We start from the raw sequence: 72,089 nt of genomic DNA on the forward strand, positions 1-72,089 counted from the left end.
TGTGTCACCATTGAGATATCTTGCATAGTTTTCATTTCATCTCTGATTTTCAGAGGTCAGAGCAGTTGAGTATCATAAACACAGCGGGCTGGAAGTCATGGCAGTCACCTATAGTGTCAGCAGAGATAAGAGGATGAACATACAAAAAAAAAAAAAAAAAAAAGAGGATGAACATGACATTGCAGCCAGCCTGAGGCTACCTGCTGAATCGCAGGACACCTGCTGGTAGAATGAAAGCCCACCTGGAGGTAGAAGTTACAAAGGGAACAAGCCGCGGGCTGCGTGGCAGTCGGCAAGTGGCGCAAAGGTTAGGTCTTTTGACTCTGAAACCCCAGGACGCCGGTTCGAGCCCTGGGCCATAAGCAGGCCTGAGACACAAGGGGGCGCTCGTGTGTGCTAGGGCACCTGGTGTGCCCATATCCTGCCGTGTGTCCTTTTAACTCTTCTCGATCTCTCCCTTTCTCTCTCCTAGTTAAATAAGTAAAATGCTTGGCCACCCCCCTTGTGTGGGGGTGGGGGGGGGCGATGAAAACCTGCTCCACACCGCTTTCTGAAGAGACAGCGCCTCCTTGGCCAGCACCTGTCCTGTGTACTTGGCAATTTGATTCTGATAGAAGGTAAGCAGATCAATTCCTATTCAAGACAAGTCAAGAAGGAATTCAAGGACCTATGGGAGTGGCATTCAACACACAAGCAAGAGTCCTAGCGCCTCTGTCATTGGGTGGAAAGAAAACAGCGCTCCTGACAGGTCCCGGAGTTGCCAGGCTCTCTCTCAAGAAACCTGCACCAGCATCCCTGCACGTTTCAGAAGAAGTGACCCCTCATCATCACCAGTGACAAGGGTAAGTGAGCAGTGCACGGAAGTGGACTGAGACGTTCGCGACGGTTTTCTCATGTCTGTATTTGTTATATGTCAGGCAGGCTCTCGTGCTCCATCAGCTGGCTTGGCGCTCGGGGAGGCCCTCCGCCTCCGGCCAATTAACGGAGACTTTCTGGAGCTGTCTCCTTGCCAGAGAAACACAGCCTCCGCGCCCTGCTCCCTCGCATTTCAGACAGCCCCATGACAGTAGGCTCACCAATTGTAAGTGAGGGGCTGAACCCGCAGAAATTGCTCAATTTGAACACGAGTGACTGCGGCTGGCCCATGGCCCTGCGTCGGCCATCTTTGTGAATGATGTCAATCTGACCGTTTCTCTGAAGAGAGCCGATTCTCTAACCTAGGGTGAGAGCGAATGCTATCACCCTAGGTTAGAGAATCGGCTCTCTTCAGAGAAACGGTCAGATTGACATCATTCACAAAGATGGCCGACGCAGGGCCATGGGCCAGCCGCAGTCACTCGTGTTCAAATTGAGCAATTTCTGCGGGTTCAGCCCCTCACTTACAATTGGTGAGCCTACTGTCATGGGGCTGTCTGAAATGCGAGGGAGCAGGGCGCGGAGGCTGTGTTTCTCTGGCAAGGAGACAGCTCCAGAAAGTCTCCGTTAATTGGCCGGAGGCGGAGGGCCTCCCCGAGCGCCAAGCCAGCTGATGGAGCACGAGAGCCTGCCTGACATATAACAAATACAGACATGAGAAAACCGTCGCGAACGTCTCAGTCCACTTCCGTGCACTGCTCACTTACCCTTGTCACTGGTGATGATGAGGGGTCACTTCTTCTGAAACGTGCAGGGATGCTGGTGCAGGTTTCTTGAGAGAGAGCCTGGCAACTCCGGGACCTGTCAGGAGCGCTGTTTTCTTTCCACCCAATGACAGAGGCGCTAGGACTCTTGCTTGTGTGTTGAATGCCACTCCCATAGGTCCTTGAATTCCTTCTTGACTTGTCTTGAATAGGAATTGATCTGCTTACCTTCTATCAGAATCAAATTGCCAAGTACACAGGACAGGTGCTGGCCAAGGAGGCGCTGTCTCTTCAGAAAGCGGTGTGGAGCAGGTTTTCATCGCCCCCCCCACCCCCACACAAGGGGGGTGGCCAAGCATTTTACTTATTTAACTAGGAGAGAGAAAGGGAGAGATCGAGAAGAGTTAAAAGGACACACGGCAGGATATGGGCACACCAGGTGCCCTAGCACACACGAGCGCCCCCTTGTGTCTCAGGCCTGCTTATGGCCCAGGGCTCGAACCGGCGTCCTGGGGTTTCAGAGTCAAAAGACCTAACCTTTGCGCCACTTGCCGACTGCCACGCAGCCCGCGGCTTGTTCCCTTTGTCCTCTCTACCTCCAGGTGGGCTTTAATTCTACCAGCAGGTGTCCTGCGATTCAGCAGGTAGCCTCAGGCTGGCTGCAATGTCATGTTCATCCTCTTTTTTTTTTTTTTTTTTGTATGTTCATCCTCTTATCTCTGCTGACACTATAGGTGACTGCCATGACTTCCAGCCCGCTGTGTTTATGATACTCAACTGCTCTGACCTCTGAAAATCAGAGATGAAATGAAAACTATGCAAGATGTCTCAATGGTGACACATGGCCCTAAATATTTCTCCTGCAACGGGGATATCTTCGAAACAACTATGAACGTGACTTCCATTTGACCCAAAGACATTGCTATCATTTTCTGGCAAGTCAAGATATCATTCCAGTGCCAGACCCAAGAACCTGTTTGGAGCACTGGAGGCACTGTTGTGTACTGTCGTGTACAATGTCAGCATACAGTAGAGTCCTGCCTGCTCTTTTCTTTCCATATCACCTGGGAATTGCTCATGATGTGAGGAGCATGCAAGGCCACAACAAATCCTAACTGTGCTCACAGAGGACCGTGTGTCATGTACTCAGCGTATTTCCCTTGATATCTGTGGGCGTGACTCAAAGAAGGAGGGGCACGTCCGTGATGATCCAATCCTTAGCCTTCTGGTCCTTCATTCCACCTGCATGCATTGTCGGGGCAGGATGGTTCTCAGAGCCTGTGCGTGGGCGTACCCAAACCCTCAGAATACACGAATGGACCGCGACGCTCCTAATTCTTTCGGGCCTGGCTTCAGCAATTTTGCCCTGGGCCTCTAAGGTGAAAAGCATATGGATTCCTGAGGATGGGTTTGACGTGACTCACATTTTCGAGAGACTCCTGTGTGCCTGCTGCCTCAAACACACGTCGGTGCTCCCGCTAGACAGGGCCACAGGACTCACTGGTAGCTTCTCTCTTCACCTGGAAGCTCTGCGTGTCCCATGCGGATGGGACCACTTGAGTCCCGTGGGTGTCAGGGGCCCCCTTTCCCTAGCACGCAGAGAGTCCCTGCATCTTCGAGGCCTTCTCTTTGTCCAAAAAGCTCCCGATTCTCTAACCTAGGGTGAGAGCGAATGCTATCACCCTAGGTTAGAGAATCGGCTCTCTTCAGAGAAACGGTCAGATTGACATCATTCACAAAGATGGCCGACGCAGGGCCATGGGCCAGCCGCAGTCACTCGTGTTCAAATTGAGCAATTTCTGCGGGTTCAGCCCCTCACTTACAATTGGTGAGCCTACTGTCATGGGGCTGTCTGAAATGCGAGGGAGCAGGGCGCGGAGGCTGTGTTTCTCTGGCAAGGAGACAGCTCCAGAAAGTCTCCGTTAATTGGCCGGAGGCGGAGGGCCTCCCCGAGCGCCAAGCCAGCTGATGGAGCACGAGAGCCTGCCTGACATATAACAAATACAGACATGAGAAAACCGTCGCGAACGTCTCAGTCCACTTCCGTGCACTGCTCACTTACCCTTGTCACTGGTGATGATGAGGGGTCACTTCTTCTGAAACGTGCAGGGATGCTGGTGCAGGTTTCTTGAGAGAGAGCCTGGCAACTCCGGGACCTGTCAGGAGCGCTGTTTTCTTTCCACCCAATGACAGAGGCGCTAGGACTCTTGCTTGTGTGTTGAATGCCACTCCCATAGGTCCTTGAATTCCTTCTTGACTTGTCTTGAATAGGAATTGATCTGCTTACCTTCTATCAGAATCAAATTGCCAAGTACACAGGACAGGTGCTGGCCAAGGAGGCGCTGTCTCTTCAGAAAGCGGTGTGGAGCAGGTTTTCATCGCCCCCCCCCACCCCCACACAAGGGGGGTGGCCAAGCATTTTACTTATTTAACTAGGAGAGAGAAAGGGAGAGATCGAGAAGAGTTAAAAGGACACACGGCAGGATATGGGCACACCAGGTGCCCTAGCACACACGAGCGCACCCTTGTGTCTCAGGCCTGCTTATGGCCCAGGGCTCGAACCGGCGTCCTGGGGTTTCAGAGTCAAAAGACCTAACCTTTGCGCCACTTGCCGACTGCCACGCAGCCCGCGGCTTGTTCCCTTTGTCCTTTCTACCTCCAGGTGGGCTTTCATTCTACCAGCAGGTGTCCTGCGATTCAGCAGGTAGCCTCAGGCTGGCTGCAATGTCATGTTCATCCTCTTTTTTTTTTTTTTTTTTGTATGTTCATCCTCTTATCTCTGCTGACACTATAGGTGACTGCCATGACTTCCAGCCCGCTGTGTTTATGATACTCAACTGCTCTGACCTCTGAAAATCAGAGATGAAATGAAAACTATGCAAGATATCTCAATGGTGACACATGGCCCTAAATATTTCTCCTGCAACGGGGATATCTTCGAAACAACTATGAACGTGACTTCCATTTGACCCAAAGACATTGCTATCATTTTCTGGCAAGTCAAGATATCATTCCAGTGCCAGACCCAAGAACATGTTTGGAGCACTGGAGGCACTGTTGTGTACTGTCGTGTACAATGTCAGCATACAGTAGAGTCCTGCCTGCTCTTTTCTTTCCATATCACCTGGGAATTGCTCATGATGTGAGGAGCATGCAAGGCCACAACAAATCCTAACTGTGCTCACAGAGGACCGTGTGTCATGTACTCAGCGTATTTCCCTTGATATCTGTGGGCGTGACTCAAAGAAGGAGGGGCACGTCCGTGATGATCCAATCCTTAGCCTTCTGGTCCTTCATTCCACCTGCATGCATTGTCGGGGCAGGATGGTTCTCAGAGCCTGTGCGTGGGCGTACCCAATCCCTCAGAATACACGAATGGACCGCGACGCTCCTAATTCTTTCGGGCCTGGCTTCAGCAATTTTGCCCTGGGCCTCTAAGGTGAAAAGCATATGGATTCCTGAGGATGGGTTTGACGTGACTCACATTTTCGAGAGACTCCTGTGTGCCTGCTGCCTCAAACACACGTCGGTGCTCCCGCTAGACAGGGCCTCAGGACTCACTGGTAGCTTCTCTCTTCACCTGGAAGCTCTGCGTGTCCCATGCGGATGGGACCACTTGAGTCCCGTGGGTGTCAGGGGCCCCCTTTCCCTAGCACGCAGAGAGTCCCTGCATCTTCGAGGCCTTCTCTTTGTCCAAAAAGCTCCCGATTCTCTAACCTAGGGTGAGAGCGAATGCTATCACCCTAGGTTAGAGAATCGGCTCTCTTCAGAGAAACGGTCAGATTGACATCATTCACAAAGATGGCGGACGCAGGGACATGGGCCAGCCGCAGTCACTCGTGTTCAAATTGAGCAATTTCTGCGGGTTCAGCCCCTCACTTACAATTGGTGAGCCTACTGTCATGGGGCTGTCTGAAATGCGAGGGAGCAGGGCGCGGAGGCTGTGTTTCTCTGGCAAGGAGACAGCTCCAGAAAGTCTCCGTTAATTGGCCGGAGGCGGAGGGCCTCCCCGAGCGCCAAGCCAGCTGATGGAGCACGAGAGCCTGCCTGACATATAACAAATACAGACATGAGAAAACCGTCGCGAACGTCTCAGTCCACTTCCGTGGACTGCTCACTTACCCTTGTCACTGGTGATGATGAGGGGTCACTTCTTCTGAAACGTGCAGGGATGCTGGTGCAGGTTTCTTGAGAGAGAGCCTGGCAACTCCGGGACCTGTCAGGAGCGCTGTTTTCTTTCCACCCAATGACAGAGGCGCTAGGACTCTTGCTTGTGTGTTGAATGCCACTCCCATAGGTCCTTGAATTCCTTCTTGACTTGTCTTGAATAGGAATTGATCTGCTTACCTTCTATCAGAATCAAATTGCCAAGTACACAGGACAGGTGCTGGCCAAGGAGGCGCTGTCTCTTCAGAAAGCGGTGTGGAGCAGGTTTTCATCGCCCCCCCCCACCCCCACACAAGGGGGGTGGCCAAGCATTTTACTTATTTAACTAGGAGAGAGAAAGGGAGAGATCGAGAAGAGTTAAAAGGACACACGGCAGGATATGGGCACACCAGGTGCCCTAGCACACACGAGCGCCCCCTTGTGTCTCAGGCCTGCTTATGGCCCAGGGCTCGAACCGGCGTCCTGGGGTTTCAGAGTCAAAAGACCTAACCTTTGCGCCACTTGCCGACTGCCACGCAGCCCGCGTGCTTGTTCCCTTTGTCCCTTCTACCTCCAGGTGGGCTTGAATTCTACCAGCAGGTGTCCTGCGATTCAGCAGGTAGCCTCAGGCTGGCTGCAATGTCATGTTCATCCTCTTTTTTTTTTTTTTTTTTGTATGTTCATCCTCTTATCTCTGCTGACACTATAGGTGACTGCCATGACTTCCAGCCCGCTGTGTTTATGATACTCAACTGCTCTGACCTCTGAAAATCAGAGATGAAATGAAAACTATGCAAGATATCTCAATGGTGACACATGGCCCTAAATATTTCTCCTGCAACGGGGATATCTTCGAAACAACTATGAACGTGACTTCCATTTGACCCAAAGACATTGCTATCATTTTCTGGCAAGTCAAGATATCATTCCAGTGCCAGACCCAAGAACCTGTTTGGAGCACTGGAGGCACTGTTGTGTACTGTCGTGTACAATGTCAGCATACAGTAGAGTCCTGCCTGCTCTTTTCTTTCCATATCACCTGGGAATTGCTCATGATGTGAGGAGCATGCAAGGCCACAACAAATCCTAACTGTGCTCACAGAGGACCGTGTGTCATGTACTCAGCGTATTTCCCTTGATATCTGTGGGCGTGACTCAAAGAAGGAGGGGCACGTCCGTGATGATCCAATCCTTAGCCTTCTGGTCCTTCATTCCACCTGCATGCATTGTCGGGGCAGGATGGTTCTCAGAGCCTGTGCGTGGGCGTACCCAAACCCTCAGAATACACGAATGGACCGCGACGCTCCTAATTCTTTCGGGCCTGGCTTCAGCAATTTTGCCCTGGGCCTCTAAGGTGAAAAGCATATGGATTCCTGAGGATGGGTTTGACGTGACTCACATTTTCGAGAGACTCCTGTGTGCCTGCTGCCTCAAACACACGTCGGTGCTCCCGCTAGACAGGGCCTCAGGACTCACTGGTAGCTTCTCTCTTCACCTGGAAGCTCTGCGTGTCCCATGCGGATGGGACCACTTGAGTCCCGTGGGTGTCAGGGGCCCCCTTTCCCTAGCACGCAGAGAGTCCCTGCATCTTCGAGGCCTTCTCTTTGTCCAAAAAGCTCCCGATTCTCTAACCTAGGGTGAGAGCGAATGCTATCACCCTAGGTTAGAGAATCGGCTCTCTTCAGAGAAACGGTCAGATTGACATCATTCACAAAGATGGCGGACGCAGGGACATGGGCCAGCCGCAGTCACTCGTGTTCAAATTGAGCAATTTCTGCGGGTTCAGCCCCTCACTTACAATTGGTGAGCCTACTGTCATGGGGCTGTCTGAAATGCGAGGGAGCAGGGAGCGGAGGCTGTGTTTCTCTGGCAAGGAGACAGCTCCAGAAAGTCTCCGTTAATTGGCCGGAGGCGGAGGGCCTCCCCGAGCGCCAAGCCAGCTGATGGAGCACGAGAGCCTGCCTGACATATAACAAATACAGACATGAGAAAACCGTCGCGAACGTCTCAGTCCACTTCCGTGCACTGCTCACTTACCCTTGTCACTGGTGATGATGAGGGGTCACTTCTTCTGAAACGTGCAGGGATGCTGGTGCAGGTTTCTTGAGAGAGAGCCTGGCAACTCCGGGACCTGTCAGGAGCGCTGTTTTCTTTCCACCCAATGACAGAGGCGCTAGGACTCTTGCTTGTGTGTTGAATGCCACTCCCATAGGTCCTTGAATTCCTTCTTGACTTGTCTTGAATAGGAATTGATCTGCTTACCTTCTATCAGAATCAAATTGCCAAGTACACAGGACAGGTGCTGGCCAAGGAGGCGCTGTCTCTTCAGAAAGCGGTGTGGAGCAGGTTTTCATCGCCCCCCCCCACCCCCACACAAGGGGGGTGGCCAAGCATTTTACTTATTTAACTAGGAGAGAGAAAGGGAGAGATCGAGAAGAGTTAAAAGGACACACGGCAGGATATGGGCACACCAGGTGCCCTAGCACACACGAGCGCCCCCTTGTGTCTCAGGCCTGCTTATGGCCCAGGGCTCGAACCGGCGTCCTGGGGTTTCAGAGTCAAAAGACCTAACCTTTGCGCCACTTGCCGACTGCCACGCAGCCCGCGTGCTTGTTCCCTTTGTCCCTTCTACCTCCAGGTGGGCTTGAATTCTACCAGCAGGTGTCCTGCGATTCAGCAGGTAGCCTCAGGCTGGCTGCAATGTCATGTTCATCCTTTTTTTTTTTTTTTTTTTTGTATGTTCATCCTCTTATCTCTGCTGACACTATAGGTGACTGCCATGACTTCCAGCCCGCTGTGTTTATGATACTCAACTGCTCTGACCTCTGAAAATCAGAGATGAAATGAAAACTATGCAAGATATCTCAATGGTGACACATGGCCCTAAATATTTCTCCTGCAACGGGGATATCTTCGAAACAACTATGAACGTGACTTCCATTTGACCCAAAGACATTGCTATCATTTTCTGGCAAGTCAAGATATCATTCCAGTGCCAGACCCAAGAACCTGTTTGGAGCACTGGAGGCACTGTTGTGTACTGTCGTGTACAATGTCAGCATACAGTAGAGTCCTGCCTGCTCTTTTCTTTCCATATCACCTGGGAATTGCTCATGATGTGAGGAGCATGCAAGGCCACAACAAATCCTAACTGTGCTCACAGAGGACCGTGTGTCATGTACTCAGCGTATTTCCCTTGATATCTGTGGGCGTGACTCAAAGAAGGAGGGGCACGTCCGTGATGATCCAATCCTTAGCCTTCTGGTCCTTCATTCCACCTGCATGCATTGTCGGGGCAGGATGGTTCTCAGAGCCTGTGCGTGGGCGTACCCAAACCCTCAGAATACACGAATGGACCGCGACGCTCCTAATTCTTTCGGGCCTGGCTTCAGCAATTTTGCCCTGGGCCTCTAAGGTGAAAAGCATATGGATTCCTGAGGATGGGTTTGACGTGACTCACATTTTCGAGAGACTCCTGTGTGCCTGCTGCCTCAAACACACGTCGGTGCTCCCGCTAGACAGGGCCTCAGGACTCACTGGTAGCTTCTCTCTTCACCTGGAAGCTCTGCGTGTCCCATGCGGATGGGACCACTTGAGTCCCGTGGGTGTCAGGGGCCCCCTTTCCCTAGCACGCAGAGAGTCCCTGCATCTTCGAGGCCTTCTCTTTGTCCAAAAAGCTCCCGATTCTCTAACCTCGGGTGAGAGCGAATGCTATCACCCTAGGTTAGAGAATCGGCTCTCTTCAGAGAAACGGTCAGATTGACATCATTCACAAAGATGGCCGACGCAGGGCCATGGGCCAGCCGCAGTCACTCGTGTTCAAATTGAGCAATTTCTGCGGGTTCAGCCCCTCACTTACAATTGGTGAGCCTACTGTCATGGGGCTGTCTGAAATGCGAGGGAGCAGGGCGCGGAGGCTGTGTTTCTCTGGCAAGGAGACAGCTCCAGAAAGTCTCCGTTAATTGGCCGGAGGCGGAGGGCCTCCCCGAGCGCCAAGCCAGCTGATGGAGCACGAGAGCCTGCCTGACATATAACAAATACAGACATGAGAAAACCGTCGCGAACGTCTCAGTCCACTTCCGTGCACTGCTCACTTACCCTTGTCACTGGTGATGATGAGGGGTCACTTCTTCTGAAACGTGCAGGGATGCTGGTGCAGGTTTCTTGAGAGAGAGCCTGGCAACTCCGGGACTTGTCAGGAGTGCTGTTTTCTTTCCACCCAATGACAGAGGCGCTAGGACTCTTGCTTGTGTGTTGAATGCCACTCCCATAGGTCCTTGAATTCCTTCTTGACTTGTCTTGAATAGGAATTGATCTGCTTACCTTCTATCAGAATCAAATTGCCAAGTACACAGGACAGGTGCTGGCCAAGGAGGCGCTGTCTCTTCAGAAAGCGGTGTGGAGCAGGTTTTCATCGCCCCCCCCAACCCCCACACAAGGGGCGTGGCCAAGCATTTTACTTATTTAACTAGGAGAGAGAAAGGGAGAGATCGAGAAGAGTTAAAAGGACACACGGCAGGATATGGGCACACCAGGTGCCCTAGCACACACGAGCGCCCCCTTGTGTCTCAGGCCTGCTTATGGCCCAGGGCTCGAACCGGCGTCCTGGGGTTTCAGAGTCAAAAGACCTAACCTTTGCGCCACTTGCCGACTGCCACGCAGCCCGCGGCTTGTTCCCTTTGTCCCTTCTACCTCCAGGTGGGCTTTAATTCTACCAGCAGGTGTCCTGCGATTCAGCAGGTAGCCTCAGGCTGGCTGCAATGTCATGTTCATCCTCTTTTTTTTTTTTTTTTTTGTATGTTCATCCTCTTATCTCTGCTGACACTATAGGTGACTGCCATGACTTCCAGCCCGCTGTGTTTATGATACTCAACTGCTCTGACCTCTGAAAATCAGAGATGAAATGAAAACTATGCAAGATATCTCAATGGTGACACATGGCCCTAAATATTTCTCCTGCAACGGGGATATCTTCGAAACAACTATGAACGTGACTTCCATTTGACCCAAAGACATTGCTATCATTTTCTGGCAAGTCAAGATATCATTCCAGTGCCAGACCCAAGAACCTGTTTGGAGCACTGGAGGCACTGTTGTGTACTGTCGTGTACAATGTCAGCATACAGTAGAGTCCTGCCTGCTCTTTTCTTTCCATATCACCTGGGAATTGCTCATGATGTGAGGAGCATGCAAGGCCACAACAAATCCTAACTGTGCTCACAGAGGACCGTGTGTCATGTACTCAGCGTATTTCCCTTGATATCTGTGGGCGTGACTCAAAGAAGGAGGGGCACGTCCGTGATGATCCAATCCTTAGCCTTCTGGTCCTTCATTCCACCTGCATGCATTGTCGGGGCAGGATGGTTCTCAGAGCCTGTGCGTGGGCGTACCCAAACCCTCAGAATACACGAATGGACCGCGACGCTCCTAATTCTTTCGGGCCTGGCTTCAGCAATTTTGCCCTGGGCCTCTAAGGTGAAAAGCATATGGATTCCTGAGGATGGGTTTGACGTGACTCACATTTTCGAGAGACTCCTGTGTGCCTGCTGCCTCAAACACACGTCGGTGCTCCCGCTAGACAGGGCCTCAGGACTCACTGGTAGCTTCTCTCTTCACCTGGAAGCTCTGCGTGTCCCATGCGGATGGGACCACTTGAGTCCCGTGGGTGTCAGGGGCCCCCTTTCCCTAGCACGCAGAGAGTCCCTGCATCTTCGAGGCCTTCTCTTTGTCCAAAAAGCTCCCGATTCTCTAACCTAGGGTGAGAGCGAATGCTATCACCCTAGGTTAGAGAATCGGCTCTCTTCAGAGAAACGGTCAGATTGACATCATTCACAAAGATGGCCGACGCAGGGCCATGGGCCAGCCGCAGTCACTCGTGTTCAAATTGAGCAATTTCTGCGGGTTCAGCCCCTCACTTACAATTGGTGAGCCTACTGTCATGGGGCTGTCTGAAATGCGAGGGAGCAGGGCGCGGAGGCTGTGTTTCTCTGGCAAGGAGACAGCTCCAGAAAGTCTCCGTTAATTGGCCGGAGGCGGAGGGCCTCCCCGAGCGCCAAGCCAGCTGATGGAGCACGAGAGCCTGCCTGACATATAACAAATACAGACATGAGAAAACCGTCGCGAACGTCTCAGTCCACTTCCGTGGACTGCTCACTTACCCTTGTCACTGGTGATGATGAGGGGTCACTTCTTCTGAAACGTGCAGGGATGCTGGTGCAGGTTTCTTGAGAGAGAGCCTGGCAACTCCGGGACCTGTCAGGAGCGCTGTTTTCTTTCCACCCAATGACAGAGGCGCTAGGACTCTTGCTTGTGTGTTGAATGCCACTCCCATAGGTCCTTGAATTCCTTCTTGACTTGTCTTGAATAGGAATTGATCTGCTTACCTTCTATCAGAATCAAATTGCCAAGTACACAGGACAGGTGCTGGCCAAGGAGGCGCTGTCTCTTCAGAAAGCGGTGTGGAGCAGGTTTTCATCGCCCCCCCCCACCCCCACACAAGGGGGGTGGCCAAGCATTTTACTTATTTAACTAGGAGAGAGAAAGGGAGAGATCGAGAAGAGTTAAAAGGACACACGGCAGGATATGGGCACACCAGGTGCCCTAGCACACACGAGCGCCCCCTTGTGTCTCAGGCCTGCTTATGGCCCAGGGCTCGAACCGGCGTCCTGGGGTTTCAGAGTCAAAAGACCTAACCTTTGCGCCACTTGCCGACTGCCACGCAGCCCGCGGCTTGTTCCCTTTGTACCTTCTACCTCCAGGTGGGCTTTAATTCTACCAGCAGGTGTCCTGCGATTCAGCAGGTAGCCTCAGGCTGGCTGCAATGTCATGTTCATCCTCTTTTTTTTTTTTTTTTTGTATGTTCATCCTCTTATCTCTGCTGACACTATAGGTGACTGCCATGACTTCCAGCCCGCTGTGTTTATGATACTCAACTGCTCTGACCTCTGAAAATCAGAGATGAAATGAAAACTATGCAAGATATCTCAATGGTGACACATGGCCCTAAATATTTCTCCTGCAACGGGGATATCTTCGAAACAACTATGAACGTGACTTCCATTTGACCCAAAGACATTGCTATCATTTTCTGGCAAGTCAAGATATCATTCCAGTGCCAGACCCAAGAACCTGTTTGGAGCACTGGAGGCACTGTTGTGTACTGTCGTGTACAATGTCAGCATACAGTAGAGTCCTGCCTGCTCTTTTCTTTCCATATCACCTGGGAATTGCTCATGATGTGAGGAGCATGCAAGGCCACAACAAATCCTAACTGTGCTCACAGAGGACCGTGTGTCATGTACTCAGCGTATTTCCCTTGATATCTGTGGGCGTGACTCAAAGAAGGAGGGGCACGTCCGTGATGATCCAATCCTTAGCCTTCTGGTCCTTCCTTCCACCTGCATGCATTGTCGGGGCAGGATGGTTCTCAGAGCCTGTGCGTGGGCGTACCCAAACCCTCAGAATACACGAATGGACCGCGACGCTCCTAATTCTTTCGGGCCTGGCTTCAGCAATTTTGCCCTGGGCCTCTAAGGTGAAAAGCATATGGATTCCTGAGGATGGGTTTGACGTGACTCACATTTTCGAGAGACTCCTGTGTGCCTGCTGCCTCAAACACACGTCGGTGCTCCCGCTAGACAGGGCCTCAGGACTCACTGGTAGCTTCTCTCTTCACCTGGAAGCTCTGCGTGTCCCATGCGGATGGGACCACTTGAGTCCCGTGGGTGTCAGGGGCCCCCTTTCCCTAGCACGCAGAGAGTCCCTGCATCTTCGAGGCCTTCTCTTTGTCCAAAAAGCTCCCGATTCTCTAACCTAGGGTGAGAGCGAATGCTATCACCCTAGGTTAGAGAATCGGCTCTCTTCAGAGAAACGGTCAGATTGACATCATTCACAAAGATGGCGGACGCAGGGCCATGGGCCAGCCGCAGTCACTCGTGTTCAAATTGAGCAATTTCTGCGGGTTCAGCCCCTCACTTACAATTGGTGAGCCTACTGTCATGGGGCTGTCTGAAATGCGAGGGAGCAGGGCGCGGAGGCTGTGTTTCTCTGGCAAGGAGACAGCTCCAGAAAGTCTCCGTTAATTGGCCGGAGGCGGAGGGCCTCCCCGAGCGCCAAGCCAGCTGATGGAGCACGAGAGCCTGCCTGACATATAACAAATACAGACATGAGAAAACCGTCGAGAACGTCTCAGTCCACTTCCGTGGACTGCTCACTTACCCTTGTCACTGGTGATGATGAGGGGTCACTTCTTCTGAAACGTGCAGGGATGCTGGTGCAGGTTTCTTGAGAGAGAGCCTGGCAACTCCGGGACCTGTCAGGAGCGCTGTTTTCTTTCCACCCAATGACAGAGGCGCTAGGACTCTTGCTTGTGTGTTGAATGCCACTCCCATAGGTCCTTGAATTCCTTCTTGACTTGTCTTGAATAGGAATTGATCTGCTTACCTTCTATCAGAATCAAATTGCCAAGTACACAGGACAGGTGCTGGCCAAGGAGGCGCTGTCTCTTCAGAAAGCGGTGTGGAGCAGGTTTTCATCGCCCCCCCCCACCCCCACACAAGGGGGGTGGCCAAGCATTTTACTTATTTAACTAGGAGAGAGAAAGGGAGAGATCGAGAAGAGTTAAAAGGACACACGGCAGGATATGGGCACACCAGGTGCCCTAGCACACACGAGCGCCCCCTTGTGTCTCAGGCCTGCTTATGGCCCAGGGCTCGAACCGGCGTCCTGGGGTTTCAGAGTCAAAAGACCTAACCTTTGCGCCACTTGCCGACTGCCACGCAGCCCGCGGCTTGTTCCCTTTGTCCTCTCTACCTCCAGGTGGGCTTTAATTCTACCAGCAGGTGTCCTGCGATTCAGCAGGTAGCCTCAGGCTGGCTGCAATGTCATGTTCATCCTCTTTTTTTTTTTTTTTTTTGTATGTTCATCCTCTTATCTCTGCTGACACTATAGGTGACTGCCATGACTTCCAGCCCGCTGTGTTTATGATACTCAACTGCTCTGACCTCTGAAAATCAGAGATGAAATGAAAACTATGCAAGATATCTCAATGGTGACACATGGCCCTAAATATTTGTCCTGCAACGGGGATATCTTCGAAACAACTATGAACGTGACTTCCATTTGACCCAAAGACATTGCTATCATTTTCTGGCAAGTCAAGATATCATTCCAGTGCCAGACCCAAGAACCTGTTTGGAGCACTGGAGGCACTGTTGTGTACTGTCGTGTACAATGTCAGCATACAGTAGAGTCCTGCCTGCTCTTTTCTTTCCATATCACCTGGGAATTGCTCATGATGTGAGGAGCATGCAAGGCCACAACAAATCCTAACTGTGCTCACAGAGGACCGTGTGTCATGTACTCAGCGTATTTCCCTTTATATCTGTGGGCGTGACTCAAAGAAGGAGGGGCACGTCCGTGATGATCCAATCCTTAGCCTTCTGGTCCTTCATTCCACCTGCATGCATTGTCGGGGCAGGATGGTTCTCAGAGCCTGTGCGTGGGCGTACCCAAACCCTCAGAATACACGAATGGACCGCGACGCTCCTAATTCTTTCGGGCCTGGCTTCAGCAATTTTGCCCTGGGCCTCTAAGGTGAAAAGCATATGGATTCCTGAGGATGGGTTTGACGTGACTCACATTTTCGAGAGACTCCTGTGTGCCTGCTGCCTCAAACACACGTCGGTGCTCCCGCTAGACAGGGCCTCAGGACTCACTGGTAGCTTCTCTCTTCACCTGGAAGCTCTGCGTGTCCCATGCGGATGGGACCACTTGAGTCCCGTGGGTGTCAGGGGCCCCCTTTCCCTAGCACGCAGAGAGTCCCTGCATCTTCGAGGCCTTCTCTTTGTCCAAAAAGCTCCCGATTCTCTAACCTAGGGTGAGAGCGAATGCTATCACCCTAGGTTAGAGAATCGGCTCTCTTCAGAGAAACGGTCAGATTGACATCATTCACAAAGATGGCCGACGCAGGGCCATGGGCCAGCCGCAGTCACTCGTGTTCAAATTGAGCAATTTCTGCGGGTTCAGCCCCTCACTTACAATTGGTGAGCCTACTGTCATGGGGCTGTCTGAAATGCGAGGGAGCAGGGCGCGGAGGCTGTGTTTCTCTGGCAAGGAGACAGCTCCAGAAAGTCTCCGTTAATTGGCCGGAGGCGGAGGGCCTCCCCGAGCGCCAAGCCAGCTGATGGAGCACGAGAGCCTGCCTGACATATAACAAATACAGACATGAGAAAACCGTCGCGAACGTCTCAGTCCACTTCCGTGGACTGCTCACTTACCCTTGTCACTGGTGATGATGAGGGGTCACTTCTTCTGAAACGTGCAGGGATGCTGGTGCAGGTTTCTTGAGAGAGAGCCTGGCAACTCCGGGACCTGTCAGGAGCGCTGTTTTCTTTCCACCCAATGACAGAGGCGCTAGGACTCTTGCTTGTGTGTTGAATGCCACTCCCATAGGTCCTTGAATTCCTTCTTGACTTGTCTTGAATAGGAATTGATCTGCTTACCTTCTATCAGAATCAAATTGCCAAGTACACAGGACAGGTGCTGGCCAAGGAGGCGCTGTCTCTTCAGAAAGCGGTGTGGAGCAGGTTTTCATCGCCCCCCCCCAACCCCTACACAAGGGGGGTGGCCAAGCATTTTACTTATTTAACTAGGAGAGAGAAAGGGAGAGATCGAGAAGAGTTAAAAGGACACACGGCAGGATATGGGCACACCAGGTGCCCTAGCACACACGAGCGCCCCCTTGTGTCTCAGGCCTGCTTATGGCCCAAGGCTCGAACCGGCGTCCTGGGGTTTCAGAGTCAAAAGACCTAACCTTTGCGCCACTTGCCGACTGCCACGCAGCCCGCGGCTTGTTCCCTTTGTCCTCTCTACCTCCAGGTGGGCTTTAATTCTACCAGCAGGTGTCCTGCGATTCAGCAGGTAGCCTCAGGCTGGCTGCAATGTCATGTTCATCCTCTTTTTTTTTTTTTTTTTGTATGTTCATCCTCTTATCTCTGCTGACACTATAGGTGACTGCCATGACTTCCAGCCCGCTGTGTTTATGATACTCAACTGCTCTGACCTCTGAAAATCAGAGATGAAATGAAAACTATGCAAGATGTCTCAATGGTGACACATGGCCCTAAATATTTCTCCTGCAACGGGGATATCTTCGAAACAACTATGAACGTGACTTCCATTTGACCCAAAGACATTGCTATCATTTTCTGGCAAGTCAAGATATCATTCCAGTGCCAGACCCAAGAACCTGTTTGGAGCACTGGAGGCACTGTTGTGTACTGTCGTGTACAATGTCAGCATACAGTAGAGTCCTGCCTGCTCTTTTCTTTCCATATCACCTGGGAATTGCTCATGATGTGAGGAGCATGCAAGGCCACAACAAATCCTAACTGTGCTCACAGAGGACCGTGTGTCATGTACTCAGCGTATTTCCCTTGATATCTGTGGGCGTGACTCAAAGAAGGAGGGGCACGTCCGTGATGATCCAATCCTTAGCCTTCTGGTCCTTCCTTCCACCTGCATGCATTGTCGGGGCAGGATGGTTCTCAGAGCCTGTGCGTGGGCGTACCCAAACCCTCAGAATACACGAATGGACCGCGACGCTCCTAATTCTTTCGGGCCTGGCTTCAGCAATTTTGCCCTGGGCCTCTAAGGTGAAAAGCATATGGATTCCTGAGGATGGGTTTGACGTGACTCACATTTTCGAGAGACTCCTGTGTGCCTGCTGCCTCAAACACACGTCGGTGCTCCCGCTAGACAGGGCCTCAGGACTCACTGGTAGCTTCTCTCTTCACCTGGAAGCTCTGCGTGTCCCATGCGGATGGGACCACTTGAGTCCCGTGGGTGTCAGGGGCCCCCTTTCCCTAGCACGCAGAGAGTCCCTGCATCTTCGAGGCCTTCTCTTTGTCCAAAAAGCTCCCGATTCTCTAACCTAGGGTGAGAGCGAATGCTATCACCCTAGGTTAGAGAATCGGCTCTCTTCAGAGAAACGGTCAGATTGACATCATTCACAAAGATGGCCGACGCAGGGCCATGGGCCAGCCGCAGTCACTCGTGTTCAAATTGAGCAATTTCTGCGGGTTCAGCCCCTCACTTACAATTGGTGAGCCTACTGTCATGGGGCTGTCTGAAATGCGAGGGAGCAGGGCGCGGAGGCTGTGTTTCTCTGGCAAGGAGACAGCTCCAGAAAGTCTCCGTTAATTGGCCGGAGGCGGAGGGCCTCCCCGAGCGCCAAGCCAGCTGATGGAGCACGAGAGCCTGCCTGACATATAACAAATACAGACATGAGAAAACCGTCGAGAACGTCTCAGTCCACTTCCGTGCACTGCTCACTTACCCTTGTCACTGGTGATGATGAGGGGTCACTTCTTCTGAAACGTGCAGGGATGCTGGTGCAGGTTTCTTGAGAGAGAGCCTGGCAACTCCGGGACTTGTCAGGAGCGCTGTTTTCTTTCCACCCAATGACAGAGGCGCTAGGACTCTTGCTTGTGTGTTGAATGCCACTCCCATAGGTCCTTGAATTCCTTCTTGACTTGTCTTGAATAGGAATTGATCTGCTTACCTTCTATCAGAATCAAATTGCCAAGTACACAGGACAGGTGCTGGCCAAGGAGGCGCTGTCTCTTCAGAAAGCGGTGTGGAGCAGGTTTTCATCGCCCCCCCCCACCCCCACACAAGGGGGGTGGCCAAGCATTTTACTTATTTAACTAGGAGAGAGAAAGGGAGAGATCGAGAAGAGTTAAAAGGACACACGGCAGGATATGGGCACACCAGGTGCCCTAGCACACACGAGCGCCCCCTTGTGTCTCAGGCCTGCTTATGGCCCAGGGCTCGAACCGGCGTCCTGGGGTTTCAGAGTCAAAAGACCTAACCTTTGCGCCACTTGCCGACTGCCACGCAGCCCGCGGCTTGTTCCCTTTGTCCTTCTACCTCCAGGTGGGCTTGAATTCTACCAGCAGGTGTCCTGCGATTCAGCAGGTAGCCTCAGGCTGGCTGCAATGTCATGTTCATCCTCTTTTTTTTTTTTTTTTTGTATGTTCATCCTCTTATCTCTGCTGACACTATAGGTGACTGCCATGACTTCCAGCCCGCTGTGTTTATGATACTCAACTGCTCTGACCTCTGAAAATCAGAGATGAAATGAAAACTATGCAAGATGTCTCAATGGTGACACATGGCCCTAAATATTTCTCCTGCAACGGGGATATCTTCGAAACAACTATGAACGTGACTTCCATTTGACCCAAAGACATTGCTATCATTTTCTGGCAAGTCAAGATATCATTCCAGTGCCAGACCCAAGAACCTGTTTGGAGCACTGGAGGCACTGTTGTGTACTGTCGTGTACAATGTCAGCATACAGTAGAGTCCTGCCTGCTCTTTTCTTTCCATATCACCTGGGAATTGCTCATGATGTGAGGAGCATGCAAGGCCACAACAAATCCTAACTGTGCTCACAGAGGACCGTGTGTCATGTACTCAGCGTATTTCCCTTGATATCTGTGGGCGTGACTCAAAGAAGGAGGGGCACGTCCGTGATGATCCAATCCTTAGCCTTCTGGTCCTTCATTCCACCTGCATGCATTGTCGGGGCAGGATGGTTCTCAGAGCCTGTGCGTGGGCGTACCCAAACCCTCAGAATACACGAATGGACCGCGACGCTCCTAATTCTTTCGGGCCTGGCTTCAGCAATTTTGCCCTGGGCCTCTAAGGTGAAAAGCATATGGATTCCTGAGGATGGGTTTGACGTGACTCACATTTTCGAGAGACTCCTGTGTGCCTGCTGCCTCAAACACACGTCGCTGCTCCCGCTAGACAGGGCCTCAGGACTCACTGGTAGCTTCTCTCTTCACCTGGAAGCTCTGCGTGTCCCATGCGGATGGGACCACTTGAGTCCCGTGGGTGTCAGGGGCCCCCTTTCCCTAGCACGCAGAGAGTCCCTGCATCTTCGAGGCCTTCTCTTTGTCCAAAAAGCTCCCGATTCTCTAACCTAGGGTGAGAGCGAATGCTATCACCCTAGGTTAGAGAATCGGCTCTCTTCAGAGAAACGGTCAGATTGACATCATTCACAAAGATGGCCGACGCAGGGCCATGGGCCAGCCGCAGTCACTCGTGTTCAAATTGAGCAATTTCTGCGGGTTCAGCCCCTCACTTACAATTGGTGAGCCTACTGTCATGGGGCTGTCTGAAATGCGAGGGAGCAGGGCGCGGAGGCTGTGTTTCTCTGGCAAGGAGACAGCTCCAGAAAGTCTCCGTTAATTGGCCGGAGGCGGAGGGCCTCCCCGAGCGCCAAGCCAGCTGATGGAGCACGAGAGCCTGCCTGACATATAACAAATACAGACATGAGAAAACCGTCGAGAACGTCTCAGTCCACTTCCGTGCACTGCTCACTTACCCTTGTCACTGGTGATGATGAGGGGTCACTTCTTCTGAAACGTGCAGGGATGCTGGTGCAGGTTTCTTGAGAGAGAGCCTGGCAACTCCGGGACTTGTCAGGAGCGCTGTTTTCTTTCCACCCAATGACAGAGGCGCTAGGACTCTTGCTTGTGTGTTGAATGCCACTCCCATAGGTCCTTGAATTCCTTCTTGACTTGTCTTGAATAGGAATTGATCTGCTTACCTTCTATCAGAATCAAATTGCCAAGTACACAGGACAGGTGCTGGCCAAGGAGGCGCTGTCTCTTCAGAAAGCGGTGTGGAGCAGGTTTTCATCGCCCCCCCCCACCCCCACACAAGGGGGGTGGCCAAGCATTTTACTTATTTAACTAGGAGAGAGAAAGGGAGAGATCGAGAAGAGTTAAAAGGACACACGGCAGGATATGGGCACACCAGGTGCCCTAGCACACACGAGCGCCCCCTTGTGTCTCAGGCCTGCTTATGGCCCAGGGCTCGAACCGGCGTCCTGGGGTTTCAGAGTCAAAAGACCTAACCTTTGCGCCACTTGCCGACTGCCACGCAGCCCGCGGCTTGTTCCCTTTGTCCTTTCTACCTCCAGGTGGGCTTGAATTCTACCAGCAGGTGTCCTGCGATTCAGCAGGTAGCCTCAGGCTGGCTGCAATGTCATGTTCATCCTCTTTTTTTTTTTTTTTTTGTATGTTCATCCTCTTATCTCTGCTGACACTATAGGTGACTGCCATGACTTCCAGCCCGCTGTGTTTATGATACTCAACTGCTCTGACCTCTGAAAATCAGAGATGAAATGAAAACTATGCAAGATGTCTCAATGGTGACACATGGCCCTAAATATTTGTCCTGCAACGGGGATATCTTGGAAAGAACTATGAACGTGACTTCCATTTGACCCAAAGACATTGCTATCATTTTCTGGCAAGTCAAGATATCATTCCAGTGCCAGACCCAAGAACCTGCTTGGAGCACTGGAGGCACTGTTGTGTACTGTCGTGTACAATGTCAGCATACAGTAGAGTCCTGCCTGCTCTTTTCTTTCCATATCACCTGGGAATTGCTCATGATGTGAGGAGCATGCAAGGCCACAACAAATCCTAACTGTGCTCACAGAGGACCGTGTGTCATGTACTCACCGTATTTCCCTTGATATCTGTGGGCGTGACTCAAAGAAGGAGGGGCACGTCCGTGATGATCCAATCCTTAGCCTTCTGGTCCTTCATTCCACCTGCATGCATTGTCGGGGCAGGATGGTTCTCAGAGCCTGTGCGTGGGCGTACCCAAACCCTCAGAATACACGAATGGACCGCGACGCTCCTAATTCTTTCGGGCCTGGCTTCAGCAATTTTGCCCTGGGCCTCTAAGGTGAAAAGCATATGGATTCCTGAGGATGGGTTTGACGTGACTCACATTTTCGAGAGACTCCTGTGTGCCTGCTGCCTCAAACACACGTCGCTGCTCCCGCTAGACAGGGCCTCAGGACTCACTGGTAGCTTCTCTCTTCACCTGGAAGCTCTGCGTGTCCCATGCGGATGGGACCACTTGAGTCCCGTGGGTGTCAGGGGCCCCCTTTCCCTAGCACGCAGAGAGTCCCTGCATCTTCGAGGCCTTCTCTTTGTCCAAAAAGCTCCCGATTCTCTAACCTAGGGTGAGAGCGAATGCTATCACCCTAGGTTAGAGAATCGGCTCTCTTCAGAGAAACGGTCAGATTGACATCATTCACAAAGATGGCCGACGCAGGGCCATGGGCCAGCCGCAGTCGCTCTGGTTCAAATTGAGCAATTTCTGCGGGTTCAGCCCCTCACTTACAATTGGTGAGCCTACTGTCATGGGGCTGTCTGAAATGCGAGGGAGCAGGGCGCGGAGGCTGTGTTTCTCTGGCAAGGAGACAGCTCCAGAAAGTCTCCGTTAATTGGCCGGAGGCGGAGGGCCTCCCCGAGCGCCAAGCCAGCTGATGGAGCACGAGAGCCTGCCTGACATCTAACAAATACAGACATGAGAAAACCGTCGAGAACGTCTCAGTCCACTTCCGTGGACTGCTCACTTACCCTTGTCACTGGTGATGATGAGGGGTCACTTCTTCGGAAACGTGCAGGGATGCTGGTGCAGGTTTCTTGAGAGAGAGCCTGGCAACTCCGGGACTTGTCAGGAGCGCTGTTTTCTTTCCACCCAATGACAGAGGCGCTAGGACTCTTGCTTGTGTGTTGAATGCCACCCCCATAGGTCCTTGAATTCCTTCTTGACTTGTCTTGAATAGGAATTGATCTGCTTACCTTCTATCAGAATCAAATTGCCAAGTACACAGGACAGGTGCTGGCCAAGGAGGCGCTGTCTCTTCAGAAAGCGGTGTGGAGCAGGTTTTCATCGCCCCCCCCCCACCCCCACACACGGGGGGTGGCCAAGCATTTTACTTATTTAACTAGGAGAGAGAAAGGGAGAGATCGAGAAGAGTTAAAAGGACACACGGCAGGATATGGGCACACCAGGTGCCCTAGCACACACGAGCGCCCCCTTGTGTCTCAGGCCTGCTTATGGCCCCAGGCTCGAACCGGCGTCCTGGGGTTTCAGAGTCAAAAGACCTAACCTTTGCGCCACTTGCCGACTGCCACGCAGCCCGCGGCTTGTTCCCTTTGTCCTTTCTACCTCCAGGTGGGCTTGAATTCTACCAGCAGGTGTCCTGCGACTCAGCAGGTAGCCTCAGGCTGGCTGCAATGTCATGTTCATCCTCTTTTTTTTTTCTTTTTTGTATGTTCATCCTCTTATCTCTGCTGACACTATAGGTGACTGCCATGACTTCCAGCCCGCTGTGTTTATGATACTCAACTGCTCTGACCTCTGAAAATCAGAGATGAAATGAAAACTATGCAAGATATCTCAATGGTGACACATGGCCCTAAATATTTGTCCTGCAACGGGGATATCTTCGAAACAACTATGAACGTGACTTCCATTTGACCCAAAGACATTGCTATCATTTTCTGGCAAGTCAAGATATCATTCCAGTGCCAGACCCAAGAACCTGCTTGGAGCACTGGAGGCACTGTTGTGTACTGTCGTGTACAATGTCAGCATACAGTAGAGTCCTGCCTGCTCTTTTCTTTCCATATCACCTGGGAATTGCTCATGATGTGAGGAGCATGCAAGGCCACAACAAATCCTAACTGTGCTCACAGAGGACCGTGTGTCATGTACTCACCGTATTTCCCTTGATATCTGTGGGCGTGACTCAAAGAAGGAGGGGCACGTCCGTGATGATCCAATCCTTAGCCTTCTGGTCCTTCCTTCCACCTGCATGCATTGTCGGGGCAGGATGGTTCTCAGAGCCTGTGCGTGGGCGTACCCAAACCCTCAGAATACACGAATGGACCGCGACGCTCCTAATTCTTTCGGGCCTGGCTTCAGCAATTTTGCCCTGGGCCTCTAAGGTGAAAAGCATATGGATTCCTGAGGATGGGTTTGACGTGACTCACATTTTCGAGAGACTCCTGTGTGCCTGCTGCCTCAAACACACGTCGGTGCTCCCGCTAGACAGGGCCTCAGGACTCACTGGTAGCTTCTCTCTTCACCTGGAAGCTCTGCGTGTCCCATGCGGATGGGACCACTTGAGTCCCGTGGGTGTCAGGGGCCCCCTTTCCCTAGCACGCAGAGAGTCCCTGCATCTTCGAGGCCTTCTCTTTGTCCAAAAAGCTCCCGATTCTCTAACCTAGGGTGAGAGCGAATGCTATCACCCTAGGTTAGAGAATCGGCTCTCTTCAGAGAAACGGTCAGATTGACATCATTCACAAAGATGGCCGACGCAGGGCCATGGGCCAGCCGCAGTCACTCGTGTTCAAATTGAGCAATTTCTGCGGGTTCAGCCCCTCACTTACAATTGGTGAGCCTACTGTCATGGGGCTGTCTGAAATGCGAGGGAGCAGGGCGCGGAGGCTGTGTTTCTCTGGCAAGGAGACAGCTCCAGAAAGTCTCCGTTAATTGGCCGGAGGCGGAGGGCCTCCCCGAGCGCCAAGCCAGCTGATGGAGCACGAGAGCCTGCCTAACATATAACAAATACAGACATGAGAAAACCGTCGAGAACGTCTCAGTCCACTTCCGTGCACTGCTCACTTACCCTTGTCACTGGTGATGATGAGGGGTCACTTCTTCGGAAACGTGCAGGGATGCTGGTGCAGGTTTCTTGAGAGAGAGCCTGGCAACTCCGGGACTTGTCAGGAGCGCTGTTTTCTTTCCACCCAATGACAGAGGCGCTAGGACTCTTGCTTGTGTGTTGAATGCCACTCCCATAGGTCCTTGAATTCCTTCTTGACTTGTCTTGAATAGGAATTGATCTGCTTACCTTCTATCAGAATCAAATTGCCAAGTACACAGGACAGGTGCTGGCCAAGGAGGCGCTGTCTCTTCAGAAAGCGGTGTGGAGCAGGTTTTCATCGCCCCCCCCCACCCCCACACACGGGGGGTGGCCAAGCATTTTACTTATTTAACTAGGAGAGAGAAAGGGAGAGATCGAGAAGAGTTAAAAGGACACACGGCAGGATATGGGCACACCAGGTGCCCTAGCACACACGAGCGCCCCCTTGTGTCTCAGGCCTGCTTATGGCCCCAGGCTCGAACCGGCGTCCTGGGGTTTCAGAGTCAAAAGACCTAACCTTTGCGCCACTTGCCGACTGCCACGCAGCCCGCGGCTTGTTCCCTTTGTCCTTTCTACCTCCAGGTGGGCTTGAATTCTACCAGCAGGTGTCCTGCGATTCAGCAGGTAGCCTCAGGCTGGCTGCAATGTCATGTTCATCCTCTTTTTTTTTTTCTTTTTTGTATGTTCATCCTCTTATCTCTGCTGACACTATAGGTGACTGCCATGACTTCCAGCCCGCTGTGTTTATGATACTCAACTGCTCTGACCTCTGAAAATCAGAGATGAAATGAAAACTATGCAAGATGTCTCAATGGTGACACATGGCCCTAAATATTTGTCCTGCAACGGGGATATCTTCGAAACAACTATGAACGTGACTTCCATTTGACCCAAAGACATTGCTATCATTTTCTGGCAAGTCAAGATATCATTCCAGTGCCAGACCCAAGAACCTGCTTGGAGCACTGGAGGCACTGTTGTGTACTGTCGTGTACAATGTCAGCATACAGTAGAGTCCTGCCTGCTCTTTTCTTTCCATATCACCTGGGAATTGCTCATGATGTGAGGAGCATGCAAGGCCACAACAAATCCTAACTGTGCTCACAGAGGACCGTGTGTCATGTCCTCACCGTATTTCCCTTGATATCTGTGGGCGTGACTCAAAGAAGGAGGGGCACGTCCGTGATGATCCAATCCTTAGCCTTCTGGTCCTTCATTCCACCTGCATGCATTGTCGGGGCAGGATGGTTCTCAGAGCCTGTGCGTGGGCGTACCCAAACCCTCAGAATACACGAATGGACCGCGACGCTCCTAATTCTTTCGGGCCTGGCTTCAGCAATTTTGCCCTGGGCCTCTAAGGTGAAAAGCATATGGATTCCTGAAGATGGGTTTGACGTGACTCACATTTTCGAGAGACTCCTGTGTGCCTGCTGCCTCAAACACACGTCGCTGCTCCCGCTAGACAGGGCCTCAGGACTCACCGGTAGCTTCTCTCTTCACCTGGAAGCTCTGCGTGTCCCATGCGGATGGGACCACTTGAGTCCCGTGGGTGTCAGGGGCCCCCTTTCCCTAGCACACAGAGAGTCCCTGCATCTTCGAGGCCTTCTCTTTGACCAAAAAGCTCCCGATTCTCTAACCTAGGGTGAGAGCGAATGCTATCACCCTAGGTTAGAGAATCGGCTCTCTTCAGAGAAACGGTCAGATTGACATCATTCACAAAGATGGCCGACGCAGGGCCATGGGGCAGCCGCAGTCACTCGTGTTCAAATTGAGCAATTTCTGCGGGTTCAGCCCGTCACTTACAATTGGTGAGCCTACTGTCATGGGGCTGTCTGAAATGCGAGGGAGCAGGGCGCGGAGGCTGTGTTTCTCTGGCAAGGAGACAGCTCCAGAAAGTCTCCGTGAATTGGCCGGAGGCGGAGGGCCTCCCCGAGCGCCAAGCCAGCTGATGGAGCACGAGAGCCTGCCTAAGATATAACAAATACAGACATGAGAAAACCGTCGAGAACGTCTCAGTCCACTTCCGTGCACTGCTCACTTACCCTTGTCACTGGTGATGATGAGGGGTCACTTCTTCGGAAACGTGCAGGGATGCTGGTGCAGGTTTCTTGAGAGAGAGCCTGGCAACTCCGGGACTTGTCAGGAGCGCTGTTTTCTTTCCACCCAATGACAGAGGCGCTAGGACTCTTGCTTGTGTGTTGAATGCCACCCCCATAGGTCCTTGAATTCCTTCTTGACTTGTCTTGAATAGGAATTGATCTGCTTACCTTCTATCAGAATCAAATTGCCAAGTACACAGGACAGGTGCTGGCCAAGGAGGCGCTGTCTCTTCAGAAAGCGGTGTGGAGCAGGTTTTCATCGCCCCCCCCCACCCCCACACAAGGGGGGTGGCCAAGCATTTTACTTATTTAACTAGGAGAGAGAAAGGGAGAGATCGAGAAGAGTTAAAAGGACACACGGCAGGATATGGGCACACCAGGTGCCCTAGCACACACGAGCGCCCCCTTGTGTCTCAGGCCTGCTTATGGCCCCAGGCTCGAACCGGCGTCCTGGGGTTTCAGAGTCAAAAGACCTAACCTTTGCGCCACTTGCCGACTGCCACGCAGCCCGCGGCTTGTTCCCTTTGTCCTTTCTACCTCCAGGTGGGCTTGAATTCTACCAGCAGGTGTCCTGCGATTCAGCAGGTAGCCTCAGGCTGGCTGCAATGTCATGTTCATCCTCTTTTTTTTTTTTTTTTTGTATGTTCATCCTCTTATCTCTGCTGACACTATAGGTGACTGCCATGACTTCCAGCCCGCTGTGTTTATGATACTCAACTGCTCTGACCTCTGAAAATCAGAGATGAAATGAAAACTATGCAAGATGTCTCAATGGTGACACATGGCCCTAAATATTTCTCCTGCAACGGGGATATCTTCGAAACAACTATGAACGTGACTTCCATTTGACCCAAAGACATTGCTATCATTTTCTGGCAAGTCAAGATATCATTCCAGTGCCAGACCCAAGAACCTGTTTGGAGCACTGGAGGCACTGTTGTGTACTGTCGTGTACAATGTCAGCATACAGTAGAGTCCTGCCTGCTCTTTTCTTTCCATATCACCTGGGAATTGCTCATGATTTGAGGAGCATGCAAGGCCACAACAAATCCTAACTGTGCTCACAGAGGACCGTGTGTCATGTACTCACCGTATTTCCCTTGATATCTGTGGGCGTGACTCAAAGAAGGAGGGGCACGTCCGTGATGATCCAATCCTTAGCCTTCTGGTCCTTCATTCCACCTGCATGCATTGTCGGGGCAGGATGGTTCTCAGAGCCTGTGCGTGGGCGTACCCAAACCCTCAGAATACACGAATGGACCGCGACGCTCCTAATTCTTTCGGGCCTGGCTTCAGCAATTTTGCCCTGGGCCTCTAAGGTGAAAAGCATATGGATTCCTGAAGATGGGTTTGACGTGACTCACATTTTCGAGAGACTCCTGTGTGCCTGCTGCCTCAAACACACGTCGCTGCTCCCGCTAGACAGGGCCTCAGGACTCACCGGTAGCTTCTCTCTTCACCTGGAAGCTCTGCGTGTCCCATGCGGATGGGACCCCTTGAGTCCCGTGGGTGTCAGGGGCCCCCTTTCCCTAGCACGCAGAGAGTCCCTGCATCTTCGAGGCCTTCTCTTTGTCCAAAAAGCTCCCGATTCTCTAACCTAGGGTGAGAGCGAATGCTATCACCCTAGGTTAGAGAATCGGCTCTCTTCAGAGAAACGGTCAGATTGACATCATTCACAAAGATGGCCGACGCAGGGCCATGGGGCCAGCCGCAGTCACTCGTGTTCAAATTGAGCAATTTCTGCGGGTTCAGCCCCCTCACTTACAATTGGTGAGCCTACTGTCATGGGGCTGTCTGAAATGCGAGGGAGCAGGGCGCGGAGGCTGTGTTTCTCTGGCAAGGAGACAGCTCCAGAAAGTCTCCGTTAATTGGCCGGAGGCGGAGGGCCTCCCCGAGCGCCAAGCCAGCTGATGGAGCACGAGAGCCTGCCTGACGATATAACAAATACAGACATGAGAAAACCGTCGAGAACGTCTCAGTCCACTTCCGTGCACTGCTCACTTACCCTTGTCACTGGTGATGATGAGGGGTCACTTCTTCTGAAACGTGCAGGGATGCTGGTGCAGGTTTCTTGAGAGAGAGCCTGGCAACTCCGGGACTTGTCAGGAGCGCTGTTTTCTTTCCACCCAATGACAGAGGCGCTAGGACTCTTGCTTGTGTGTTGAATGCCACTCCCATAGGTCCTTGAATTCCTTCTTGACTTGTCTTGAATAGGAATTGATCTGCTTACCTTCTATCAGAATCAAATTGCCAAGTACACAGGACAGGTGCTGGCCAAGGAGGCGCTGTCTCTTCAGAAACCGGTGTGGAGCAGGTTTTCATCGCCCCCCCCCACCCCCACACAAGGGGGGTGGCCAAGCATTTTACTTATTTAACTAGGAGAGAGAAAGGGAGAGATCGAGAAGAGTTAAAAGGACACACGGCAGGATATGGGCACACCAGGTGCCCTAGCACACACGAGCGCCCCCTTGTGTCTCAGGCCTGCTTATGGCCCAAGGCTCGAACCGGCGTCCTGGGGTTTCAGAGTCAAAAGACCTAACCTTTGCGCCACTTGCCGACTGCCACGCAGCCCGCGGCTTGTTCCCTTTGTCCTTTCTACCTCCAGGTGGGCTTGAATTCTACCAGCAGGTGTCCTGCGATTCAGCACGTAGCCTCAGGCTGGCTGCAATGTCATGTTCATCCTCTTTTTTTTTTTTTTTTTTGTATGTTCATCCTCTTATCTCTGCTGACACTATAGGTGACTGCCATGACTTCCAGCCCGCTGTGTTTATGATACTCAACTGCTCTGACCTCTGAAAATCAGAGATGAAATGAAAACTATGCAAGATGTCTCAATGGTGACACATGGCCCTAAATATTTGTCCTGCAACGGGGATATCTTCGAAACAACTATGAACGTGACTTCCATTTGACCCAAAGACATTGCTATCATTTTCTGGCAAGTCAAGATATCATTCCAGTGCCAGACCCAAGAACCTGCTTGGAGCACTGGAGGCACTGTTGTGTACTGTCGTGTACAATGTCAGCATACAGTAGAGTCCTGCCTGCTCTTTTCTTTCCATATCACCTGGGAATTGCTCATGATGTGAGGAGCATGCAAGGCCACAACAAATCCTAACTGTGCTCACAGAGGACCGTGTGTCATGTACTCACCGTATTTCCCTTGATATCTGTGGGCGTGACTCAAAGAAGGAGGGGCACGTCCGTGATGATCCAATCCTTAGCCTTCTGGTCCTTCATTCCACCTGCATGCATTGTCGGGGCAGGATGGTTCTCAGAGCCTGTGCGTGGGGGTACCCAAACCCTCAGAATACACGAATGGACCGCGACGCTCCTAATTCTTTCGGGCCTGGCTTCAGCAATTTTGCCCTGGGCCTCTAAGGTGAAAAGCATATGGATTCCTGAGGATGGGTTTGACGTGACTCACATTTTCGAGAGACTCCTGTGTGCCTGCTGCCTCAAACACACGTCGGTGCTCCCGCTAGACAGGGCCTCAGGACTCACTGGTAGCTTCTCTCTTCACCTGGAAGCTCTGCGTGTCCCATGCGGATGGGACCACTTGAGTCCCGTGGGTGTCAGGGGCCCCCTTTCCCTAGCACGCAGAGAGTCCCTGCATCTTCGAGGCCTTCTCTTTGTCCAAAAAGCTCCCGATTCTCTAACCTAGGGTGAGAGCGAATGCTATCACCCTAGGTTAGAGAATCGGCTCTCTTCAGAGAAACGGTCAGATTGACATCATTCACAAAGATGGCCGACGCAGGGCCATGGGCCAGCCGCAGTCACTCGTGTTCAAATTGAGCAATTTCTGCGGGTTCAGCCCCGTCACTTACAATTGGTGAGCCTACTGTCATGGGGCTGTCTGAAATGCGAGGGAGCAGGGCGCGGAGGCTGTGTTTCTCTGGCAAGGAGACAGCTCCAGAAAGTCTCCGTTAATTGGCCGGAGGCGGAGGGCCTCCCCGAGCGCCAAGCCAGCTGATGGAGCACGAGAGCCTGCCTAACATCTAACAAATACAGACATGAGAAAACCGTCGAGAACGTCTCAGTCCACTTCCGTGGACTGCTCACTTACCCTTGTCACTGGTGATGATGAGGGGTCACTTCTTCTGAAACGTGCAGGGATGCTGGTGCAGGTTTCTTGAGAGAGAGCCTGGCAACTCCGGGACCTGTCAGGAGCGCTGTTTTCTTTCCACCCAATGACAGAGGCGCTAGGACTCTTGCTTGTGTGTTGAATGCCACTCCCATAGGTCCTTGAATTCCTTCTTGACTTGTCTTGAATAGGAATTGATCTGCTTACCTTCTATCAGAATCAAATTGCCAAGTACACAGGACAGGTGCTGGCCAAGGGGGGCGCTCGTCTCTTCAGAAAAGCGGTGTGGAGCATGTTTTCATCGCCCCCCCCCACCCCCACACAAGGGGGGTGGCCAAGTATTTTACTTATTTAACTAGGAGAGAGAAAGGGAGAGATCGAGAAGAGTTAAAAGGACACACGGCAGGATATGGGCACACCAGGTGCCCTAGCACACACGAGCGCCCCCTTGTGTCTCAGGCCTGCTTATGGCCCAAGGCTCGAACCGGCGTCCTGGGGTTTCAGAGTCAAAAGACCTAACCTTTGCGCCACTTGCCGACTGCCACGCAGCCCGCGGCTTGTTCCCTTTGTCCTTTCTACCTCCAGGTGGGCTTGAATTCTACCAGCAGGTGTCCTGCGATTCAGCACGTAGCCTCAGGCTGGCTGCAATGTCATGTTCATCCTCTTTTTTTTTTTTTTTTTTTTGTATGTTCATCCTCTTATCTCTGCTGACACTATAGGTGACTGCCATGACTTCCAGCCCGCTGTGTTTATGATACTCAACTGCTCTGACCTCTGAAAATCAGAGATGAAATGAAAACTATGCAAGATGTCTCAATGGTGACACATGGCCCTAAATATTTGTCCTGCAACGGGGATATCTTCGAAACAACTATGAACGTGACTTCCATTTGACCCAAAGACATTGCTATCATTTTCTGGCAAGTCAAGATATCATTCCAGTGCCAGACCCAAGAACCTGTTTGGAGCACTGGAGGCACTGTTGTGTACTGTCGTGTACAATGTCAGCATACAGTAGAGTCCTGCCTGCTCTTTTCTTTCCATATCACCTGGGAATTGCTCATGATGTGAGGAGCATGCAAGGCCACAACAAATCCTAACTGTGCTCACAGAGGACCGTGTGTCATGTACTCACCGTATTCCCTTGATATCTGTGGGCGTGACTCAAAGAAGGAGGGGCATGTCCGTGATGATCCAATCCTTAGCCTTCTGGTCCTTCATTCCACCTGCATGCATTGTCGGGGCAGGATGGTTCTCAGAGCCTGTGCGTGGGGGTACCCAAACCCTCAGAATACACGAATGGACCGCGACGCTCCTAATTCTTTCGGGCCTGGCTTCAGCAATTTTGCCCTGGGCCTCTAAGGTGAAAAGCATATGGATTCCTGAGGATGGGTTTGCCATGACTCACATTTTCGAGAGACTCCTGTGTGCCTGCTGCCTCAAACACACGTCGGTGCTCCCGCTAGACAGGGCCTCAGGACTCACTGGTAGCTTCTCTCTTCACCTGGAAGCTCTGCGTGTCCCATGCGGATGGGACCACTTGAGTCCCGTGGGTGTCAGGGGCCCCCTTCCCCTAGCACGCAGAGTCCCTGCATCTTCGAGGCCTTCTGTTTGTCCAAAAAGCTCCCGATTCTCTAACCTAGGGTGAGAGCGAATGCTATCACCCTAGGTTAGAGAATCGGCTCTCTTCAGAGAAACTGTCAGATTGACATCATTCACAAAGATGGTCGACGCAGCGCCATGGGCCTGCCCCAGTCGCGCTTGTTCAAATTGAGCAATTTCTGCGGGTTCAGCCCCTCACTTGCAATTGGTGAGCCTACTGTCATGGGGCTGTCTGAAATGCGAGGGAGCAGGGCGCGGAGGCTGTGTTTCTCTGGCAAGGAGACAGCTCCAGAAAGTCTCCGTTAATTGGCTGGAGGCGGAGGGCCTCCCCGAGCGCCAAGCCAGCTGATGGAGCACGAGAGCCTGCCTAACATCTAACAAATACAGACATGAGAAAACCGTCGAGAACGTCTCAGTCCACTTCCGTGGACTGCTCACTTACCCTTGTCACTGGTGATGATGAGGGGTCACTTCTTCTGAAACGTGCAGGGATGCTGGTGCAGGTTTCTTGAGAGAGAGCCTGGCAACTCCGGGACCTGTCAGGAGCGCTGTTTTCTTTCCACCCAATGACAGAGGCGCTAGGACTCTTGCTTGTGTGTTGAATGCCACTCCCATAGGTCCTTGAATTCCTTCTTGACTTGTCTTGAATAGGAATTGATCTGCTTACCTTCTATCAGAATCAAATTGCCAAGTACACAGGACAGGTGCTGGCCAAGGAGGCTCTGTCTCTTCAGAAACAGGTGTCGAGCACGTTTTCATCACCTCCCCACCACCACACAATGGGGGTGCAATGTATTTTACTTATTTAACTAGGATAAAGGGAGAGATCGAGAAGGGTTAAAAGGACACATGCAGCATATGGGCACACAAGGTGCCCTAGCAGGAAGGATCGCCCTCTTGTGTCTCAGGCCTGCTTATGGCCCAGCTCTTTGAACTGGGCTCCTGTGGTGTTAGAGTCAAAAGAACTAACCTGTGAGCCACTTCCTGCTTGTCATAGCTCAGGAGGCTTGTTCCCTTTGTCCTTTCTACCTCCAGGTGGCCCTGAATTCTACCACCGGGTGTCCTGTGATTCAACATGTAGCCTCAGGGTGGCTGCAATGTCATGTTCATCCTCTTTTTTTTTTTTTTTTTTTTGTATGTTCATCCCCTTATCTCTGCTGGCACTCTCAGTTCCTCCTATGACTTCCATCTCCCTGTGATTTTTTTACACTCAAATGCTCTGATTTTTGAAAGTCCGAGATTCAATGAAAACTATGCAGATTTTCAAAGTTTACAAATAGCCCTAAATGTTTGTCCTTCAACGTGGATATCCTAGAAAGAAATATGTATGTTACTTATATTTGACCCAAAGACTTTGCCATCATTTTCTGGCAAGTAAGGATAGCATTGCAGTGCAATACCCAAAAACCTGTTCGGTGCACTGGAGATGCTGGTGTGCAGTGTCTTATACACTGTCACCATAAGGCATAGTCAGGCGTGCTTTTCTTGTCCCATGTTACATGGGATTTCTCATGATTTCGAGGAGCATGTGAGGCTGCAACAAATTCTAACTGTGTTCACAGTGGACTGTTTGTTATGTACTTACTGTATTTCCCTAGATATATCTGAAAGCTAGTCAATGAAGCAGGGGCCCGTCCGTGATTATCCAATACTTACCGTTCTTATGCTACAATCCACCTGCATCCATTGTCAGGTCAGGATTGTTCTTGGGAGCCTGTGAGTTTGTACCCTGCTGGAGCCTGCTAGCTGAAACATTTTGAGCCTGTTGGGGAGTGAGGATTAAGGAAAGACAGAAGAAAGACTGAAAGGATTCACCCCAGTTCAGGGCTGAAGCAAGGCCTCAAGCCAGTACTGGAATCAGGGTTTATTTCACAGCATTCCATTTTATATCTTTTTACAAGCTGTTTTTCCATGGACAATGATTATATGAGCTTCACAAGTTTCTATCAAAAACCCCTTCCTGTTACAGAGTTTTTGCACTTCAATCACTTCTCAGTACAAAAGACCAGCCAAATGGCTGAATATACATAATCTTGCTTACAAGTAGGTGCTGAGGTCTTGCTGCCTAAGGGCTTCTCCACACTCAATTTACATAATCTTGCTTACCTGTAGGCTGCTATAGTTTTGCTAATGTCTTGCTGCCAGAAGCCCAGAGTTATGGATACAAGTCAAGCGAAATGGCTCTGGACAATTCCCCCTTTTTTATTTATTATTTTTATGAACCGGGCCCCACTGGGCCTCGGTGCAGAAAGACTGTGTCTGTCTTCCATTGTTCTCTACAACATTTAGGCCTTATCTGTCATTGGTACATGAATTTCATCACTCATGCCCTGTCTTAGGTTGACCTAACTCGAGAGAATCTTACCTGTCTTTGAGTACCTGCCTCTGCAGGGGCTTTAAGATAATGTCTCAGGAAACTGAGGTTGGGTCTGTTGCTGTATTCCATGTATCTCTGCACAGATATCCATAGTGGATCTCAAAAGGCATTTAACGAGTATGGGCAGCAGCCACAGAATGAGGAGACAGGAAACATCATCAGGAGACAAAAGACAAACACCTGAAGCAGCAAAGCTTCCTATCCAAGAAGTGAGAGAATTCCATCCAGGCCAGGCCGACTTAAAAGCAGATATTAAGTCATCAGCAGCTTTAGCTGCATCAAAAGTAAGATGATTATTTTGCAAAGACAAAATCTATGAATGTAACTGAATCAGATTCAAGGAAATATTATCATTATGCCAAATACCTCTTGGAGGCATTTTTATGTTTTCCCAACACTGTTGACTATCATTATAATTTTTAGAAGTAACACAGATCCATTGAAAATCTACATGACACTCCAAACGAGTTCTAACTTTCAACCCTAGGATCTCCTCACCCAAATATGTAACCTCATCATACAGAGCATCTATTTTTTCTTCCAGTTTTCTATCTATATCTACTTGAGTTCCTAGAGAAATAGAAACATTTTTGGATAAATCATTAACAAAATGTGCAGTTTGAACTTCTTGTGACAAAGCAGCAGCTGCAGTAGTAGCAGTAGCTAATAATGTAATAAAAGCTAGGATGCCTGCGATTACTAATCCTATCACTCTTTTTGGTATACTTAAAGTATTCTTTACTTCCTGTAACACCTGTATTCCCTTGTCAGAATACCAAGGCCTCATTACATTAACAGGAATCATGACAAATGCTGGTTGCTTAAAAATCATAACTCTATCAGAGGACAATTCTGAAACACAATTAGACAAAGTACAATTGTTACATGTAACATTGAGCATTTCCTCAGCCCATGTAATATTTATGTTTCCCATTAATATAGCATAGGGTGGAGTAACACAAGTCATGACCCTTCCCTTTGGAAGGGAAGAACTGTCATTCCTGGGGGAGGTGACGCTCACCCCTCCCATGGCTGAAGCAACTTTCCACAAGTCTGTTGGAAGCCCTCATCAGACCTCCAAAGTCCAGCAGAGAGTTCACCAGTCCAGTCATTGTTCCATTTACCATTCCCTTCTGCTCCAGGATTTCCTGACCAGTCCTTCATATGCCTTTTAGTTCCAGAGATGTTACATATGATGTAAGCAGTCCGAAAACACCTTTTCCAATGCAAAGACCTATTATACTAAGGCACTTGTCCCTCACAGGGGACAAAAGCATCTGGTGACTTGGATCCTCTCACTTGATTCCCTGAGGGGAGCCAAATAGAGACTTGTGAAATAGACCCTTGACTTGCCTTTTTCCCTTTATCTGCTGAATGCTTTACAGTCACATTCCTTGGTTGAATTTTTAAACATCCAGTTACTTCTGTTTTAGTTAGGCATATAGGAATACCAGTGCCATGACCAGTATAATTGACTCCAAATTTCTGATAAGACTGCTTATTCCTATTGGATGGCATGCCTAGTAAACGAGTATTGTTTACCAAGACTATAATTTCTCTATGTTCCCAAGTTACTGGGTGTAAGATGGGTGGGTCAGGAGCATAAGCTCACTGTGGATCATCGGGAGTTGAATCCACCTCATCAGGAGGAGAGACATCATTCTTCTGATGTTCAGTCCCTGCGAACCGGACTAACCTCTCTGGCAGCCACCTGTCATTGTCAGCGTCCTGTGGGAAAACACAAACATACCCTCTTCCCCATATTAATACTGGGCCGGCGCCATGGCATTGTCCATCAATGGGGTCCTTCCATCTAACCTGAGCATAAGTGTCCAATGTTCTGGGATGCCATAATCTGTCTGCAGCAGAATGACCACATGCATCCACATTTAAAAAATTTTAAATAAAGAGTACATGATTTAAAGCATTCTGTGGTGACCAAGGATATAACTCCCCTTTTTTATTTTTTGTAATTGATTTTTTAAAGCTCCATGAGCACCTTTAACAATTCCTTGTCCCTGAGGGTTATAAGTCATGCCTGTTTTATGAACAATTGATCGCACAAAAGCGCTGAAAAGATTGACTAGTGTAACCTGTACCATTATCTGTCTTTATAATTAATGGCATACCTGCTACAGCAAAACATTTGATGCAATGTGCTATGACATGTTTAGTGGCTTCCCCAGTCTGTGCTGTAGCCATCAGAAATCCTGAGTAAGTATCAATGGACACATGAACATATTGTAATTTTCCAAATTCAGGAATATAAGTTACATCCATCTGCCACAGATGATTTGGTTTTAATCCTCTAGGGTTTATTCCATACTGAGGAATTGAGTGATATTCAGGGCAGGTATTACATTGTCGCACAATTTGCCTAGCAGCTTCTCTAGTAATTTGAAACTGTTTTCTTAAACTTTGACTATTTTGATGATGTAAATTATGAGATCATTGAGCTAATTCCAATTGAGATATACCTATGATCTGTTACAACAACTTGTTGCAACAACTTGTCTTTAGGGTAATGATTATCTGTAATACCAGAGTAATTTGCAAAAGCAATAGCCCAAGAGTCCACATTTTGAAATAGCCAGTATACTTGTTGCTTTGTAAAAGGAACCCCTATAATAGCTGGTTCCTTACCAAAATATTTTCTACAGTTTACTCGAGCCATTCGAATTAAACAAGCCACTGCTTCATAATAAGGAGTTAACACTCTAGCAGGAGAAACAGGTAAATGTAGCCACAATAGAGGACCTTCTTGCCATAAAACTGTAGTTGGAGTGTGTTCAGTGGCCAGAACATATGCAGCCCATCCCCGAGAATAATCTATATATTGAATTTGTTGTTTTTCAATAGCTTGTTCTATTAAGGCTAATGCCTTACATCCCTCATCTATTAACTGACGTACAGACTTTGGATTTGGATCTCCTTTGAAAATGACAAAGAGAGGCTTTAATTCTCCAGTACTAATTCTTAAATGAGGTCTAAACCAATTAATATCTGCCAAAAGCTTTTGAAAATCATTTAAGGTTCGTAACCCATCTTTCCTGAGTTGATTTTTTTGTGGGAATATGGTTTTTGGATATAATCTGTGTCCTAAATATGAATATGGTGGCTCAGTTTGAACCTTATTTGGAGCTATAATTAATCCTTGCTCTTTTAAGGCTCCCTGTAAATGCGAGTAAGCTGTTAATAATAATCCCTCTTGTTTGAATGCCAAGAGAATATCATCCATATAATGAATAATATATACCTGAGGATAGGCCTGTCTAGTCTTTGTTACAGCTTGAGCCACAAACTTTTGACACAAGGTGGGGCTGTTAGCCATACCCTGGAGCAATACTTTCCAATGATATCTTTTCATGGGCTCCTTAAAATTGATAGATGGCACACTAAAGGCAAATCTTTTACAATCTTGAGGAGCAAGAGGAATACTATAAAAACAATCTTTTAAATCTAATATAATTTTATAAGTATCTTTAGGAATAGCAGAAGGCATAGGCAATCCCGGTTGCAAAGTTCCCATCAATTCCATTGTTTCATTTACCTTTCTAAGATCCTGTAATAACCTCCATTTTCCAGACTTCTTTTTTATAACAAAAATTGGAAAATCCCAAGGTGAATTTGAAGGGGCAATATGACCGCTTTCAAGCTGTTCATGTACTAACTGCTCTGCCGCCTGAATTTTCTCAGCAGCAAGAGACCATTGATCCACCCACACAAGGTCCCCACTCTTCCAAGTTATGGGATCTGCATGAGGTACAGGTTGTCCAATGACCCCCTCTAAAAATACCCCAAGCCTGCCCTTGGAGGCCTAGGTACTGGTGATACAGGCTCTAGCCACCCTTATCCATTTTTGCCCAAACCTTGAGTCGGCAAGAGCCCCTGACTTAACATTTGATTGGAAACTGTATCACTAGGACTATAAAGATAAATTCCTATACAACTCATGACATCCCCTCCCCACAGGTTTACAGGTAAACCTGGAACAATATATGGCTGAAAAGTTCCTCTATGCCCTTCTTCATCTCTCCATTGTAACAAATCATTGCTTTGTTCTGGGCTTTGAGTCTGTCCTGTTCCTGCAACTGAGTCACAGAGAACTGTTTAGGCCAATTACGAGGCCACTGATCAGCTGTAAGCACTGAAACATCAACTCCTGTATCTAATAAACCCTGGAACTTTCTACCATTAACATACAAAGTTAATTCTGGTCTCTGTGATCCAATGGCCTGGATCCAGTAAGCATCTGAAGAACCAAAACCTGCATCACCTCTTTTTTCCCTTTTACTAGCATTCTTAGTTTGCAATTGGGGGAGCAATATTAATTGTGCTAATCGTTGTCCTTTATTAATTACTGATCTTCCTCTAGGTGAATGGGTCATAACTTTAATTTCCCCTTCATAATCAGAATCAATCACTCCAGGTGCTACTAAAATTCCTTTCATGGTAGAGCTACTTCTCCCTAACAGTAGCCCAACAGATCCTTTAGGCAATGGCCCATGAACACCTGTTGGTAAGGAATGCATTCCCATCTCTGGTGCTAATACTGTAGAGGTGGCAGAACTGAGGTCCAGTCCTGTGCTGCCTAGGGTTGCTCTGCAGAGGTCCTGAATGGATTGTTTTGCTGGGGGATAAAGTTCTATAGTGCTCCATAACATTGTTGCAGGGCCTGGAGCTGGCCCCTCCTCCTGTTTCACTGCGGGAGAAGATTCCCCATATAATCATATTTAGATTTACATTCATTGGCCCAGTGTTTGCCCCTTTTACACTTTGGGCACAACTCTGGTTCCTTTCTGGGTGAATCATTCTTTTGCTTCTGAGGACATTGTCTCACCTGATGTCCCATTTTACCATATCCAAAACAACTCCCTGGGGGAGCATTAACTTTTCTCTTATTATCCTTTTGTTGATGAAAAAGAACCTCCTTTACAGACTTCCCTTGAAGGGCAACAGCCAAAGCTAGCCCTTGTGTATAGGATGGACCTATGTCAGAACATAGACTAATGTAATCAGTTATGTTCCCCTTTCTCCTAAATGGCCTCAAGGCCGCTTGACAAGCAGAGTTAGCATTCTCATAGGCTAATAATTTTACAAGTGCAAGTCTTGCTTCAGAATCTCCAACCAGTCTGTTAGCAGCCTGTAATAATCTATCCACAAAGTTTTGATATAACTCATCAGGTCCTTGTCTAATTTTTGACAAGTCTTCAGTCCCCTTCCCAATAGATGGAAGTTTACGTCAAGCCTTTTTAGCTTGTGCATTAACCTGAGCATAAACGCCTACATCAAACTTCAATTGATTCTCAAGTTCCCGATATGGTCCCTCTCCTGCCAGCATATTAAAAGTAATAGGTACCCCCTGAGCCTTATTCACCTCAGCAATAGCCTGACAGTTCTCCTTATATCCTGTTTTCCACAATAAATAGTCTCCTCCTGACAAGCATGCCTTGGCTACTTGTTTCCAGTCCCCTGGAGGGAGCGCCTCAAATGCCATAGAGTCTATGATAGCAAGCGTGAAAGGAGCTGTAGGACCACATTGCACACAAGCTGCTTTTAATTCTTCCAACCGCTCAAAAGGTATAGGGTTACGAGATCTTACTTTATTCCCTTGACTATCTTTTTGTTCAAAAATAGGGTATACATCAAATCCCTGCATATCTTCTCCTCTTTGTGCCGCTCCTGCAAGAGTGGCTTGCAGAGGTGAGACAGAAGGCTGAATCAAAGATGAGGGAGCAGGGCGCGGAGGCTGTGTTTCTCTGGCAAGGAGACAGCTCCAGAAAGTCTCCGTTAATTGGCCGGAGACGGAGGGCCTCCCCGAGCGCCAAGCCAGCTGATGGAGCACGAGAGCCTGCCTGACATCTAACAAATACAGACATGAGAAAACCGTCGAGAACGTCTCAGTCCACTTCCGTGCACTGCTCACTTACCCTTGTCACTGGTGATGATGAGGGGTCACCTCTTCTGAAACGTGCAGGGATGTTGGCCCAGGTCTGCTGCCAAAGGATCCCAGTTCGAATCGCCGGGTCGCCCACGAGTCCGAGACACAAGGGGGCGCCCGTGTGTGCTAGGGCACCTGGTGTGCCCGTTCACTGTATCTGTCCCTTTCTCTTCTCTTTCTCTCTCAGACTTAAATAAGTGAAATACTTTTTCTCCCCCTTGAGATGGGGTGGGGGGGGGATGAAAATGTGCTCCCTCACATTTCAGACAGCCCCATGACAGTAGGCTCACCACTTGTAAGTGAGGGGCTGAACCCGCAGAAATTGCTCAATTTGAACCAGAGCGACTGCGGCTGGCCCATGGCCCTGCGTCGGCCATCTTTGTGAATGATGTCAATCTGACCGTTTCTCTGAAGAGAGCCGATTCTCTAACCTAGGGTGATAGCATTCGCTCTCACCCTAGGTTAGAGAATCGGGAGCTTTTTGGACAAAGAGAAGGCCTCGAAGATGCAGGGACTCTCTGCGTGCTAGGGAAAGGGGGCCCCTGACACCCATGGGACTCAAGTGGTCACATCCACATTGGACACACAGAGCTTCCAGGTGAAGAGAGAACCTCCCAGGGAGTCCTGAGCCCCTGCCTAGCAGGAGCACCGACGTCTGTTTGAGGCAGGAGGCACACAGGAGTCCTCCCAAACTATGAGTGATATCAAACCCATCCGCAAGTATGAACATTCTTTATGCCTTAGAGGCCCAGGGCAAAATTTCTGAAGCCAGGCCAGAAAGAATTAGGAGTGTCAGAGTCCAAACGTGTATTCTGAGGGTTTGGGTACTGTCGGGAGCCATTTCGGCTCTCTATGTTCGATCCCCAGACCCCACGAACCAAAAAAAAAAAAAAAAAAAAAAAAAAGCCAGGCATTGTGACTCATGCTTGTAATCCCAGTGCTGGGGAGGTGGAGACAGGAGGACCCTTAGGACTCTCCCATCAAACAGTTTAAGCCTAATTGTCTAGGCCACAGAAAGAGCCGGCCTCAAATAAAGGTAGACAGAAGCCAAAGCCAGGTGTGGTGGCTCTTGTCTTTAACCCCATCACTTGGGAGGCAGAGGTAGGATGATGCTGTGAGTTCAAGGCCAGCCTGAGAAAACAGAGTGAACTCCAGGTCAGCCTGGGATAGTGTGAGATGCTACCTTGGGGGTTGGGGGGGGATAATAACACTCTGGTCAGAAGACCCACTGGTTAAGGATGCTTGCCCTGCAAGCCTTCTGATCAGAGTGCAGATCCCCATTACCCACGTATAAAACCAGCCGTGTGGAGGTGTCTTCATCTGCAATCCCAGTGTGCCTGCAGCAATGGGAGGCAAGTCAGGAGAACTCTGATGCTCAGGAGCCAGCTAGTCTGGCCTTCCCAGCAGAAAAGAAAAAAAAAAAAAAAAGATAAAATAAACCCTGTCTCAAAACAAGATTGAAGGGAGACCAGCACCCCAAGGTTGTCCCCTGACCTCTCTATGCACGCTGCAGCATGTGTGTGTTCATACACACGGTAATAATAATCACAATACAATAATAGAGTTAGAGGCATGCTGGGCTCTGTAGCCATGTGGTACTGAATGGGACAGAGTTCCTGGCTCCCTGGAGTTTTCCCCAGCTCATGGCCCCATGAGCCAAGGTGGCCCTGTGATACTCTGCCCTCCCTTGTGCATTGGCCCAACAAAACTGGCGTATTCACAGTTGGAATGTTCTCCCCTCACGTGAGCTGAAAAAGGCATCCTGTCCACGCTCTTGAAGGTGTAGAGGCTGGGAAGAAAGGAGTGCAGATCCAGGGTTCTCTAGCCCAGGGGGTGCTTAAGGGGCCAGTGAGGACCGGGCACGGAGGACCTGGGGTTCAGGAAGTGGTGAGGTTGTTTCCCCGGGGAATGGAAGGATATCCGCTTGCAGTCTGACTTTAGGAACGCAGTAGGTCAGGGAGACCCTGGGAAACTAACCCACTTTGGGAGGATAGTTCAGAGTCCCACTGGCACTGGTAGACAGTGCAGCTCTGCTGGTGAGGAGACGGGCCAGGCAGCATTGACAGGAAAAGGCTCTGTAGATGGTAGGGGTGTTGGGAGAAACAGTGGCCATTTAATCACAAGTGGGTGTGTACACGTGCCGTGTCTGCAGAAACACAAGTTCACTTACACACAACTGGCCATTGCCTGGTGGTCCCAGACACATGCCATTTTGTGTGTCTGGCTTTAGGTGGGTACTGGGGACTTGAACCAGGGATTTTGGGCTTTGCAAGCAAGTGTATTTAACCACTGAGCAATTTCCCCAGCCTTTCGCCTACTCTTGATGGATGGGTTCAAGACCCTCCAAACAGACACCTTGATCTGTGATGCAACCAGATTCCAAATCAGAAAAGATTTATTGATCTGGGAGCAGTGGCATATGCCTGTAATCACAGCAGTTGGGAGGCTGAGGCAGGAGGACTGCCGACTTGAGGCCAGCCTAGGCTACATAGTGAGACTGTTTCAAAAGAGAAAAAAACAAAAGCTGGGCATGGTGGCACACACCCTTAATCCTAGCACTTGGAAGGCAGAGGTGAGAGAATTGGCATGAGTTTGAGGCCACCCTGGGACTACATAGTGAATTCGGAAAAACCAGTAATAATAATAATAATAATAATAATAATAATAAGGTTCTGGGAAGCCATAACTCCCCATAGGTTTTTCTCACCCACTGATTTGTCCCGAGGGCACCCAGCCAAGGGTGGGCACCCTCCCATCTCCACCTGACCTTCCCCCATTGGGGCTGGTGTGTCCTGCCCTCCTCCGGCTTAGCCACTGACCCCTGTCTCCCCCTCCCTTCCTGCTAGCTGTCCACGGTGGCCCAGAAGTCACGGGTCCTGCAGCTGGAAGAGGAGCTCACCCTGAAACGCCGCGAGATGGAAGAACTTCAGCAGTGCCTGCTGCACTCGGGCCCCCCACCCCCGACCACCCCGAGGCTGCCGAGACCCTGCGGCTCCGAAAGCGTCTTCTGTCGGCCAGCAAGGAGCACCAGCGCGACAGCAGCCTGCTCCGGGAGAAGTACGAGGTGGCCCTGAAGGCCTACCAGGCCGAGGTGGACAAGCTCCGCGCCGCCAACGACAGGTACGCGTACGCGCGGGAAGTGGCCGACCTCAAAGCCAAGGTCCAGCAGGCCACCAGCGAGAACGTGGGGCTGTCGTACGACTGGAAGATGAAACTGGACTCTCTGGCTTCTGACCACCAGAAGTCCCTGGAGGACCTCAAGGCCACGCTGAACTCTGGGGCCCAGCAGAAGGAGATCGGGGCGCCTGGAAGGCATCAAGATGGAGCACCAGCTGGAGCTGGGCAACCTGCAAGCCAAGCACGACCTGGAGACGGCCAAGCACGGGAAGGAGAAGGAGGGCCTGCGGCAGAGGCTGCAGGAGTCCCAGGACAAACTGGCCAGCCTGTAGCAGCACTGGCGGGCCCAGCTGGAGGCGCAGGCCAGCCAGCACCAGCTCGATCCGCAGGAAGCCCAGGACCAGTGCCGCGATGCCCAGCTGCGCATGCCAGGCGCAGGCCGTCGAGTTCCTCAAGGAGTAGATCTCGCTGGCTGAGAAGATGATGCTGGACTATGAGCTCTTACAGCGGGCCGAGGCCCAGAGCAGGCAGGAGGCTGAGCTACTCCGCGAGAAGCTTCTGGTTGCCAAGAACAGACTCCGGGCGGTTGAATCCTAGCGTTCTGCCCAGCATGGCCACGTAGGCACCACTGGTCATCATGTGACCCCAGATGGGGAGGGTCTGGGTGGGTGTGTACTGCTGTGTGCCTGGTAAGGGGAAGTTTACATATTTATTTATTTGAGAGAGAGAGAGAAAGAAAGGCAGATAATAGAGACAATGGGCATGCCACGCTTCCAGCCACTGCAGATGAAGCTCAGACGCGTGCACCACCTTGCGCATCTGGCTTACCAGGGTCCTGTGAAATCAAATCTGGGTCCTTTGGCTTTGCAGGCAAGCACATTAACTGCTAAGCCATCTCTCCAGCCCCCCCTTTTTTGTTTTGTTTGGTTTTACCTCAAGAGGAGGATACCCAAGGGGCCACAGAGAAGGGGCTGTCAACTTCCTTCCTTCATCAGCAGGGTGACAAGCCACAATGTGGTCCTGCTGGGTGCTCAACTGAACAGACATACCCTTGGGATTATAGGCATCTTTCTAGCCTCTTCAAACCCTTCTCACATTGGCCTAGGCATGAAGTATTGCATTACTTGGGAGACTGGCATGAAAAAGAAATGCAAGTTCAAGGATAACCTGTACAACTTGGTGAAACCTTGTCTCGAAATTTTTACATAAAGGATGAAGATGGGCCTCAGCAATAGAGCTCCTGCCTAGACTCCCCCAGTGACGGGCTGGGGTGTGGCTCAGTGGTAGAGCTCCTGCCTAGACTCCCCCAGTGACGGGCTGGTATGTGGTTCAGTGGTAGAGCTCCTGCCCAGAATCCCCCAGTGAGGAGCTGGGGTGTGGCTCGGTGGTAGAGTTCCGGCCTAGAATCCCCCAGTAAGGGGCTGGGGGTGTGGCTCAGTGGCAGTGTTTGTCTAGTTGGTTCCTGGGTTCCATCCTCAGTACCGGCCGCACCCCCCCCCCCCAGACACACACAGAGTAGATCAAGGCATCCTGCTGGAGCTGCCCAGGCATCCTCAGGGAGTGGGGGGGAGAGCTACTTCTAGCAAAGATCCTGCACTCCCTGCTAGCACACCAGACCCCTGCATCCCTGACCCTCCCTTTCTCATGAGCACAGGTTTATTTCCTTACAGGACTGTCCTTTTAGGTGATCGACTCCAATTACACTTCTGAGGAAACAATCCGGATGAAGGAGACCATAGAGGATCGGTGGCCCCTGTGTTGGGTGGGATCTAATTTTTATTTTACTTTTGGGGATTTTATACATACATACATACATACATACATACATACATACATATATATATATATATATATAAATAAAATAAGTTTTATCATTTTCACTCTTTATTACCCTTTTTTAAGTTTTTGTTTGTTTTTTGAGGTAGGGTCTAGCTCTGGTCCAGGCTGCCCTAGAATTCACTGTGTAGTCTCAGGGTGGCCTCCAACTCACTGCGATCTTCCTACCTCTGCCTCCCGAGGGCTGGGATGAAAGGCGTGCGCCATCATGCCTGGCTTCTTTAACCCCTCTTACTCCACACCTGCTAAATTCCTTCTCAGCTAGTGTTCTACTTTCATGCTGTGTGTGTGTGTGTGTGTGTGTGTGTGTGTGTGTGTGTGTGTGTCCCACTGAGTTTAACTAGGGTTGCTTGTATGAGAATGGGTGGGGGTTATTTCCTGGAGTGGACAACTTCCTAGTGGTTCCACTGGTGAAAAAAATGCTTCCATTTCCCCCAGCAACCAATAACTCCTCTGGGACAAGTGGAGGAGGTCGCGTGAGCCCCTCCCCTATCCCGGACAGAATGGTGACTGGGCCATCTCTGCGCGGGTCCATGCTCGCAGCCACGACTGCTGTGGGCGCGCAGTTAGCTAGTGGCCACGCTGTGTTCAAAAGACGGTGTCCACGGCACTCATACTTGCCCTCTGCTTCTCATGCCACCACCACTTCTTCGATGTGTCCTGAGCCCTGGTGGTGGCGAGGGGCCATGCAGACGACCCCTTGCGTAGGTCTGAGCACACACTAGTACCGTATACTCAGTGTTTTGACCAATTATGTGTGCATGCACGAACCACCACCCACTGCAATAAAGAAGCTTTTCTGACCAACTCAGAGCAGCTCTAACCTATGCGTATAAGCATAAATAGTTATTTTAGGCCTTTTTATTTAATAAATAATTAAATTGCATTGTAAGGGCTGGAGACGTGGCTCATCTGTTAAGATGCATGCCTGTGAAACCTAAGGACCCAGGTTCGATTCCCCAGTATCCACATAAGCCAGATGCACAAGGTGGCACATGTGTCTGGGGTTCCTTTGCAGTGACTGGAGACCCTGGCACAGTCCATTTTCTCTTTTTATTTGCCTCTTCCTCTGTCTCTCACTCTCTCAAATGAATAATTTTTTTTTTGGTGGGGGGCAGTAGTCTCACTCTAGCTCAGGATGACTTGGAATTCACTATGTAGTCTCAGGTTGGCCTAGAACTTAACGGCAGTCCTCCTACCTCTGCCTCTGAATTCCTGGGATTAAAGGTGTGCACCAACAGACTCGGCTCTAAGTAAAGTATTTTTTAAAAATAGCATTGTAGGAGAGCTGGGCATTGTGGCACACACCTTTAATCCCAGCATTTGGGAGGCGAGGTAAGAGGATCACTGTGAGTTTGAGGACACCCTGAGACTACATAGTGAATTCCATGTCAGCCTAGACTAGAGTAAGACCCTACCTTAAAAAATGAACAAACAAATAATAATAATAATAGTATTGTAGGGCTGGAGAGATGGCTTAGCGGTTAAGGCACTTGCCTAGGAAGCCTAAGGACCTACGTTTGACTCCCCAGAACCCACATAAGCCAGATGCACATGCATCTGGAATTTGTTTGCAGTGGTGTACCCATTCTCGCTTTCTCTCTCTCCCTCAACTAAATAAAAATAAAATTCTTTTAAAAAATAATTTAAGCAGGGTGTGGTGCCACGCGTGAGTTTGAGGCAGCCCTGAGACGACATAGTGAATTCCAGATCAGCTTGGCTCAGAGTAAGACCCTACCTCAAAATAAAATAAAATAAAATAAAATAAAGTTTAAAAAATACCATCGTAGCTGGCCATGGTGGCTGACACCTTTAATCTTAGCTCTTGGGAGGCAGAGATAGGATAATTGCCATGATTTTGAGGCCACCTGAGACTACATAGTGAATTGCTGCCAGACCCTACCTTAAAAAAAAAAAAAAAGCATTGTGAAGAATGAACTGTCAAAAATAAAAGGCACTTTAAGACAAAAAATCAAGCGGTGGGAAAGAGAGTGCAGTGGTCTGCACAGCTGGCTGGAGGGAAGCCTGGCCCAGGTGATGCTGTCGTGTGAATCATGGGACAGCGGCCCCTGTCTATGAGAAAGGCAAATCTAGAGACAGCAAAGACTTCAAAGAAACCCTACAGATAAAGTTTTTTTAAAAGACCTGTCTTTTGTTTGTTTGTTTAAATTTTTTGTTTATTTTTATTAATTTATTTGAGAGCAACAGACAGAGAGAGAAAGAGAGGGGGAGAGAGAGAGAGAGAGAGAGAGAGAGAGAGAGAGAGAGAGAGAGAGAGAGAGAGAGAGAGGAGAGAACGGGCACGCCAGGGCATCCAGGCACTGCAAACGAACTCCAGACACGTGCTGTCCCTTGTGCATCTGGCTAACATGGGTCATGAGGAAGCGAGCCTTGAACAGGGATCCTTAGGCTTCACAGGCAAGCACTTAACCACTAAGTCATCTCTCCAGCCCTACAGATAAAGTTTTACATGCAAATAGCAAACAAATAAATTAAAAGATCAGAAGTAGCCACACGTGGTGGCGCATGCCTTTAATCCCAACACTCAGGAGGCAGAAGTAGGACAATAGCTGTGAGTTCGAGGCCACCCATAGTGTATTTCAGGTCAGCCTGGGCTAGAGGGAGGCCCTACCTCAAATAAATAAGTAAATGGTGATAAAAGCACCAGAAATTCAGCAGAAATAAAGTAAAATAGCTGGGCACAGTGGTTCACATCTTCAACATCAGCACTCAGGAAGCAGAGGTAGGAGGATCACCGTGAGTTTGAAGCCACCTTGAGATATATGTAGTGATTTCCAGGTCAGCCTGGACTAGAGTGAGACCCTACCTCGAAAAAAATAAAAATAAAAATAAAAAAATAAAGTAGCTGGGTGTGGTGGCACATGCCTTTTAAAAAATATTTTATTTTTATTTATTTTTTATACAGAGAAACGGAGAGAGAGAATGCATGCCAGGGTCTCCAACCACTGCAAACAAACTCCAGATGTGTGTGCCCCCTTGTGCATCTAGCTAACGTGGGTTCTGGAGAATCGAACCTGGATCTTTTGGCTTTGCTGGCAAATGCCTTAACCACTAGGTAATTCCTCCAGCCTGGCACATGCTTTTAATCTCAGCACTCGGGAGGCTGAGGTAGGAGGATCGCTGAATTTGAGGCCACCCTGAGACTACATAGTGAATTCCAGGTCAGCCTGGGCCAGCGTGAGACTCTAACTCAAAAAATCAAAATAATAACAATAATAAATAAAACAAAATGGGGGCTAGAGAGATGGTTTAGCACTTAAAGTACATACCTGAGAAACCTAAGGACCCAGGTTCGATTCCCCAGGTCCCACGTAAGCCGGATTCACATGATGGTGCATGTACCTGGAGTTCATCTGCAGGGGTTAGAGACCCTGGTGAGCCCATTCTCCCTCTGTGTCTTTCCCAAGTAAATAAATAAAAATAAAGAAAAATAAATGAAAATAAAACAAAAATATGTAACTAAAGTAAAATAAATAAAGCCCAACTCAAAAGGTTCCCATTCTGCAGATTCCACAAAAGGGGTAGCCTTTATGTAAATACTGCCCAATCAAGGGCTGCTTAGCAGAAAAGTTACCAAGATTAAGTAACGCTTGAACCGGCACACTGGCACCAGTGGGAGGTCCTCCCTGCCCCACCAGGACCTATGACCTCCCCGGGCACGGGCCCTTGCCATGCCGCCCCATTGGTCCTGGAACTTTCACTGGCATCTCTCTCTTCTCTCCCAGGCCTGCAGGACAAGCTCAACAAGAGGGACAAAGAGGTGGCAGCCTTGGTGTCCCAGACCGAGACGCTCAGGGCCCAAGTAAGTGGTAAGTTTCTCTCCTGTGCAGTAGATGGGACAGTGGTGGAGCAGCAGGTGTGACTTTAGTGACACAAGCCAGTCCATGTGTCTGGAGCTTGTACCTGGACTACAGCGATGGGTGCAGTCAACAATGGGGCTAAGGCCCTGAGTTCTCCCCAGAATTAGTCTCTAGTTCACGTCCCACCTACCTTGGGATTTCCCTGTGGCTTTGAAGACTCAAAGTTTTTTGTTTGTTTGTTTGTTTTTTTCCCAAGGTAGGATCTCACTCTAGCTCAGACTGACCTGGAATTCACTATGTAGTCTCAGGGTGGCCTCGAACTCATGGCAATCCATCTACCTCTGCCACCCTGTGCTGGGATTAAAGGCATGTGCCACCACTCCCAGCTCAGGTGTTTTTTTTATTTGAGAGAGACAGACACAGGTTGAAAGAATGGGCTTGCCAGGGCCTCCAGCCTCTGCACACAAACTCCAGACACATGTGCCACCTTGTGCATCTGGCTCACGTGGGTCTTGGGGAATCAAACCTGAGTCCTGTGGCTTTGCAGGCAAGTGTCTTAACTGCTAAGCCATCTCTCTAGTCCATCCACCTCTTTTTGTGACAGGGTCTCTCATTGGCTTGGAGGTCACTAATTAGGCTAGACTAACTGGAGAGTGAGCTAGGATCCTCCTATCTCTGCCTCCCCAGTGCTGGGATTACAAGTATGCACCACCACACTGAGGTGGTGGTGGTGATTTATTCATTTATTTATTTATTTATTTGAGAAAGACAGAGACTGAGAGACACAGAGAGGCATATACATAGAGAGAATGGGCTTCCCAGGGCCTCTAGCCACTGCAAACAAGTTCCAGATGGCATGCGCCACCTAGTGCATCTGGCTTACAAGGGGACTGAAATGTCAAACTTGGGTCTTTAGGCTTTGTAGGCAAGTGCCTTAACTGATAACCCATCTGTCCTGCCCTTGTTTTTGGTTTGGTTTTGTTGAGGTAAAGTCTCACCCTAGCCCAAGCCAACCTGGTACTCTGTAGTCCTAGGCCGGCCTTGAACCCATCATGTTCCTTCTACCTCTGCCTCCCGAGTGCTGGGATTAAAGTCGTGCGCCACTATGCCCGACTTGAGGTTTGGGGTTTCTTTTGCTTGTTTTGTTTTGTTTTTATGTGGCTTGTGGGGATTGAACTCTGGTTCTCTTGCTTTCAAGGCAAGCACTTTACCTACTGAGCTGTCCCCCCAACCCCCTGGTCCTCTCTCTGTTTAATACAGGGTCTCACTATGTAGCTCTTGCTGGCCTAGAAATATCAGTGCTCCTCCTGCCTCAGCCTCTCCAGTTCTGGGATGATAGGTGGCACAGTTGGCACTGCCAGCCTCTTAAGGGTGATGCTACTGTCATCCCCTTGGGCATCCTGATCAAGGTGGGGCCCCTGGGTGGAGTTTCATTCATGTTCTAACCCACCCTCTCCCTCCCCCATGGTTCCCCTCAGCCCTGGAGAACAAGTGTAAATCGGGAGAAGAAAGTGGACTCCCTTCTGAAGGAGAAGAGAGGTCTGGAGGCAGAGCTGGAGACTGAGTCACCGAAGACCCATGATGCCTCAGGCCAGCTGGTCCACATCAGCCAAGAACTGCTGAGGAAGAGACGGTGAGTGCATCGTGGGCTTGGCATACAGGAGCCCTCACATCCTTTTTTTAAAAAAAAAAAATGTTATTTTTGGAGCTGGGTGTGGTGGCACATGCCTTTAATCCCAGCACTTAGGAGGTAGGAGGATCGCTGTGAGTTCGGGGCCAGTCTGAAACTATATAGTGAATTCCAGGTCAACATGAACTAGAATGACACCTACCTTGAAAAAAAAAGTTATTATTTTTTTATTTATTTGAGAGAGAGAAAGAGAAAGGAAGGGAAAGAATGGGTATGCCAGGGCCTCCAGCCACTGCTAACAGACTCCAGATGCATGCACCCCCCTTGTGTATCTGGCTTAATTTGGGTCCTAGGAAATCGAACATAGTTCCTTTGGCTTTGCAGGCAAGTGCCTTAACCGCTAAGCCATCTCTCTAGCCCACACTCTTCTATTTATTATTTATTTATTTGAGAGGCAGATAGCCAGTGGGCACACCAGGACCTCCAGGCACTGCAAACCAACTCCAATACCCACATAAAACCAGAGGCATAAGTTAGCTCATGAGTCTGGCAGTGACTAGAAACCCTGGTGTGTCCATTCTTTTCTTTCTGTCTGCCTCTCTCTCAAATAAATTAGAAATAATAATAATAAAATAGCCGGGCATGGTGGTGCATGCCTTTAGTCCCAGCATTTGGGAGGCAGAGGTAAGAGAGTCATTGTGAGTTCAAAGCCACCCTGAAACTACATAGTGAATTCCAGGTCAGCTTGGGCTAGAGGGAGACACTACCTTGAAAACACCAAGTAAGAAAGTAAAGTAAATAAAAGGAAAGAAACATTCCAGAAACAGCCACGTCCTTTTGGTGGTCCTGTGTCCTAATCTTGCCTGCTTTGGCTGTGACTGAAGCTTCAAGTGCCCACCCTCCCACCTGGGCCCTGGTGGCACTGAAGTTGTGAGGACGGCGCCCCCTGGTGGCGGATGGTGTCCAGGCAAGTTGCACGACTTGGTGGGGGCCTGCGGCTCTGTGACCTTGTCCCCAGGAGTCTGAACGAGCTAAGGGTGCTGCTGTTAGAGGCCAATCGCCACTCCCCAGGGCCTGAGAGGGACCTGAGCCGCGAGGTGCACAAGGCCGAATGGCGGATGAAAGAGCAGAAACTCAAGGACGACATCCGGGGCCTGCGTGAAAATCTGACAGGGCTGGTAGGTGGGAGACAAGAGTGGGAAGTTCACCCCTTCACAGTGGGTATTGAAAATCGTGCCAGCATTGGTGGTGCACACCTTTAATCCCATCACTCTGGAGGCAGAGGGAGGAGGATCGCCGTGAGTTCGAGGCCACCCTGAGACTACAGAGTGAATTCCAGGTCAGCCTGGGCTAGAGTGAGACCCTACCTCGAAAAACCAAGCCAGTCTTGCCTGTCTGGAAGCCAGAAAGGCCAACTCAGTAGTGAGCTCTCTGTGCAGAAGAAACCAGGGGTTCTCACAAAGAGGACGTTCAAGCCTCCTCCAGCCCCAGGTTTCCAGATGCCAAGGGAGGTTCCTTCTCTACTGGAAATGGGAACCTGGCCTTCAGCTAGGTCTGCACACGTGGGATGGAGACAGGTGGTCACATTGGTAGCACAAGACAAAGCCATCTGTCTCCTCCATCTTCCTCCATGGCCAGCCGCAACGTTTGGGTGAGGTGGGACCTGGGACCATTAGGCCTCCTGTCCTCTACCCTGTGGGGGAGATTGAAAGAAATGGGGCTCAGCCTGGGGGGTGTCCACAGGCTGGAGAGGAGGGAATGACCATCAAGAACTCTTAGGGGACCAAGGATGTGGCTCAGTCAGTAAAGTGCTTGCCTAGTGTGGTTGCCAGCTACACGTTGTTGGGATGAACTTCCAAACCAGGCATAATTTACAGGAGGAACAGACTATTTGAAGCTTACATATCCAGGGGAAGTTCCCTAAAGGAGGAAGAAGCTGGCCCCCTTTCACAGGTCCACGCGGAGAGAAATACCACGGCCAGCACCGCAAGCCAGCCCACTCCAGGAAGCCCAGGCAGAGCTCAAGCACTCTGCACACCTTAGATGATAGAATTCCAGATCCACCCCAAACATAACTTAGGACTGGGCCTTAGGATCTGCCCACAGTGACACTGCCTGCAGCCAAGTTACAAGCTTTAATAAATCCTCAATCTGTTGCGGGGGGGGGGGAGACATCCATTCAAACTACCACATCTAGCATGCATGAATCCCTGGGTCCAATCCCCAGGGCCTCATCAACTAGGCACGGTGATGACCTCCTGTAATCACAGCACCATGGGGCGCTCGCGTCTGGGCTTATTTCTGTCTCTCTCTCTCTCTCTGTCAAATAAGTAAATAAAAATAAATCTTAAAAAAAATAAAATAGGGCTGGGAGAGATGGCATTGCAGTTAAGCACTTGCCTGTGAAGCCCAAGGAACCTGGTTTGAGGCTCGATTCCCCAGGACCCACTAAGCCAGATGCACAAGGTGGCACATGCATCAGGAGTTTGTTTGCAGTGGCTGGAGGCCCTGGCGTACCCATTCTTTCTCTCTCTTCTTTCCCAAGTAAATAATAAAAATAAACAAAAATAAATAAATAAATAAAATAGAATAAATAAATAAAATAGATCACTGTAAGTTCAAGGCCACCCTGAGACTACATAGTTAATTCCAGGTCAGCCTGGACCAGAGGGAGACCCTACCTTGAAATAAAGTATTATTTATTTAAGAAAGAGAGAGAAAGAGGCAAATAGAAAGAAAGAGAGAAAGAATGGGCACTCTAGGGCCTCTAGGCATTGTAAACAAACTCCATGCACCACCACTCCAGGGCCTCTAGCCATTGTAAACAAACTCCATGCACCACCTTGTGCATCTGGCTTTATGTGGGTACTAGGAAATCAAACCTGAGTCCTGTGGCTTTGCAGGCAAGTGTCTTAAACTGCTGTGCCATCTCTCCTCCCCAGAAGTTTGTTTTTTTTTTTTAATCTCCAAGTTGAAGTTTATTTTTCAGTTGTTGAGATCAGGACTCACTTTAAATGCCCAGTGCACTGAGGTCTTTTTATTATTATAATTAAATTTTACTGTAAGAAGTCCTGTCAATTAAGTTCCTTGCACTAAAACTTGAATGCCACTGAGAAATATTACTTTCTTGCAGGAAACATGACAGACCTTACAAAAACTTGGACTTGGGAAAAAAAAAAAAAAAACATATTCCCTAATGGGGAAAATTGTAGGAATGGGCAATTAATCCATAGAGAAAATTATGGTGACTAAGTCATTCATCTTGAAGAGCTAGAGAAAAAGCAGGTAACTGACCAGAAGACATCTGAGAACAAGAGTAAGACAATTAGGGCTAGAAAAATGGCTTAACGGTTAAGGCGTTTGCCTGCAAAGCCAAAGGACCCAGGTTCTATTCCCCAGGACCCACGTTAGCCAGATGCACAAGAGGGTGCACACATCTGGCTGGAAGCCCCGACGCGCCCATTCTCTCTCCCCCCACCTCCTTCTCTGTCAAATAAATAATAATAATAATAAAGTAAGAATGACTGAAACTTGCCAAGTATGGTGGTTGAATCCCAGCACACAAGGAGGCTGAGGTAGGAGGATAGCTGTGAGTTCCAGGCTAGCCTGAGACTACAGAGTGAGTTACAGGCCAGCCTGGGCTAGAGCAAAGACCCTGCTTTAAAAAAGCAAAACAGGGGGCTGGAGGGATTAGCTAGCGGTTAAGGCGCTTGCCTGCAAAACCAAAGGACCCAGGTTAATTTCCCCGGGACCCACACAAGCCAGATGCACAGGTGGCACACGCATCTGGAGTTTGGTTGCAGAAGCTGCGGACCCCTGTCGTGCCCATTCTCTCTCTTTCGTAAATAAGTTTAAAAAAATATATTCATACCTATTTAGTTTTGACAGTTCCTTTTGCAATGCAACGCTGTAAAGAGCTCAGGCCGAAGCTGGGGAAGGAGGTCGGGGAAGGGGTTGAACTTGTGTGCGTGGGAACGACCTTCCCTTCATCTGCCTCCCGCCCCCCCCCCCCCCCACATCGGGCAAAGTCGAAGGGTCTGTGAAGCGGGAAGATGGGTTTCAGCCGCCTAGGCGGGAGTTCTTTGGGAGAGCAGACACAATGCACTTTAAAAAACCTATTGGAAAGCCGGGCGTGGTGGCGCACGCCTTTCATCCCAGCCCTGGGAGGCAGAGGCAGGAGGATCGCCGTGAGTTCGAGGCCACTCTGAGACTACAATCGTGAGCTCCAGGTCAGCTTGAGCAAAAATAAATAAATAAAATAAATAGATCAGTAAATGAGAAAAAAGCAAACTCTTGGGCTTGGGGACCAGAGACCCCCCATCAGAGACAGCTAAGGTAGGGGTGGAGGAGAGAAGTGACGTCCACAGTCAAGCGGCCCTCGCGTCTCCCCGCCGTACCCGCCCCGGGGTATCCTACCCGCCGCTCCGGAGCCCGGGACGCGGGCGAAGCGTCTCACCTGCGGGCGTGTCTGCAGCCATCTTCCCGCCTCGGCTCGGGGTCTTCCCCGGGCCGGCCGCGGTCCTCGCACGCCCTGAGCCCGAGCCCGAGCCCGGCGCGCGCGTCCTCCGCCGCACGGCCCCCGGTGCTTCAGGCCCGGGGCAGTGGGCGGACGGCGGCCAGAAGTTTTATTCTAGAGAAGTGAGGTGCTGGGTTCACAGCCATAACCCTGGAGCCCAGACTGGTCTAGTTAACTTCTCAGCACGCTAACTTGTTGGGGGGGAGGGGACTAGAAGCCACGTGAAGGTAGGAGGATGTGGGGTGATGGGAAGGTTTGGATGGAGGGCTTGAGCCCCAGCCTGGGGTGGAAGCAAGGAGGCCAGCCCAGCAGGTGCATCTCAGGGTGCCTGGATGCGAGGAGAGGTGTTCTGGATTCGGGGACTTGAAAATGAAGACTGAGCTGGGTGTGGTGGCGCACGCCTTGAATCCCAGCACTTGGGAGGCAGAGGTAGGAGGATCGCTGTGAGTTCGAGGCCACCCTGAGACTACATACTGAATTCCAGGTCAGCCTGGGCTAGAGTGAAACCTCAAAAATAAATAAATAAGGGTTGGAGAGATGGCTTAGCGGTTAAGGCGTCTGCCTGCAAAGCCAAAGGACCCAGGTTCCATTCCCCAGGACCCACGTAAGCCAGATGCACAAGGGGATGTATGCGTCTGGAGTTCATTTGCAGTGGCTGGAGGCCCTGGCACACCCATTCTCTCTCTCTCAAGTAAAAATAAATAAACAAATTTTTTTAAACTTGAAATAATTTTAAAAAAACGAAGAGGGTGGAAATGAGGCCATGTTGGGAAGGCAAGGCCAGGTGCCTTAGCGGGCAGGGAAGCTTAAGAGACACCAGGGGACTCTCCAGGTTTGACCCAGAGGTGAGGTGGGGCCACCCACGCGTGTTCCTGTGTGCGCATGTCCCTCTCACCCGCCCCCTTGTCCCCAGGGTAAGGAGACGTCGCTGTCGGAGCAGCGGCGGTACTCCCTCATCGACCCGGCCTCTGGCCCGGAGCTGCTCCGGCTGCAGCATCAGCTGGCCAGCCCCGAAGACGCGCTACGGGACGCCCCGGACCAGGGTCAGCAGGTGGAGAGTCCCGTGCAGGCCCTAAGGGGATGCTCGGACCGGGCCCAGGCAAACGCCATGGGGAGCCCCCACGTGGAGGAGGGGGAGAAGAAAACCGTGACCTGGGAACCCGGGGTGCAGAACGAGGCAGCACCCCTCTTGTAAGGGGTTGGGAATTCGGAGCTTGGCTGGTGCTGTTGGGAACACGTTTCCATCTAGTGGGTAGATACGGAACTGCACCCTGTCCACCTACTTAGGGGCTCCTCCCCTTTCCGCACCCCCATCCCTCACAGACCATCGGTAGTTCCGGTTCTGCCCACGGTATCCACCAGCCGGATAAAGCCCACAAACAGGAGGTAAGAACTGCAGGCTTTTGAGGAAGCTCGAGAAGTCACTGAAAGACAAAAGGACAAGGAGAGAGAGAGAGAGGGAGGGAGGGAGGGAGGGAGGGAGTGTGTTTTGAGTCCCCTACCGGCAAGGTTGCTTAGGAAGGGCTCTAGCCATGGTATTGCTCTCCTGTCTCCCCACCCACCCTCCCCCGTGGTAATACATTGGAACCTTTTATTGGGGAATTCTAGGCGGGAGCTCTACCACTGAGCCACGCCCCCAGCCCATGGTTTCTTGGAGGAAGTGTCTAGCATGATCGCCTCCTCCCTGTCCTCAGTTCCAGGCATCCACCATCGTGTTACCCCTGCAGCACAGCCCCTGGTCTGGGAACAGCTGTGCCCACGGCTTGCAGTGTGATCCAGGTAGGTGCCGCTGGAGCACAGAGAGAGTCAGCGTGCCTTCTGTCTTTCTACCTGTGACACATTCAGCTGAGGACCAGGCTTGGGGACAAAGGCAAGGAAGCCAGTCCTTGTCCAGCTATTTGAGGGCAGGACAGGCACCCCGGGCTGGAGATGGGGCAGGCCATGGGGCTGGGGCGGGTGCTGGAGACACCAAGACAGAACTTGCTGGCTAGGTAGTCTAACCGGGTCAGTGAGCTCCAGGTTCAGTCGGACCATCTCAAAAAGCAACGTGAGGGGGCTGGAGAGATGGCTCAGCGGCTAAGGCACTTGCCTGCAAAGCCTAACGACCTAGGTTTGATTCTCCAGTACCCATGTAAAGCCAGATGCGCAAAGTGGCATATGTGTCTGGAGTTCATTTGCTGTGGCTGGAGGCCCTGGCACACTCAGTCGGTGTCTCTCTTCTGTCTTTCTCTGCTTGCAAATAAATAGGTGGATAATAAAAAAAAAAAGTGAAAGGACTAGAGAGATGGCTCAGTGGGTAAGAGTCCTTATCATGCAAGCATGAGGGCCCAAGACAGTCTGCTTCACCCTGAGTTCCGTTCTCCCTCACCCATGGAAACGAGTAGATGCAGCCACGCATGCATGCCTGTAACCACAGTCCCGTAGGAAGCAGAGACAGAATCACTGGGACTCGCTGATCAGCCAGTCTGACCGAAAACTACGTCTCCAGGTTCAACGAGAGACTCTGTTTGGAGGAAACCTATGGGAAAACAATGGAGGAAGACATCCGAGTTCTCCTGTGCCCTCCAGACACATACACACACACGCACACACATGTGCTGGTCACATGCACCTGCACATGCATATATGGAAACACACACAAAAACCTTGCTGATCAAACTCTTGTTCTCTCCTAGGACAAACACTTGACCCTGAGGGACACCATCGAGTGGCCAGTTCACACCAGAGCCCTGCCAGGCTGCCCTGGCAGCGAGCCAGGAGTGTCCCTTCGAAGACAAGACTGTGTTTGTAACCATAATGTCCTCACACGTGGACAATCTTCACCCAACCCCCCTGCCGGACCAGGAGGCTCCCACAGAAAGCGGTACAGCGAGGCTTGGCCCAAGGAACCTCTCTTGGGCCTTCCCAGAACCTTCTGGAATTGATTTATGGAGGCTGAGGCATCCCCTTGGGCCTTTCTTCCTCCAACGGCTGCCCTGCCTGAGGTCTGTCTGGGTGTCCTGGGTACTTCCCTTCCCCCTTGTCTTTCTGAAGTCCCCAGGACCCCCACAGGCCTCTGAGGGGCAGAGCAGGGCTCAGCCTGTCTTGTGGGCACACTGTCCAAGGACAGGTGCGGTTGGTTTTCAAGAGCCCAGTGGAAACTCATCTGCGGTATAATCCAAGTGAAGGCAGTCCTGGGGGCGTCTCACCCCACATGCCAACTTTCCTTCGCACAGTAGTACAAGGTCCCAGGGGCCTCTCTGACCAGGGAGGGGCCAGGCCCAAGGACTCAGGGGACAGGGTCCCTCTTCCCCGACACCAGGCTAACATGCTTACACACCTCCCAGCCGAGGTGCAGCCAGCCTCGGCAGACAACGCACAGTATTAGTCGAGCTCACAAAGCCTCTCTCTCCGTCCCACCACGACCTTGAGCCAGTCCTGACTTAGAGCCTGGAGCCAATGTTTTCTACAAACACGTGCTGTTTCTGGGAGGGGCGAGGAGAAGGGGGAGAAGCAAACTGGCTCTCTGTGTTTGTTGCAAGCCCAGAGGGCCCTGCCCCCACGAAGCCACTCGCAGCTCCTAGCTCCCAGCTCCGCCTATGACCAGAGAGGGTGGCCTCGAGCCCCCCTTGAGCTGGATTGCTTTATACAAGTCCTGGAACCCTCCCGTGTGGCCTCTCTGCAAGCACGATGAGCGGCCAGTAGGGGGCGCTCGTGCTCTTACCAATCCGGAGGGAGGGAGTTAGCCCATCGGGCCTCCTTCCAACTCCCTGTTGGTATTAGGTAGTCCTCGCAACGTGGTTTTCATTAACAGCCTAGAATCGATGCTTTAGCAGTCTAACCCAGAGATGAATACTGCTCTTGTTCCAGCAAAGCCGGGCAGCCTCGTGCCACGCACAGACAGGAGGTACTTGCCAGAAACAGCCCCACAAGGAACCAGGAGGGCCTGAGCACCCCCTCGCCCCGAGGCTTGGGGAGGGTGGCCTTGCCTGTGGCAGGTGTGTGTGCAAGAAGCGATTTCCCTACAAGAGCTTTGGCATTCGTAGGCCTCTCGGCCTGCGGGGTGTGGCTGCCAAGGTGTGGCTCAGTGACGTCCCTTTTCCAAGCCCCTACCCTCTCTCCCTCCCTCTCGATGGAATTGTGGAAGTGTGGCTAGTCCCTCATATGGACAGTAAAGCTTGTGACAGGTGCAGGAGCCCTGCAGTCAGCTGCTTCTCTCGGTGGGGAACCCTTTTCAGCTCCCCCAAACACAACTTCGACCCCTAGCTCAGGGGTGCACTCAAGGTCTTAACTTGGTTCTTGACGCCAACTATCTCCTACCCAAGCGTTAGGGGCTCATGGGAGGGCTTCCACGGGGCTGGGGGCACAGGGAATGGAATGCCTTGTCCTCAGAGAGGAACCTCAACAGGAACAGGCAGGGAAAATCATTAACGGGACAGACTCCCAGGAAACCTGGCTTTGCCCTTGAACGTATTGGAGATGGGGGGGGCGGGGGGGGGCAGAAGGGGGGGTGTGAAAGTCACCTGGACATGCAAAGTGGGATATTTGCCCACCCACATCAATGAGCTGGATAAGAGCATTCACAAGTTTAGTGAGTTAGTAAGACTATATGTAGCTCAGTAGTAGAGCTGCCTAGAATCTCCAGTGAGGGGCTGGGGTCTGCGTGGCTCAGCTGCAAAAGACCCTGTCTCAAGGTAGAGCACAGAAGCTCATAGTTGCCCTCTGACTTGTATGCGTGTATGCATTTGCATACACACCAATAAACGCTTTTCAAAAGATGGGCTGGAAGCCGGGCCTTGTGGCACACACCTTTAATCCTGGCACTTGGGAGGCAGAGATGGATCACCGTGAGTTCATGGCCTTCATGAGACTACATCATGAATTCCAAGTCAGCCTGGACTACCTCAAAAAACAAAAAAACAAAAAAACCCACAAGCCAAGCTTGGTGGCGCACTCCTTTAATTCCAGCACTTGGGAGGCAGAGGTACAGCATGTGTATTCAAGGTCAGCCTGGGCTAGAGTGAGACCCTGTCTTGGGGTGGGGGGAGCTACAATCCAGAAGTTATCAGCAGTGCCTGAAGAGGCCACAAGCCTTCTGTTTCTAATAATACAATGGACTCGACTTCATTTATTTTTTTTTTTCGTTTTTTTTGCAGGAGTGTGTGAACATGAGTGTTTGTGGGTGTACATGGTGTGCATGTGGAAACTAGCAGGTGACTTTGGGTGCCATCGTCAGGAACACGATCCACCTCTATTTGAGACAGGGTCCCTCCTGGAACCTAGGAGCTCACCAATTAGACTGGTCTGACCGACCAGCGAGCCCCTTCCTGTCTCTGCATCCCCAGTGCCGAGACATGGGCACCACCATGCCCAGTGTTACATGGGTTCTGGGGATTGAGCTCAGCTCCTCAAGTTTGCAGGGCACTTAGTAAAGTCAGTAGACTGAACAGTCTCTGTTGGCATGGTTTTGGGTTTTTTTTGGGGGGGGATGGGAAGGGGCCCTCACTGTGTGGCCCAGGCTGGTCTTGAACCTGTGATCTTCCTGCTTCTGCCTCCTGAGTGCGGGGATTATGGGTGCTAGTCACCATGCTCATCTTGGGTCTCACTTTGGGAAGCACCTTGGAGCATCAGGATTGCGTGGTAGAGGACAAGCCTCTGGACTGCAGTAAGTGGAGTATGTAAGAGTCAGGGTGCACCGCCAGGCGTGGTGGCTCACGCCTTTAATCCCACACTCAGGGGGCAAAGGTAAGAGGATCGCTGTGAGTTCATGGGCCAGCCTGGGGCTACAGAGCAAGTTCTAGGTCAGCCTGGGCTAGAGTGAAACCCTACCTCAGAAAACAAAAACAAACAAACCACACAGAGTGGGCTTATGACACTGCCCTGCTGGATGGCTTCTTTTTTAAAAAAAAAAAAAAATTTTTTATTTATTAGAGAGAGAGGCAGATAGAGAGAAAGAGAATGGGCATGCCAGAGCCCCCCCAGCCACTGCAAATGAACTCCGGATGCATGTGCCCCTTTGTGCACTGGATGGCTTCTTGGATGTGGAAGTGTGAGCAGATTTAAGAGTGGAGTAGCCAGGTGCCCATCATGGTGGAAACAGCTGTAATCCCACCATTTGGTGGAAACAGGAGGATCAGAAGTTTTGAGTCATTCACAGAGTTGAAGATCAGCATGGACTCCATGAGACCTTGTGTAAAAGGAGGAGGATGAGGGCTGGAGAGATGGCTTACTGGTTAAGGTGCTTGCCTGCAAAGCCAAAGGATCCAGGTTCGATTCCCCAGGACCCATGTAAGTCAGATGCACAAGGGGTCACGTGTGTAAAAGGAGGAGGATGAGACTGGAGAGACGGCCCAGTGGTTCAAGGTGCTTGTTTGCAGAACCTGATGGCCTGAGTTCGATTCCCAAGCACTGACATAAAGCCAGATGCACAAAGTGGCACATACATCTGGAGTTCATTTACACTGGCAAAAGTACCCATTCTTTATCTCCCCTCCCAACACCCTTCCACCCCTCCTTACAGGTAAGTAAAAATAAAAACATCCAAAATAAATATCAGGTGTTGTGGCACGTGCCTTTAATCCCAGCACTTCGGAGGCAGAGGTAGGAGGATCGCCGTGAGTTCAAGGCCACCCTGAGACTACATAGTGAATTCTAGATCAGCCTGAGCTAGAGTGAAAAAAAAAGGAAGAGGAGAGACGAGTAGAATGAGAAAGATGGAGAAGGAAGAAGAGTGAGAAAGAGGAAGAGGAAAGGAAAGAAAAGGAGGGGAGGAGAAAAAGAAGCGAGGCTGGATGGTGGGTGACAAGGTGTCTCCCGGGAAACCCGCCAAGTCCTACATGTAATACCTATAAATGACCACCAGGTGCCGCCATCAACCCTCACCATCTGCTCCAGACTCTTTTTTGTCTTTTTTTTCTGTTTTTTTTTCCCTCGCTCTAGCCCAGGCTAACCTCGAATTCTTTGTGTAGTTCCAGGGGAACTTCCAATTCATGGCAGCGATCCACCCACCTCTGCCTCCCAAGTGCTGGAATTAAAGGTGTGCACCACCACACCTGGCTTTTTTTTTTCTTATAAGAGGATAGACCTCCAGCTGCTGTAATTGAACTCCAGCCATTTGTGCCCTCTTGTTCACATGTGTGAGCTTGCACACTTGTGTCACTTTGTGCATCTGGCTACGTGGGACCTGAAAGAGTCGAACATGAGTCCTTAGGGTTCGCAGGCAAGCACCTTATCCGCTAAGCCATCTCTTCCATCCTGATGCCTCTTTATGGGACGCAGAAGGGCATCAAGCACATGACATATACACGTGAATGCAATACATGTACATTTAAAGACTACATGTACACAAGTGCACATGCATGGCACGCACGCATCAACACCATATGTACATATAAACCCAATATGCATACACACACATGGGCACAAGTCCACATGGGTATGCACGCCACATCCCCACACCCATCCTATGTGTACATAAACAGGCACTGTATGGATACATCAAACCGTGTACAGAGCTAGACATGATGGTGCACGCCTTTAATCCCAGCACTTGGGAGGCAGAGGTAGGAGGATTGTTGTGAGCTCAAGGCCAGCCTGGGACTACAGAGTGAGTTCCAGGTCAGCTTGGACTAGACTGAGACTCTACCTTGAACAAACAAACAAAAACCCTGTATACTGGGCTGGAGGGATGGCTTGAAGGTTAAGGCACTTTGCCTGCAAAACCAAAGGTCCACCCTCCAGGTTTGACTCCCCAGGACCCACATAAGCCAGATGCACAAGGTGGCGCATACATCTGGAGTTTGTTTGCAGCGGCTGGAGGCCCTGGTGCACCAATTCTCTCTGTCTCTCTCTCTTAAATGAATAAATAAAAATTTAAAAAAACATATTGCTAGGAGTGATGGTGGATGCCTTTAATCCCAGCACTGTAGAAGGATCGTAATGAGTTCAAGGCCACCCTGAGACTACATAGTGAATTACAGGTCAGCTTGGGCTAGAGTGAGACCCTACCTTGAAAAAAAAAATCACGTGTGATGGTGCATGCCTTTAATCCCAGCACTTGGGAGGCAGAAATAGGATTGCCATGAGTTCGAGGCCACCCTGAGGCTACAAGTGAAACCTGATCTCACAAAACAAAACAACAAAAAAACACATATGCATATGAACATACACATGCATATATACTCATAAACATGACATTCACATGCACATATAAACACTACACATACTCATAAACTATGCATACACATGCAGATATACACATACCCACCCCAGCATGCGTGTACAAGTGTAGACATAAAGGACACATATAGGGGTGGAGAGATGGCTTAGTGGTTAAGGCGCTTGCCTGCAATGCCAAAGAACCTTGGTTCGACTCCCCAGGACCCATGTAAGCCAGATGCACAAGGTGGCACACACATCTGGAGTTCGTTTGCAGTGGCTGGAGGCCATGGCGTGCCCATTCTCTCTCTCAAATAAATAAATAAAAATAAAATATGTTTTAAGTAAGGCAAACATACGCACATCTCTAGATGCACATACGTATATGTAAGGGGTCATACACACCCCTGCACGTAAGCACGTGAACATACATATACACACACTCACACGAAGGCATACATGTGTACACAATATATATGTACATCCACATGCATGTATATGCAAACAGGTGTAGTCATGTGCACACAGACAAGTACATGTGCGTGCACAGACACGCACATGCACACATGCGCACAAGCATACACGCACATATAAATTCATTCGTGCACATATATAAACACAGACGCACACTCCCTCAAACACATACATTCATACACACCCGTACACACGTGCACATGTACACATCCACCCCCCCACACACAGGTGTGTCCCTTCCCCCCCCCAACTCCCAGCAAAGCCAGTCTTAGAGCCCAGTGTCCGGGACCTGGTCCACCCATCCCCCACCCTCCAGGTACCTCGCCTGCCCCTCGAGCCCCCAGGCTGGTTTCTTAGTAAACAAAGAGAAGTTGCCTGTGTTATTGGCCGCGCAGTGTGATGCTGGATCACCGACATGCAGGTTTGCATTGCAGAGTGGCTTATCAAGCTCATCAATATATGCATAGCCTCGCATGCCAATGATGTTTCTGTGGTGGGAACCCTTGGCCCATCTCACCCTTCCGCCACCCACCATAACTGCAAAGTTTATGTCCTTCCCCTGGCAACACCTCTGCCCCACCTACCTGCTGCTTGGTTTGCTATTTTTGAGACAGAGACTTAAGTAGCCTGGGCTGACCTCAGCCACTCTATGTAGCTGAGAATGACCTCGAATTCCTGATCTTTCTGCCTCCACCTCCCCGATGTTGGGGTTGCAGACATGTGCCAGGACTCTGGCATATCTGGCCATCTTTCTCTGGAATCTTCCAGCTTTTGACTTCCTTTAAGAGAGGTTTGGGGCTGGAGGGTGGCTTAGCAGTTAAGGCACTTTGCCTGCAAAACCAAAGGATCCCCCCCCCCGCCAGGTTTGACTCCCCAGGACCCACGTAAACCAGATGCACAAGGGGGTGCATGTGTCTGGAGTTTGTTTGTAGTGGCTGGAGGCCCTGGTGTCCCATTCTCTCTCTCTCTCTTCCTCTTTCTCTCAAATATAAGTAAAATATTTATTTTTAAAAAGAGGTTTTAGCTGGGCATGGTGACGCATGCCTTTAATCCCAGCACTCGGCAGGCTGAGATAGGAGGACTGCCGTTAATTCAAGGCCACCCTGAGACCTCATAGTGAATTCTAGGTCAGCCAGGGCTACAGAAAGAACCTACATCAAAAAAAAAAAAAAAAAAAAAAAGAGGTTTATTTACTTTCAGGGTGGCCTCGAACTCACAGTGACCCTCTTACCTCTGCTTCCAGAGTGCTGGGATTAAAGGCGTGCGCCGCCACACCCGGTTAAAACAGGTTTTTCTAAGTGCTTTTGACTTTCAAGTTTCTATCTTGTTTAGAAAACAAACATGGCTGTCTTCCCGCCCCGGCCAGCTCTCCAGCGTGTCTTCATCTCCAGGGTGGCCATCTGCCTCCAACTACAGCCCGCCGCATCTTTAATGTAGATATGTTTTCTCCTTGTAATCCCAGACTGGAGGCTTTGATCTCCTATCTTCTAAAAATCACATTCATCTTGTCACTTTATTTTATGTTATTTTATACCTCCACTTTTATCTCCCGAGAATGACTTTCAAGTCCCTCTTCCTGACTTCCAATTTTAATTTCATCCTGGCACACTTGAACTTGGCGTTGGACTTCAGCCCTCTCCTTGGTGGTTTCCACTTTTCATCTCCCTGGTCTTTTCTTTCTTTTTCTGTCTCTATCTCTCTCTTTTTTTTCTGGGGGGGGCACATATGTGTGTAGAGAAGCATGTGTTGCACATGCATGTGAAAGGCAGAGGTTGGGGCAGGGTGTCTTCCTCAGTCACTCCCCACTTTATTTATTTTATTTTTATTATTTTTGTTTTTCCAAGGTAGGGTCTCACTCTAGCCCAGGCTGACCTGGAATTTACTATGTAGTCTCAGGGTGGCCTCAAATTCATTGCAATCCTCCTGCCTCCACCTCTCGAGTGCTGGGATTAAAGGCATGGGTCACCACGTCCTATCAGCCCAATGTCTTTTATTTCTTTATTTATTTTCAAGGTAGGGTTTCACTGTAGCGCAGGCTGACCTGAAATTCACTATGCAGTCTCAGGGTGGCCTTGAACTCACAGCTATCCTCCTACCTCTACCTCCTGAGTGCTGGGATTAAAAGGAGTGTGCAACCATGCCCAGCTATTTATTCATTTATTTAATATTTTTATTTATTTTAAATATTTTAAGTTTATTTTTATTTATTTGAGAGTGACAGAGAGAGAAAGAGGTAGAGAGAGAGAGAGAGAGAGAGAGAGAGAGAAAGAGAATTGGTGCACCAGGGCCTCCAGCCACTGCAAACTCCAGATGCATGCATCACCTTGTGCATATGGCTTATGTGGGTACTGGGGAATGGAGCCTTGAAACAGGGTCCTTAGGCTTCACAGGCAAGCACTTAACTGCCAAGCCATCTCTCCAGCCTGATTTTAAATATTTTTACATATGTTATTTATTTATTTGAGAGAAGAGAAAGGAGTACCTATGTATGCCTGGTCTCCTGCCATCGCACATGAACTCCAGATACATGCACCACATTGTGCATCTGGCTTTACATGGGTACTGGGGAAACTGAACCTGGACCAGAAGGCTTTGCAAACAAGTGTCTTTAACTGCTGAGCCATCTCCCCACCCCTCAAATATATGTCCTTGGGCTGGGGAGACGCTCAGTCAGTAAAGCACTTGCCACACACGCATGAGTGTCCGAGTGCAGATTGCCAGCACCCACTTTGAGCCAGCGAACATCTGGGGGTCTCAGCTTATTGAGGAGAAGACAGTGTTGCAGTGAGGTTCACATTGCTGGCAGAAATCACACGACCAAGAGCAGCTTGTGGGGGAAAAGAAAGTTTATTTTGGCTTACAGACTCAAGGGAAAGCTCCGTGATGGCAGGGCAAACAATAGCATGAGCAGAGGGTGGACGTCACCTCCTGACCAACGTGAGGGGACACTGGCTATAATACCCACAAGTATAACACCCATAAGCCCGTCCCCAACAATACACTGCCTCCAGGAGGCGTTAATTCCCAAATCTCTGTCAGCTGGGAACCTAGCTTTCAGGACACCAGAGCTTATGAGGGACACCTGAATCAGACAGTCAACAGACAGGAGAGTGCGTCAGAAGTTCAGGAACAGTTAGCCTGGAGAACTCAGCGGTGAACAAGAGAGACCCTGTCTCAAAGAAGGTGGGAAGTGAGAACTGAGGGCCAGGCGTGGTGGTGCACGCCTTTGATCCCAGCACTCAGGAGGCTGAGGCAGGAGGATCATTATGAGTTCAAGGCCAGCCTGAGACTACAAAATGAATTCCAGGTTAGCCTGGGCTATAGTGAAACCCTACTTCAAAATACCAAAAGACAAAGAAGGAGGAGGAGGAAGTGATAAGGACCGAAAGGCAGACCAGTGGTTAGACTCATTTGCTTGCAAAGCCTGCTGGTCAGAGTTCAATTCCTAAATTCCCACGTAAAGCCAGACACAAGAAGTGGTGCATGTATCTTGTAGCAGCAAGAGGCCTTGGTATACACATTTGCATGTACACACACACACACACACAAACACAAGTTACAAAGCAACTTGGTGGGATGTGGTGGCACATGCCTTTAATCCCAGTACTAGAGAGGCAGAGGAGGTAGGAGAATCACCATGAGTTTGAGGCCACCCTGAGACTACAGAGTGATTTCCAGGTCAGCAATAGCTGAGCATAGTGGTATATGCCTTTAATCCCAGCACTTGGGAGGCAGAAGTAGGAGAATCTCCATGAGTTCGAGGCCACCCTGAGACTACAGAGTGAATTCCAGTTCAGTGTGGGCTAGAGTGAGACCCTACCTTGAAAAACTGAAAAGATAAACAAATAAAAAATAAATTTTGCCGGGCATGGTGGTGCACACCTTTAGTACCAGCAGTTGGGAGGCAGATGTAGGAGGATCGCTGTGAGTTCTAGCCACCCTGAGACTACAGAGTGAATTCTAGGTCAGCCTGGGCTAGAGCAAAACCCTACCAGGAAAAACCAAAATATATAAACAAACAAAAACTTCAAAGCCATTTAAGGGAGTAAGGGTTTCTGTTTACTGCCCCAGGTCACAGTCTGTCGTGGCAGGGAAGGCGGGCAGCAGGAGCTTGCGGCGGCTGCTCACATTCATCACAGGGAGGAAGCAGAGTGATGCATGCTGCTGCTCAGCCAGCTCTGCTCTGTTCATTTGTACGGCCCAGGACCCCAGCCCATGGATGGTGCCACCCACACTTGAGGGGGGTCTTCCCATTTCAGTTAACCTAATCAAGAGAACCCCTGACAGGCATGCCCAGAGACTAGTTTCCTAGGTGATTCTAGGTCCTGTCAAGTTGACTACGGTTGCAGTCAGGTTCTCATTGCTAGCAGAAAACACCTGACCAAGAGGTTTATTTTAGCTTACAGACTCTAGGGGAAACTCCATGATGAGGAGAAATGATGGCATGAGCAGAGGGTGGGCATCACCTCCTGGCCAGCATCAGATGGACAATAGCAACAGGAGAGTGTGCAAAAACTCTGGCCAGGGGAAACTGGCTATAACACCCACAAGCCCACCTCCAACAATACACTGCCTCCAGGAAGTGTTAATTCCAAAATCTCCATCAGCTGGGAACCTAGCATTCAGAACACCTGAGTTTATGGGGGACACCTGAATCAAACCACCACATTCTGCCCCTGGCCCCCATAAAATGATAACCATCCATGATGTAAAATGCAATGCATTCAGTCCAACCTTAAAAAGTCCCCATAGTTTTTATCAATCATAATAATGTTCAAAAATCCCCATAATCCAAGGTCTTTTAACTGAGTCATAATATCAAAAAATCCCCCCCAAACCCATAATGGCACAGAATAAACATTCACACTGCAAAAGATGGCATTGGGCATAGCAAAGAAATATTCAACCAATACAAGATTTAAAATGACCAGGGCAAACATCAAACTCTGTAGCTTCAAGTCCAACAACTCTAGCCAGTAACAAGTCTCCAAGTCCAGTAATTCTAACCAGCAACAAGTCTCTGGAATTCCAATTCCGCCCCTCCAGCTAGGCTACTCACAGTCCTGAGAAACTTCATCTGGTGCCAGCAGTCTTCCTTAACAGCCATCTTGTGGTCCCGGCATCTCCACTGGGTCTCCACTGCAACCCACGGTCCATCCTCATGGTTCCATCGGGTCTCCATGCAGACATCCAGCAAACCTGCTCCACACTGCCCATGGCCATTTCCAAAACACAAGACTGTGTTGCAAATTGAATGACTGGCTCTTTCTTGCATTTCTTATACCCCACAATACCAGGTGGGGTGCCAATTTGTTAGTCCAGGGGGGAATAAAGCAGACTTTGAAGAACAGGACACTCATCAGCATTCAGGCCTCTTCAAAAGACTGCATTCTTTCTGTTGTTCCAATGCAGGTCAGCTGGCCCAGTCTCAATGGATATAATCTTTCATATAATTGCAGCTGAATAGGCAGCAGCTTTGGTCCAAAGATTTCATTTCTGTGCCATATTCCTCTGCTCACACCAGTCCATTTCTACACAATGCAACCCTGCACAAATTCTCAGGACAAGGGCATAATAGCAAGCTCTCACACAAACTGCTTCTAGCCCAGTCCAGGCAAAGTTCTTTCTCACCCTCATAAGCAAACCTCACAGTCCATAGTTCTTACTGCATTCAGGTCTTTCAACTCTGACCAGAATAGTCCATCAAGCTGTACTTACAGCACTGTAAGGTGTCTCTTAAACCAAGTGTTGCAGGCAGGTTCACATTGCTGGCAGAAATCATCTGATCAAGAGCAGCTTGTGGGGGAAATAAAGGTTTATTTAGGCATACAGACTCAGGGGGAAGCTCCACCATGGCAGGGGAAATGATGGCATGAGCAAAGGGTGGACATCACCCCCTGGCCAACATCAGGTGGACAACAGCAACAGGACAGTGGGCCAAACACTGGTATGGGACACTGGCTATAACACCCATAAGCCTGCCCCCAACAACACACTGCCTCCAGGAGGCATTAATTCCCAAATCTGCATCAGCCGGTAACCTAGCATTCAGAACACCTAAATTTATGGGGGATACTTGAATCAAACCACCACACCAAGATTTCAAATTCATCCACATTCCAATTGAAAATCATCTCCAAAAGGCCAAAGCCACATAGTCAGGTTTCAAACAGCAGTGACTCCACTTCTGATACCAACTTTACTGTTGCAGTCAGGTTCACATTGCTGGCAGAAAACACCCCACCAAGAGCAGCTTGTGGGGCAAAAAAAAAAAAAAAAAAAAAAAAGGGTTATTTGGCTTACAGACTCAAGGGGAAGCTCCACGATGGCAGAGAAAACGATGGCACGAGCAGAGGCTGGACATTACCCCCTGGCCAACATCAGATGGACAATAACAACAGGACAGTGTGCCAAACACTGGCATGGGGAAGCTGGCTATAACACCCATAAACCCTCCCCCAACAAATTCCCCAATCTCCATCAGCTGGGAATCTAGCATCCAGAACACCTAAGTTTATGGGGGACACCTGAATCAAACCCCCCACACCACCCCATACTAACCATCACATTAGCCTCACTGAGCCGATGCCACCCTTACTTCCTAAAGTGTGGGTGAGGATGGAGTCTCATGTCCCCTAGGCTTTCTCTGAGATCCTGCACCTTTGACGCACATGGCCTTCAGGCAATGATGCGGGAGGCCGAGGGGACGTCAGCAGAAAGTCCCTCCGCTGCCCTGTCTCTCCTAATGCCGGGGTCCTGGAGGTCAGCGAAGGCAGGACAGGACAGAAGCCACGCCAGCTGCAGGCGGGCCTTGGCCTTGGAATCACCTATGTTCGGATTCCAGAAGGGCTCTCAGCTGGAGGCAGCCAGAGTCCCGCACATCACTTTTCCCAGAGCCTGCGCCAGGCAACAGAAGTCCTGGAATGTTCCTTGCTCTGAGTCCACTCTTTTGCACCCCTCCTACCAGCAATAAAGAGCCAGAAAGGGGCTGGGGGAGATGGCTAAGCCAAAGTACTTGAGTTCAATCCCTATGCCCCATGTGAAAAACTGGAAGCCTCGATGGACTTCTGTAATCCCACCATGAAGAGCCCAATTTGGGAGACAAATATGACAGTATTTCCCCCAAAAGATCCAGCAGGCACAGGAAAATAAATAAATAAAGCACCAGGGGCTTGATGGCCCAGCGAAGGGATTTCTCCACTCACAGCAGCCTCCTTGCAAAGTCAAGAAACCTGAAGGGGAAAAGAGCAGGGCCCAGCCGAGCAGCTGCTGCAGGAGATCACAGACGGGACCAGCCGAGCAGATCGGGTTTATTTGTTTATTTGAGGGTGACAGAAAGAGGCAGATAGAGAGAGAGAGAGAGAGAATGGGTATGCAAGGGCCTCCAGCCACTGCAAACGAACTCCAGACAGGTGCACCACCTTGTACATCTGGCTAACGTGGGTACTGGGGAAATCGAGCCTCGAACCAGGGTCCTTAGGCTTCACAGGCAAGTGCTTAACCGCTAAGCCATCTCTCCAGCCCCCAAATTCAATTTTTTTCAAATCTTTTTATTAACAGCTTCCATGATTACAAACAACATCCCATGGTAATGCCCTCCCTCCCCCAAATTTCCCCTTTGAAACTTCATTATCCATCATATCCCCTCCCCCTCTCAGTCTCTTTTTTATTTTGATGTCATGATCTTTTCCTCCTATTATGAAGGTCTTGTGTAGGTAGTGTCAGGCACTGTGAGGTCATGGATATCCAGGCCATTTTGTGTCTGGAGAAGCACGTTGTAAGGAGTCCTACCCTTCCTTTGGCTCTTATTCTTTCTGCCACCTCTTCCACATTAGACCCTGAGCCTTGGAAGGTGTGATTGAGATGTTACTCGGTACTCCTGTCACTTCTTCCCAGCACCATGGTGCCTTCTGAGTCATCCCAAGTTTATTGCCATCTGAAAAGAAAAGATTCTCTACCAAAAGGGAGACTAGCATTAATATAAGGGTATGAACATTAAGATAAGTGCTTACTGGGCAGTTTGATGAGCATTGTATGTACATTTGGCCAGACACCAGCAGACGTTACACCCCTAGGGCTCATGACTATCCCTGTTTTAAGTTTTCAATATCAGGGATGTATTCCTTCCCATGGAGCAAGCCTCCAGTCCAATTGGAGGG

General features: G+C 50.1%; 1 pseudogene; it reads left to right on the plus strand.

Moving 5' to 3' along the window:
• Positions 1-38,957: 38,957 nt before the first annotated feature.
• LOC123458577 lies at positions 38,958-59,599 on the plus strand (annotated as a pseudogene).
• Positions 59,600-72,089: the final 12,490 nt, after the last annotated feature.

Source organism: Jaculus jaculus, chromosome 2, assembly GCF_020740685.1.
Source record: "Jaculus jaculus isolate mJacJac1 chromosome 2, mJacJac1.mat.Y.cur, whole genome shotgun sequence".
Lineage (NCBI taxonomy): Eukaryota > Metazoa > Chordata > Mammalia > Rodentia > Dipodidae > Jaculus > Jaculus jaculus.